Source organism: Dermacentor variabilis, chromosome 3, assembly GCF_050947875.1.
Source record: "Dermacentor variabilis isolate Ectoservices chromosome 3, ASM5094787v1, whole genome shotgun sequence".
NCBI lineage: Eukaryota > Metazoa > Arthropoda > Arachnida > Ixodida > Ixodidae > Dermacentor > Dermacentor variabilis.
Window position 1 is genome coordinate 166,142,065 of NC_134570.1, and position 65,526 is coordinate 166,207,590.

Sequence of the window (65,526 nt, forward strand, 5' to 3'; positions counted from 1 at the left end):
CCGTGGCCATCTCCTGTTGTCCTGGTGAAGAAAAAGGACGGAACTCTTCGTTTCTGCCTCGATTGTCATCGACTGAACAAGATCACGAAGAACGACGTATACCCCCTTCCGCGGATAGACGACGCATTGGATCGGCTCTGCAACGCTAAATACTTCTCGTCGATGGAGCTCAAGTCTGGCTACTGGCAAATAGAAGTCGACGAGAGAGGTCGCGAAAAGAAGACCGCCTTCATCACGCCAGACGGCCTCTACGAGTTCAAGGTCATGCCTTTCGGACTGTGCTCGGCGCGTGCAACATTTCAGCGCGTCATGGACACGGTGTTAGCAGGATTGAAGTGGCAGACGTGTCTTGTTTACTTGGATCTCGTCGTTGTCTTCGCCGAAAATTTCGGCGACCACCTTAGGCGGCTTGCGACAGTATTAGAGGCCATCAAATCATCCGGGCTCACTCTGAAGCCGGAAAAGTGCCGCTTCGCTTACGATGAGCTTCTGTTCCTAGGCCACGTCATCAGCAAATCCGGAGTACGCCCCGACACGCAGAAAACAGCTGCCATCGCAAAGTTCCCGCAGCCCACCGACAAGAAGGCAGTGCGTAGATTCCTTGGCATGTGTGCCTACTACAGGCGCTCTGTCAAGGACTTTTCACCCATCGCTGAGCCGCTAACGTATCTAACCAAATCTGATGCCGAGTTCAAGTGGCAAACGCCGCAGGCCGACGCATTTCAAGAACTAAAACGACGCATGCAGTCGCCGCCGGTACTTGCACATTTTGACGAAGACGCCGATACCGAAATCCACACTGACGCCAGTAGCCTAGGTCTCGGTGCCGTCCTAGTCCAGAAGAAAGACAGCCATGAACGAGTCATATCTTATGCTAGTCGGTCGCTGTCAAAAGCGGAAGGCAATTATTCTACGACTGAAACAGAATGCATCGCCATCATTTGGGCAACAGCAAAATTCCACCCTTACATATATGGCAAGCCATTCAAAGTCGTCAGCGACCATCACGCGTTGTGTTGGCTAGCTAACTTAAAGGACCCTTCAGGACGGCTGGCGCGGTGGAGTCTCAGACTACAAGAATACGACATCACTGTAACCTACAAGTCCGCACGAAAACACTCAGATGCCGATTGCCTATCACGCGCCCCCATTGACCCGCCGCCACAAGATGACGAGGATGACGATGCCTTCCTTGGAATAATAAGCGCGGAAGACTTCACTGAACAGCAACGAGCAGACCCGGAACTAAAATGCCTCATTGAATATTTGGAAGGGCACACCGACGTTGTCCCTAGGGCATTTCAGCGCGGATTATCTACGTTCACGCTTCAAAACAACGTACTCGTGAAGAACTTCTCACCAGTCCGCGCCAACTACCTTCTTGTTGTTCCGTCGGCGCTGCGTCCAGAAGTACTGCACGCCCTACATGACGGTTCGACTGCTGGGCACCTCGGTTTCTCCCGGACGCTATCGAGGATACAAGAAAGGTATTACTGGCCGCGCCGAACCGCCGATGTCGCCCGTTACGTCAAGACATTCCGCGACTGTCAGCTATGCAAGACACCACCGACAAGACCAGCGGGATTACTACAGCCGATCAAGCCTCCTTACCGACCTTTTCAGCAGATGGGGATGGACTTGTTGGGACCGTTTCCGACATCAGCTTGCGGAAATAAGTGGATCGTCATGGCGACGGCCTATCTCACCCGCTTCGCTGAAACTAAAGCTCTACCGAAAGGCAGCGCAGCCGAAGTGGCGAAATTTTTCTTTGAGAACATCTTGCTGTGATATGGTGCTCCAGAAATCCTCATCACCGACAGATGAACGGCTTTTACAGCAGAGCTCACCCAAGCAATTCTGCAATACAGCCAGACAAGCCACAGGAGGACAACTGTCTACCACCCGCAGACGAGTGTTCTCACGGAGCGCCTCAACAAGACCCTCGCCGACATGCTAGCAATGTACGTCGACGTCGAGCACAAAACGTGGGACGCGGTCCTGCCGTACGTAACCTTTGCTTACAACACGGCGGTGCAAGAAACAACACAGATCCCGCCGTTTAAGCTGGTTTACGACAGGAACCCGACGATGACGCTCGACGCCATGCTGTCGCACGTCACTGACGAAGAGAATGTTGACGTCGCTAGCTATCTCCAGCGCGCCGAAGAAGCCCGACAGCTCGCCCGCCTACGGATCGACAACCAGCAGCCTACAGACAGCCGACACTACAACCTCCGACGACGCTTCGTCGAGTACCAGCCCCGTGACCGTGTTTGGGTTTGGACACCGATATGCCGACGAGGAATCAGTGAGAAACTACTTCGAAGCTATTTCGCACCCTACAAGGTCATTCGACGTATTGGCGTAGTGGACTATGAGGTCGTACCCGATGGCATTTCGCATTCACAGCGGCGCCGCACACGATCTGAAGTGGTCCACGTGGTGTGTCTTAAACCCTTTTTCGGGCGCTGACGAACTTTCCTTATGTTGTTTTCTTTGCTACGAGTGTTTCTTTATTACTTTCGTTTGGTTGCAGCATCGGGTCGATGCTTTTTTAAGAGGGGTGGTATTGACACGTGTACTTATCTTTATCGGGTGACCACGTTTCGCCGCCTAACAAATGTTATCGCACTGCGCAGGACGCGCCTGCATGTATCCGAAGTTTCTGGAAAGTTATCGATGCTTCTATCCGCTGTCTGTTGTCGCCGAACCTTTTGTTATCTAATTCCATCGCCTGACGCGAATGATGTAGAACTTTGTGGAAGGCACGCGGGTCCCAACGATTAGTCTGGAACATTCGACGACTGCTGTGTAAAAGCAGACGCGCTTGACCCGCCGATCAGATTTTCGACGATCGCCGACCGTGTTCGCCGCTAGCGTTGAGCTATAAGTGTAGCCTGTTTTGTGGGCACAGGTTCGCCCGATGAAAGTTAGTTTTGTCGTTCACAGTATTGCTAATGTATTATTCAACGTCACCACCACGTGACAATAGGAATGATGCGCAAGCATTTCATAGCACAGACGTGGTGTTCCGCGGTATTATGCTGGTGCGTTTCGTAGAATTGCGAGAACGACTACGAAAGACCGTGAAACGGAGAAGCACGGTTGCAATAGCGAACTGTTAAGTGAGACCTGCACGAAACGACGTAGAAGAGGCGAGTACAAGCAACGTTCACTGGTGTTGTAGATAGCCTGCAGCGGTGGTGGACGTGTGATGAAAGGTCGATGGAGATGTAGCAAATGAAGGAAATATGTGCAACATTTTTAGGCACACTGAACCATTATGAACCGTGATCAACCGTGCTCCTGCGGCGGCTACGTCTGGCGCGGCGGCGCGGCCCATATATTGAAACCGATCTGTGAAAGCCGCAGAGTGCAGCATGGGAGCTGCAGTTCAGCTGCAGATTGCAGTTCGTGAGCGATTAAGGTAAACTTAATCGCTGCTGAGGGCGCTATGTTGAAAACGATCGTCTTACCGGGTGGACGGAGGGACATTTCTGTCTTTTCGTAAGGATAGACATGCTTACCCATTTATAACCATCAGAATTCAGTGTGCATGCCCTTATTGTCTATGGATTCGTAAGCGCCATTTAAGACCACCTGCTGACTAAAGGACGTGTCCAAATAGGTGTCCTGGAGCTACGCGTTACTGAGTCCGCTTTATTGCATGTTCTGTGCATGGTTTTCTTGACTGACGCTGGAATTTTACGGCAGACATCCTTTACTCTTACCTTGAGCTCAATTGAAGTCCGTCTGGATCATGTATCACTATCTCTCGCATAACCCAAAAGAAAGAAATTTAGTGAAGAGAGGTCAGGTGATCTAGCCGGCCGATTTGCAGGCCCATGCTTTCCAATCAACTACGCATGAAAAGCCGCATCTAGCCAGTTTTGTGCTCGGCTGCTGCTGTGTGCTGATGCCACCTCTTGCTGATACCACAAAAGTGGAAGATTTGACAGCGGAACTTCGCTGGGAAACTCATCTATCACTCGCTCAATGATTTCGTCCACGTAACACTGTCCAGTCATTGTGTGATCGAAGATGGGACCGATTGTAGCACCGGTATAAATTCCGCACCACACGTTGAACGACCACTAGCACTCGTGCCGAGTGCGCTTTACCCAGTATGGATTGTAGTCACTCCAATAGTGTACATTATGCAAATTGGCCTGGCCATTTCTGGAAAAATTGGCTGCCTCTACGCACACGATGTTGCTCGAACAGTCCGGATACTCATCACTTTTGTGAGGACCCAATTCGAGAAATGCAGATGATTCTACAGGTCCCTATCTTCCAAGCATTCGTGCAGATTAAGGTGGTACGGGTGAAAGACCTAGTCATTTAAACTCCTCCAAACTGATGACTTGGAAATTGACACTCGGGCGGCCATGCCACGCACGCTAATATGATGATTTGAGGCCATAAATGCTAAAACATCCGTGCGTAGGCTAGGACTCAAAGATGGAGTCCTCCGCCGCTGTTCCTAAAACTACCGGTTTGTCTCAGGTTTTAATAATTTCAGATTACAGTCGATGCGTTTCGTCTACAGCCGCACTACCGTGGCTGCTATATATTTGTGGCCTTTCCCTTGTTGTCATTTGAAGCTCCTAAAGCAAGGATCATGTTTTCCTTCTGCTCATTAGAGAAAGACATGCCGACTTGGATGACACAAATCGCACCTTTAAACATTTGCACTGACGTCAATTTGGTTTTGTGGTGATACGTCTTGTTGCAAAAATAAAGAAAAAAAATTCCAACCGTACACTTTATCTGCATTAAGACAACAGGGGCACCATCGGAGATCTTTGTTTGATACGCGTTCTGTTTGGTTGCTGCAACGTCACAAAATGGCAGTATGCAAAATTTCTGAGAATGGGGCGGAGAGAGCAGTCAATCGGCAAGCGGAGAACTCCCCGCAAGTTCACTTCCCTCGTTTGTCGTCTGCTTGCAGACACTATACTACAGAACGAAATGTTTCTCGCCTTCCAATGAATGAAATCTTTATCTAAAAAATGTATTATTTTTTTCTTCTCAAGCGTTAACACGTTTTCAAATAGTGGTACGTTTGACTACTACAATTTAGAACTATTAGTTTCTCTGCGTCGTCCCTAGGTGGTGTTGTGCTCACCGAGGAGAAAAAAAAAATAAATGACGGGAGCAGTCGCGCACTTTTCAAGAGGCAGCAACAACATTTCAGTGGCTTGCTGCTACCGATGATGGGGTCGATTTCGCTGTAGAACCAATGCACTATTTGTTTAGAGAAACGAAAGCGACGCCGGAATTTGCGTTCTGCCATTTCTTCAAACACGTTTCGCACCGCCACCCGGTCTCCCTCCTCCTCGAGCAACGCCAGCGCAACAACCTAAGTTCCCAACGCAAGCGCCATTTTTTCCAAATAAACCATGGATTGGATCCGAACATGCTATTCAGCTGCCGAAGTCACCGTTTGGATCCCATCCAATCCACCAGACGCGCCATGCGAAGCCGGTCTCGTAAGCGATGATCGCTCCAAACTTCCGAACTCCCGCCGGGTTCGGCGCCTAGCAGACGAAATGCTCGGTGGGAGGATGATTGACAGGAGCGTCTCGTTATTTTGACGTCACCAAAAATGTAACCGCGGCTGGCGACGTCGGCGCGGAGTAGGCCAATCGCGCGCGCCGGTAACTGAACGAACGCGCCGAACAACCATCTCCGATCGCACCCCAGCTATAACATCTTGTTTCCAACTAGCCCCAAACGCGCCGTGTTACTTCGGCCGGGACGCGGCAGATAAGGCACTAGTTCGATCACGATGTTTTTCTTCATTTCGTTCTGGCTAACTCAGACTCAGCTTGTTCGAGGGCGCTGCTTTAGGATGTGGGTAGGAGCACAGTCAAGTGGTGTTTTTCATATTTCGCTGGGTTTATTTATCAGTCGGAAAAAATTAGTACCCAATTAGCACGTCGCTGAAAATACCGCACTCAGATGTCCCTTGGCTGTAGCTACAAATGCCTCGTTGATAATTCGATAATTAGGATAGTGCGTCTCGAGTTAGTAATTCATTACAATTACCTAATTAAACCTCAGTAATTATCAAAGTACTGGCAGCTACTGCACTGTACCGCGAACAATAGGCAGTAGGTTTTCTTCGAGTAACGCAATTGCTCTTTTTTTAACATCTGGGTGCATAAAAGTTAATTGGGGCACCTTGTATATATTTATGACCTGTGCGTGCAAGTGACGTTGTTTCCATCCCTAAAAAATGTTGTAAATTATAAGAAGAGTTTTTTCCGTTTCTTCATGAGTCGTTAGCCTTGCTTACTGGAAAGAGAAGCGACACTGAGACGCATCGCTGCTGCGATACTTGAAAGACACGGGACTTTCTGACAAATTGTGACAGTACACTGTGTGGCATAGGACGGTACGGTGACACTGCGTAAGACTAGGAATGCTTTTGTGGGCTGCGTGACAGTGCCCACAGAAATAGTTCGTGTCTACGTGCGTGTGTGTGCTTAGGTTTTTTTTCCTTTCTTTTTTATCCTTCTTTCTTTCTCACCTATTGCATCCCCTTTCCCCTCCCCCAGTACAGGGTAGCCAACCGGAGATAATCTCTGGTTAACCTCCCTGTCTTTCCTTTGCCTTTCTCTCTCTGAGACACATCATGCACGTGAATTTTAAACGCTTTTGATAAAAGACTCTGTGAAGGGTCACTGAAGTCTGCATGTTCTTTGTAGGGTCAAAAAAGTGCGCAAGGCAATTCGGAACGAGGTGAACATACAACATATTCATTCTCAAGACATAGGCTATCCATACCTTAAGAAATAATTTTTAATTGTCTATACCTCCTTCTCTTTCAAAGTTATAATAATCTTCCTCTGTGTATATTTAAATATGTTGTGTATGTGCATGGTGTTTACAGTGGAACTTTAAAACAATGTTGAAGTGAGAAAATACGGATAAAGCAGCCGCCGCTGGTGCTTCTAATGCGCGTGTCCTCCTATTGTCATGATTTGCAGAAATGAAGCAAAAGTATGAATTAAAAGCCGCGCACATCCGGGCCAACAATGATGCAGTAAGCCGTTAGCCACAATACTATATTAATTAAGAAAGGTCGAAGCTAGTCAAAAGAAACCTCAAATTATGTGGGTGACAACACTCTGGTAATGCCATATTATTTTTGTGTATGTGGGGGGGGGGGTCTCTGCACCCTGTGGAAAACTCAGGAGGGGGCTCGGGCCCCTGAGGCTCCCCGTAGTCAGCGCCTGTGCCCTCAGGTACAGTAAGACTCTTAGTAATATGGCTCGTTTTTGAGGATTTAATGTGTGCAATGACCTTTACTTTTTATACAGGTAGCTCTAGTCTTGAAGCGCTGTGAAAGATATAGCACAGGCCTTCAGGAATGGCATCGAGACATGCAAAACTGTAATTGAACACCTAAATGAACGCTACATGTCGGTAAATATGTATGTGCTGGAACACTGATTTACATGAAGTGTGTGCAAATGTTCGAAAGTTAAAAAAAATTCAATATCCTGTTATTGAAATTGATGAATGTTGGAGATTGTGTACACTCAATATAGTTCGAAACAATTTGAATAATGCTTTCAGATTTGTGAATGAATTTCGAATATTTGCCAGAAAATTTGAATAAGTCCTGCTTTTGTTTTCTTCGACTTAGATGTCATGCAGCCTGCTCCCTTAAGCTGCCTACGCAGCATCGAAGGCTCGCCTCCGCAACAGACCTGTTGCCTGTACGTCCAGCCTCTGACGCCTTTCCTAATACATAGCTGCCATTTCTGTAAGGTATTGAAATGCAAGTCTTGTTTTTCTTGTGAACATCAGCATAAAAGAACAATTTTCCACATGACGGTAAGGTTACCATACTAGTGGGTTTCGTACTTGTTACTGTCGCTTGTAGTGGTCGCTTGTCGCTGCTGCTTCGCTTCATTACGCCAGCGTTCCTACAGCGAGTTTACCGTCAGAGAGATATGTTCATGTTTGGCTTTGCGCATGACACCAAGTTTGTTGATTTAACAAGGAAGCGAAGGTTTACTGTAATGCATACTGGCGATGACAGGTACAGGTGCTTAATTATAGCTGTCGGGTAATTTGCTGTCACAATCACTGATTCCCTTTGCGGACGAAATTGCGAATTTTTTTACTGTTATCAGCTCCTTTCACAATAATACGCTGACGTAGAGACTAGGAGAATTCCTTTTATCTTTGGGCGGAGTTGAAATTATTACAGCTCGTTTCTGATGACTGTAGCTCAGCAAACTTGTACAAAGCCACAAGCAAGCGAAGTTGCTGTTAGAACCAGCAGATTGCTGTAAAAGTGAAGGTTGTTGACATGCACATGGTGAATAGTATTTTTCGTACATATTTCTAACACGTTTCGTTGCATACTTTACAGCCATGCTTTGTTCCTGCCATCAGCCTGGTGCACGGAGTAAGACATTTAGGAGGTGAAACTCCCGTCAGCGCGAGCGAGTGCGGGCGACCAGATAAGGTCACAATTGTTGTATGCGCCGACGGGGCGGTATACAGTGGGGGCGCCATGCGGCGAGTCATAGAAGCCCCAGCGAAAAAAAAAATTCAGCGCCCTGGCAGGCGGCTCCGGCGTGCTCTCAACGGCGGTAATTTCTTTCCAGGCCGCCAGGCGCCGCAAGCACGATAACGGCTCCACGGGCTTGTGACCTTTTCTGGTCGCCCCAAACAGCGGAGTTTTCACTCCTAAATGTTTCTTGCTCCGTGGCCTGGTGTCAGTTTGGGTCGACATCGTTCTTCGTTGATGATCAGCACAAAAACAAGCCCTTCTTAGTACTTCTGATCTTAATGATTGCATTTAATTAATTGTGCAGTCGCCAAGGTACCTCTGACGGCTTCAGACATATTTGGCTGCGACCACGGAAAGTTCGCATTCAGCTTCTGTTTATTTGCACAGAGGGCTTCGAGACTGCGAACACTCAGGGTGAATTTCTATCTGTGACCACTCATGTACAACAAGTATCTTGTAGCTTCTAGTAACTGTGAAATCAGTTTGGTTTTGTGGTGAAGCAAGTATCTTGTAACTGCATTTGTACCTGTTTATTCTCCACTAATGCTCGTGTCTGCAACTGATTAAATGACAGTTTAATAATTTCACTAATGCCAAGTGTATCTATCAATACTTTAGTAATAATACTGTGTGCCACCACAGGAGAAGGCCCACAGAACGTCTGGAGTAGGCTTCCTTCATGGCTGAGACACCTGTGAACTTTCCAGCATATATTGCATTTATGTGCCTGCGACCGTTGAAGTTAGCCGGCCAGCCGTAGGCCTCCTACTAACTTTCTTTGTAATCCCACCCTTGCAGAAGGCTTTTAAAATTTACTTACTGGCCGAGGTGCACCTGCAAAATATTAGCTCAAATGAAGTAGTCTGCCACTACACGAAAGTGTCAATGTTTGCTCTTGTGACCTTTCCCAGAATTTGTTATGGATACTAAGCGCATTTGCTATATATAAAGGGATAATCATACAGCAGCTGTTTGTTTCTATATATGACCACGCAACTAGTCTCAAGTAATTTCGTTAGGGCCTCATTTAGTTGTGACGTCTTTAGCACAGCTGGTTTTAATGTGTGTAACTACTAATTATGACCTAGAGAAAGGCTCTGACAACTTAAAGTGGCTAACATATCTTAACTCTTCAGCAAATTTTGTATATATGTACCTGCGACCATGAAAGTGAGCCCGCAGCAAGCATAATGGTAACTTCTGTAGTGGCCCCACTGCGAATTCTTAAATATTCTTGCTACCCAAAGGGCATTGGTGAAGAATTTAGTTGATGCTCACTTTTACTAATCATGGCGCATCATAAGTAAGTCCTAGTGGCTGAGCTTGTACGATGAAGTTATCGAATTTTTTTTTGCATTGATGCGCTTTACTGAAAACTGCTGAGTGTATTTGAGAGTTCAACTTTTGATATTCCTCCACCTGTGTTATTGGAGTAAATGCTGTATTTTTATTGAGATTGTCAAATGATTCAGCAGCCTGCAGGACTTAGTTCTGTAGATTCGTTCCTGTTAGCCCAATAAAGTAGAGCTTGCATGTCTATATGTTTTGATTTAATGCAGTTTGATCAAGTGGTATGTAATGTATTGGCTTACCATAGCAGGGAATTACGTGCACAAAGCTTAGCAGAAGTGCAGCCTTCTTTGGCATGTTTTGAGATGCGGTTGGCTGTATTCCTGGCCTGTCTCCTGGTGCTTAATCTTTTACGTGACAAAAATATTTGGTCGCCGTATTGGACCGGTGAAATGGATCTTCAAGAGCCATGCAGTTCCTTTTCATCATTGCCCCATACGCCAACACAAAGCCGAGCCAAGCATTGTTAATGGTATGTAAAATGCAGTAAGCCTGCTGCACTGCTAGGGCACATAATGAGGAACGTCCCTATAATGTTAACTTATAATCAGTATGCACGTCCTGTGGATATCCTAAAGCCAAAACCAAATGTCCCACAAGCGTCCTTTAAGGACAGGTAACACACGATGTTCCAGAGGCGTCCTACATCCTGGCAAATATGTCGTTAGAACGTTTTCGGGATTAGGCAATATGAATAATCCATATTTAGACATCTGTTGGACGACCAAATAGCCCATTATGACGTTCGTGGGACGTTTCTGTGAACGTCTATTCGCGTGCATGGTACGATCCCATGGACATCCAAGAATGATCCACATGTTCTTTACGTATGTCCTATGGACGTTTGAATGTACCGCTTCGGATCTCTGCTGGACATTTCTAGGACGTTGGTGATCCAATGGTTCGCACCTCGGCTTTGGTTTTCTTTAGATTAAGCGACCGAACGTCCTTCCCCTGGCACGATATGCAAGCGAGGAGCGAGGGAGGGCGAAGTACCGGTACGGCTATGTCTGCGCCGCTCACGCGAATGCTCTTCTTTGTGCAGGTGCTACTCCCTTCGCTTTCGTGCCCGTGGTTTTCAAGAAGTTGGCAAGGCATATCTTTGAAACCTGCGTCATCGGCCGAGGAATCTTCGCTCGTCTGTTCTTCTTGGGAAGCCGCTGAAAGAACCAACATCTGTGACGGAACGGACACCACCGCCACTCTTGGACTTTGTCCGATACCAGTCAACGAACCTTGGAACGTCGCTTACCGCCTAGACAGTCCTCTCTCTCCCTGTGATCTTTGTTTTCCCCTTTCTCATTTCACCGGTGTAGGGTAGCCAACCGGACGTTATTCTGGTTAACCTCCCTGCCTTCTACTTTTCTCTTCCCTCCAGCGGAACATCAGTCTGCCTCTGGGGCGTGGTACCGGTACGGCTATGGCTGCGCCGCTCACGCGAATGCTCTTCTTTGTGCAGGTCAGTCAGAATGCAACGTGCGATGCTTATTCTATTGTCATTCTGCCGGTACCACCCCCAGTGCTTTTTGCGAGTGTAAGAGCTCATGCCTGTCGCTTTCGACCTGTGTTTTGTAGGCGTTATCGGTTCAAGTTGCTACGCCACTTCGCATTTGACTTTTTGTTGTTACTTGTATGTGGTGACGTCGAGATGAACCCTGGCCCTGACGATACAGTTCTTAACCGTCTTTTAGACGGAAAAAAGGAAATTAAGGAAAAACTTGGTGCTATTGAAAAACACCAAGCCGAAAGTAACTCTGCCATATCAGACCTAAACGAACGTATGACTAAATTAGAAACAACGCTTACTAAACTTGACGAACTGCACAGCGTCGTAAAGGGATCCAAACAGATTTGCGAAGTGCAACAAGCTGAGCTAAAGGCGCTTGTAGATAAGGTTGATGACCTTGAAAACCGCAGTAGGAGGTGCAATTTAATTTTTTATGGTGTGAAAGATGATGAACACGAAACGTATGAAAAGGCTGAGGAACGTATCTTAGAAATTTGTCAGTCGAAGCTTCAATGTGAAAACGTATCGATAGAGAGAGCACATCGTCTTGGAAGGCATAATCCTAATAAAAAGGGGCCAATAATGGTGAAGTTTCCTTCGTTTAAGGAAAAGCAGGCAGTGTTATCAAGCGCGAGGAAATTAAAGGGCTCAGACATTAGTATTTCAGAGGACTTTTCTGAGAGCGTGCGCAAAAAGCGGAAACGATTGTGGGATTATGCTAAGGCGAATCAAGTGAATACTGACAAAGTAAACCTCAAGTTCACTACTCTTTACATAAATAAGGTAAAATACGTCTATAATGAATCCCTGGACCAAGTTGTACAAGCAGACTGACAGGAACTGAAGGCGGATGGGTCGGTGCTTTCTTTTCTTATTGTGAATTGCAGAAGCATAAGAAATAAGGGTGATGAATTTTCTAGCCTCGTTGATATGTCTAGACCAACTGTCGTTCTTGGATCTGAATCCTGGCTCGATGCTGACGTTGAGGATAATGAAGTATTTCCCAGGGGCTTTGTTTTTTACCGTAAGGACCGAAATCGTTTCGGGGACGGCGTTTTTATTTTAGTGGATGCGACAATGTGCTCCCGGGAAATTGATATTGAATGCAGTCAACGCGAAATGTTGTGGGTAGAGATTAGATTGAAGAACGGCAGGTCATTATCGGTATGTTCGTTCTATCGCCCACCAGGAAGCAAAGCTAGTATTCTAGGTGAGCTTACCGCCGCAATGGAAACAGTGAGCACCAATTATCTAGTTATAGGCGGTGATTTTAATCTTCCAGAAATCAATTGGTCTCTGGCAGATCCCGCTTCCAGCGCTTGCAACCAGTCAAGTAAAGAAATGTTGAAGGTATGTCGCCTCTTCGAGCTAACACAACTAGTTCTAGAGCCCACACGAGCAAAAAATGCTTTAGATTTATTTTTCACTAACACGCCAGAGGCGGTGCGTTCTACAGTAGTGCTGGCGAGCATAAGCGACCACCAAGCTGCATTGTGCGATATGAATTTGCAGTATGTGAGAGCTGCTAACAGTGGTCCACGGCGTATCTATAGCTATCAAAAAGCACGTGTAAGTGAAATGACCCCGGCTCTAGATTCCTACTATGATGTAGTTGAGACACAGGCTGAATTCATGAATATGGAAGAATTATGCGAAGTACTTAAGAACAAGTTGCTCGAGATGGGTGAAAGATATGTCCCATCATGGGTTATGACTGCGCGGCGTAGCAAAAGTAAGCCGTGGTGTTCTCGACACGTGAAATGCAAGGCCAGGCAGAGAGCTCACGTTTACGCTGCTTATAAAAAAACCCTTCGTCGAAGCTTAAAGGTAAACTCAAAAACAAAACTGAAGAGATGAAGGTAGCTACGCAGACAGCCAAAGATAAATACTTTAGCACGTTCCACCTGCGTATACAGAAAATACCGAAAGAACTGTGGCAATTCTTTAAAATGAACAGTAAAGATGTATTATCAATACCTGCTCTTGATAGCGACGGTGCTACCATCCATAACGAAATTGAAAAAGCCGAGTGCTTTATCTCGTTTTTCAGTTCTGTGTATGCTGCTCGTGTTGACACTCAAAACACTGTGGCGCGATCCACCCAAGTGGTGGGTGAGCCCATGGACGATATCGTGATCGACCAACGAGGAATAGAGGCAGCTCTCAGAACATTGAATCCGTCTAAAGCAACTGGTCCTGACGCTTTGTCACCAGCACTGCTTTCTTTGTGCCCACGGGAGGTATCCAAATATCCGTGTGTAATCTTTACTAAATCGTTACTAGAAATATCTTTACCAGATGACTGGAAACTTGCCAATGTCGTCCCTGTGCATAAAGGTGGATCGCGAAGTAGTGTTTTGAATTACCGGCCTATCTCGCTTACTAGCGTTGCATGTAAGATACTTGAGCATGTGCTTTACAGTAATGTTATGAGCCACATGAACGTGCACTCTTTGCTCAGCCCCCAGCAGCATGGATTTCGCAGTGGATTTTCGTGTGCAACACAGTTGCTGAGCTGACGCATGATTTATCAGGAGCTTTGGATAAGGGTTTTTCTGTTGACTGTTTGTTTCTAGATTTTAAGAAGGCGTTCGATGGTTGTCCCTCACTCTTATAGAAAAATTGGAAATATATAATATAAACAGTACGGTTGTTAGCTGGATAAAAGAATACTTAAATTTAAGAAAACAAAAAGTTGTGCTTAAGGGCAAAACACCCCGTAAAGTTGATGTGCCCTCTGCAGTGCCTCAAGGATCAGTCATAGGACCACTTTTATTTCTTATCTATATAAATGATATTTGCTCCGGTATTTCATCGCAAATCAGGCTATTTGCCGATGAGTGTGTTTTGTACAGGACTATTCATACTACCCATGACTGCAATGTTTTACAAAACGACCTGTACAAGGTAAATGAGTGGTGCAACAAGTGGCACGTGCACATTAACATGAAAAAAAAACCATTCATATGCGTTTATCGAGGAAAAGAACCCCAGATGACTTCTGTTACTCTTTAAATTCAACCATGATAATATCGGTTCAGCAGCACAAACATCTCGGCGTTTATTTCGCACCTGTTCTTTCTTGGAGCCGTCACATTGATCATATCACAAGTAAAGCATGCCGCATTCTAGGTTTCCTGTGCAGAAATGCAGAAAAGTTGCCACTGGAGATAAAGGTATCATTGTACAAATCAAATGTCCGATCTGTTCTGGATTATGCGTGTACAGTGTGGGATCCGTGGACGGCACGTGACGTGAACAGTTTAGAAGGAATTCAAAGCATTGCCGTTCGTTTTGTTCATTCAAATTACACTAGGAATTTCAGTGTTTCAAGAGCAAAAGAAAGCCTCAGTTGGGAGCCACTGCAGCAACGCAGGAAATATCTCAGACTGAAACTCTTTCATAACATATTCCACTCTAGAACAGGTATAAATCCCGGGAAATATTTTTCCAAGCCTGATTACGTTTCTCTACGGCTGGACCATGAAAAAAAGGTTAAAGAAATAGCCTGCAAAACTGAAGCGTTTAAAATGCCATTTTTCCCCAGAACCATAAGCCAATTTAACAAGCTGCCATCCGATGTCGCAATGATTCTATCAAATGATGTATTTTCATACCCTATACGTCCACTGAAGTAAGATAGTGTTTTTGTGTTTTGGTGTGTATGTGCGAGTATGAAAGCATTCCGGGTATATGTTTTGTTTTGCCTGCTTTATTTATTGGTTCTTTGTTTCCTTCTCCCCCCCCCCCCCCGCTGTAATGCCTACGGGTGCTGTGGGTATTGTGATAAATAAATAAGTAAATAAATAAATAAAAAGAGGAAGCGCAGCGTATGCCACTTGGCAGAGCGTAGCCCTCTAGTGAGCGACGCACGAAGCGCATCTTACGCGCCTTCTGGTGGTGACGTCTGAGCATGTGACAAGCGCGCGCGCAGCTGTTGCGAACGAGCGAGTGGGCAGGTTAGCACCGGGAGAGGAGAATAAAGAGGGAGTGACGTCACAATAAAGAGAGAGCGACGTCACATCCACTCTGCTAGGCAGATGTTAGCCTATGCCAGGCAACTGTTTTCCATTAATCAGCTAGTTAAATATCATGCGACCATATGGTTTTTGACGTCATTAGCGACGTCGTTACTTCAGCTTTCTATTCGGGGTTACCAGGAATTTCACCAAAGTTGTGCTCACGTGGCGGGTCTCTAAAATCTACGATTCTGTGCTTCAGTGCGCAGTAATCAGTGATTCCTAATTTATTCCTATTATTCCAGACACTTCAGTAACTCAACTTGTATAAAATATGATCCACTCATGTCATCTACGTATAATGAAACCATGAATTTCGTACTCTACAATTTTTTTCTTATGTATCTCGAATTTTTTCTCCATCGTCCGCGGAGGTGAACCGGTAGTGCCGCACAATATACAACAGACGGCAGTCTTGAACGGCACACGATGCTCGTGCCACTAAACATCTTAACTGAGATAACGTGGGGAAACCTCGTTATATATTCGCAAGATGTCGCAAATGTGCCTCTTTAAGGCTCCAAAATTCCCTGCTTTATTTAAACATATGCTTCGTATTTTTTTGTGCGAACAGGTACATCGAGCAGGCACGCTTGTGGCACCATTAAAGATATTGAAATTTCATAGAAAGGTGCAATCTGGTCACCTACTCTGGTCATGTTAGCTACAACCCCTTCAGCGAGCCCTTCCTTTCCGTTCTGTCTTGTCCTGAAACGAATGAACGGCTATGTGCGTACCATCGAAGGTATTTTGGTGTAACTGTGCGACATACTTTCTGAGTTCATGGAGTCACAGCTGTAAGGCGCACATTTAGCACGAGTATAACGGCGGCCTCCCATCCTTAAAACAAAGGCTGGTTAAGACAGTTAAGAAGGCGCTTTAATCATGGCGATGCCTCGTGCGCCTAATCGCCACAATTTCTTGTATCTATGCAGCCGCTGAGAGTCTTTCCAGCTGTACAGCACTGGTTACGCAGAACAAAGCGTGCATTCTATTTTAGTAGGAAGGACAAAGCACGACAAGTGCACTTTTTTGTAGGCATGAACTGAAAAAAAAAAATGACGAAGCACAATGGGTGACGTTCTAGGGCGGAAAAGGCAAGAAAATCTGTAGATGCATAATGGGCACTGGAAAGCATTATTCATCTGGGTATTTCGATTATCAAGCACATGAGCGTAAAAAGAAATTTAATGTATTGCGTCACGCAAGCACCCTAAGCAATAAGTTACCCAATTCATGTGTGGAATACTAAAGCTTTGGCCACCAAAATAATGAAAGTAATTTAGAACATAATACACAAATGAAATACTGAGTTGAGCCGTTATCACTCACGGGCAGCACGCGTAGTACAGGCTCTAAGCTGTTTACTGCGGCTCCTGACGACTTGAATTACCACTGAAAAATGTTCTTTTTTCAAGATTTCGACTTCTGACTCAGATGGATCCTTGCGTTTTTTACGCGCTGTTCGATGTTTCTGCTAATTTAGGAAACTTCCGTTGCGCGCGAACTGCAGTACCCTGCGTTTTAGAAGTTAAATTTATATTTCAGGCGTGCTGATGCTTCGCTTTCACTGAAGTTTCACAATAATGTTGTATTATTTAGTCCGCGTGATTATGTAAGTCACCTTGTTCTGTTGTTTGCAGGGTAGTCTTATCCTTTGCTTGGTGCTTGATTCCTAAACCAGGCCACGTCTCCCACAGCTCAATTATCCAATGGTGTAGTTGGTTTGTCACAATGATTTCTACTTTTTTGCACGCAAACATGGCAGGCGAAACTACCTACTGTATTACTGCAGAATGCGAACCATAATAGGATACAATTTTGCAGAGACATTTGTGTAAGAGAAAGGGAGATGTAAGCGCTAAACCTTATGCTAATATTGTTAAAATAAAAGCGGAGGTTGCCGACACAGCCATTCCAAAGCAGTTTATTATCGAACAAAGCTGCCACTGGTGCCCGCAGTGTCTGCCTAAATATAACGCCAGTAGGTCTCTTGTATGGGCTATGTGCAAAATAGGAGGGCATCTGTTATCTAATCAAGCAATACCTTGTCTTAGTAGCGCACAACTGCTATGAAAACTTCTTAGAATTATTCCACTTTCTCATCATCATCATCATCATCATCATTATCATCATCATCATCCTAATTTAGGTGCACTGCAGTAGGAAGGCCTATCCTAGCGTTCTGCATTTACCCCCGTCTGGCGCTCGCTGATTCCAACTTGCGCCTGCAGATTTTCTAATTTCCTCACCCCGCCTAATTTTCCGCCGTCTTCAACTGCATTTGTCTTCGCTTGGTAACTATGCTATAGGTCTAATGGTTCATCGGTTATCTACCGTAGGCATCACATGGCCGGCCCAGCTCCATTATAGAGCGCAGCTCTTAGGCGCCCGCTCCTGCGGCGAGCGTCGTCGTCGGCGTAACTGAGCGAACGAGCACAGCGAAAGATGAAAGCGAACGCGGAGCGCAGAGCAGAGGGAAAAACTCGAGAAAGAAAGCGGAGGAGGAGGGTGCAGCGGAACCATAAGGCGTAACGCCTCCGTGACTGCTGGTATCTGTGCTGAATCAATGCTAGTTAGTGCCAGCATAGAATCAGTGCTAGCATAGCACAGCACATGGTAGCATATAATCAGTGCTAGCATAGAATCTATGCTAGTTATGCCTTTTCATAATCTCTTAAAGCCATATAGAGAGGTTTATTGAATTCCGCAGATTTCTCAATTGCTTGATTGAACACGTGAATGTAATTCATTGTTAAATATCCCTTTCTGAAATCAGCCTGTTCGTTTGGTTGATTGAAGTGTTGACTTGATTTTATTGGAAGATATCTTGGTGAATATTTTCTAGAATTCTCAAAGCAAGCTAGTAGGCCTATAATTATTAAATTCTTGAAAGTCTCACTTTTAATCGATTATAATGTTGGCATTCTTCTAGCTGTGTCATACATATTAAGTGATGAGGCATCGCTTCCAAAGGGTGGCGAGCTTTCTAAGCGTACTACCTCCTCGTGTTTTGGTTAAATAGACTGTTATTCCATCTGCTCCTGCCGCTTTTTCCCGCGACATGTCCTGCATGGCCATTCTGACTTCCTCGCTAGTTATGCAAGCAGTTTCTGTATGCTGTGCATGACCACTTCGAATGAAGGTAGTGTGGCTGATCTGGCTACTGTACATGTAAGTATAGAATTCTTCTGCTACATTTATTGCATCATCGAAATTGCTGGTAAAATAACGTTGCTTATATTACACTGCATGCTTCTTGTGTTGTCTCATGCAAAGTTTTCACCTTACTAATCTCACACTGCCATCATTCTTTACTGCTTCCTCATTATCCCACGTTATAATTGCGAATTTCTCTTACTTTCTTTTTGTTAATAGCTTTTGACAGTTAAGCGATTTCTATCTGGTCGCTTTAGTAAGACACTTTCATGCTTTGTCGTTTCTTTATCAGCTCATTTGTAACTTGGGAGAGGTTACCCCCCATTCAATTGCTGCTTCTGAAGTGAGGCAAGTTAGGTTGCATTCATTACCTTTATGTTATTTTCACCTTCCGCTTCTAAAGCTGCATATTTATTCGCGAGCACCAGACTGAATTTGTCTGCTTTTGTCCTTGCTGTAACTAGGTTGGGCTGTCTCTCTGTTCAAATTGAGGGAAATCGTAGACCTCAATAACCTATGATCCTTGTCATTTACCCTACACAGCACTTCTACATCTTTCACTATACTGGGATCGGTAGTGATTATGAAATCTGCCTAATTTATTGTTTCTTCATTAGGGCTTTTGCAAATCCATAGCCTCATGCTGCGTTTCCTGAAGAACGCCTTCTATATACGGAGTGTTTTACTTCCCCCACATTCCACCGACATCTCTCCTCCAGTGTTCCTCGAATCGACGCCATAGTTGCGAATAGCTTGTTCTCCAGCCTAATTTTCCCCCGTTTTTGCATAGAATTCTCCTGTGAGTACAGCATATTGAGTTTGCTCCTTATAGAACGCAGCTCTGAGGCGCCCGTTCCTGGGGCGAGCGTTGGCGGCGGCGCCAGCGTAAGCGAGCGAACAAACACAGGGAAAGTTGAAAGAGCGAATGCGGAGCTGGAGACGAAAGACGCGAGCTGCGAATGGCGGGGACCAATGAGAGCGACCCCTTCAGTGACGTACGCGTGGGAATCTGGTGTCATTCGGAGCCACCTCACCGCTCGATGCGTACTCGTTTCTGGTCTCAGCCGGGCCGCCCGTTTCGTGCTATCGTCTGCTCGCGTCAGCTCTCGCTTGCGCTCGTTTGGTTTTCTTGGTTTGGTCTCGTTCGCTCTTGTTTCGATTATATTGGTTTGGGATTGCATTGTTTTCTGATGGTAGGCGCGACGCGAACTGTGTAGTACTTTCTGGAAGCCACGCGGAATTAGCGATTACACTGGATCCTCCGACGAGTCATGTATTAAAGCTGACGCGCTTGACCCGCAGAGCAGATTTTCGACGATTGCCGACTCCGCTGCATATCTCTCAAAATATTTGCCTTAATATATCACGAAATGCTAACACGCATAGAGATGCACTAAAATTTTGCATTAGGGAGTATCATAATTGTCGGTGATTTTTTATTGCTGATTAAACATCTTTACAAGACTCTTCTATTTCTTCATCACCTTGACTGGTGGTTGGAGCGTAGGCTTGTACTACCTTTAATCTAGATCTCCTATTTAGTTTCATTACGGGGACTGCTACCCTCTGATTAATGCTGTAGAGTTCATCAATGTTTCCCGCTATGTACTTATTGATTAGAAATCCTACCATCTTTCCCTTTCTTATCTGAAAGGCCTCAATGGCAGAGAACATGGCCGTTAGTAAGCACTGCATAAGCGTCACCGGTTATGCTAACCTCACTAACACTAATAATATCCCAGGCAATACGTAATAATTTCCGAAAGAGCCTTATTAAGCTAGCATCACTCCAGAGTGTCCGAGTGTTAAACGTTGCCAGGTGCAGCTACTAGCGGCTGCCTGCCCTAATCCAGATCCTTAGCACGCTCTGCCACGCTGCAGGACCGCCACCTTGGTCAGGTGTTCCACAGACGCTGGGGACTGACAGCCATGGGTTAATTGTAATAGTCATGAGGGAAGTAGCAGCCGAATACGGCAACCCGGAGGTCAATTACTGTTCTGGTGAGAGAGTGTGTTTCTTAAAGCTTAGAGGGGCTTCCTTATTTGGTTTCACCTGGGCTAGCATAGCCTGACTAGCTCTCAACATTTTTTTCGCCAGTTTCAGGCGCCCCTCCCAGCCTGAAAATGTAGTCGACTGGACGAAGATTTGAACTTACGATATTCAGATGAGAGGCCGGTGTTGCATCTTCGCACGTCGTTGAGATGTAAGGAGAGAGAAGTGAAGCTTAGATACGCAGCAATGAATCACCTTAAAATTCCTGGTGTAATTGGGAGAACTTCGTCAAAAGCACTTCAAGTGCTTAGGCTAGTGCTTGGAGTGGAAGCCTATGTACGAAGGGTCATAAGAGGAGTGTGACGAAGTGGATGTCGATTTCAGGAGCGAGAAGCCTTCAGAAAAGCAGACTTTAAGTAAAATCCAACGCGTAAGGTGAGTGTTGTGAACTGGTAGCCGGATAAACGTTTGAATGATCACGAGCCAGTGGGAAATGCAAAATGAAAGTCTTCGGAAAGTTAATACAAAATATTTTCATGCGGGAACTCTGAGAAAATGGTGGCAGGACAGCAGAATTTTGATTAAAATAAACTCCACATGCAGGTATGTCAAGACACTGTCGCATGTATTTAAGCACAACCAGACTTGCTTTGGAGAGTCACCGCTGATGGATAGAGATGTATTTTTGAGTGCCACCCAAATTCAAGCGCCGTAGCTGAAACTGGGGCCAAGGTAATAAAAGCAGTGCAAGTTAAAAGTGAAAGACGAGATCACTTATTTAATATAAGAAGCCTCATCCACAGCGAGTTCTTGCCACAAAGACAAACAACCAACCAGCTAGTCTGTAAAAAGGTCCTCGGCCGTCTGCGTCACTCAGTGCAAGGGGCCCAAGTTTTGGCAAGACAAATCATGGTTGCACCCAGAAAACGTAGAAATTGCAACGGCTTCAGCGTCTGATATTTCCTGACCGAAAAGAACACCACCCTCTTTGAACAACCTTTTCATGAACGTGATTTTGCCCTTATTACGTTGTCTTATTTCCCAAGCAAACCTGATCAACCAAGGGGCCCACGCTGAAGGCAATCAAAGTGACCTTAACGATGGAGCTGCAGCTTAGCCCAGAAAAATCGTTCCAATAGTGCATAAAGATGATATGAAATAATGCAAAAACATGTAGTCGACTGAAGAACAATGAAGAGGCCACTTTGTATATTACAGTTTGGCATGTAAACAAATTCTTCTGATACCAGTCTTGTTACTGTTCCGAGAGACCTCGTATGTTATTAGGTGGTCACATACTTGCATATCAGGAACTTTTGGAAGGCGAATGTCTCTATTGGCCATGAGCAGCTAGCGATGGTGCTGTCACATCATATATCGACTTGAGTTTTCTGTTTTGCATTATTAATGGGTTAGCATTCTTTGGAGAGTACCCCAGCCCCATCACCTGAAAAGTGCAATGTCTTGTATTTGCAGAAAACGCGTAATATTCAAAGTTCAGACATTTAGTCATTATAATAGCGCAACTGTAGATGATTGGCAGCTTCATAAGTGATAACGAACACCATAAACAAAAACGTAAAATAGAAAGAATACCCATACAGATACGTAGGGCTCCTAGAAAATGCATGGTGAAACTTATAGTAGGGTTGGGCCAACCGAAATTTGGGATTGGGCCAACTTGAAATTCCGAAATGGGCCAACTTAACATACGCAGAAGGTCCAACTTTAAATGGGGGGTAGGCCAACAGAAATTCGGGGGTGCACCAAATCAAATTAGGGGGTGGCGCAACTTAAAATTTAAGGGTAGGCCAAATTAAATTTGAGAATGCGCCAACTTGAAGTCTGGACATTGGCCAGAATAAATTTGGGGGTGGGCCAACTTAAAATTGCAATGTGGGCGAACCTAAATATATGGGTGGGCAAGCTTGAAATTAGGGGGTGGGTCAACTTAAATCTGGGGATAGGCCAACTTAAATTCGGGGATGGGTAACGTTACAATTTGAGGGTGGGCCAACTTTTCTGATCTGGTCATCATTATGACCACCCAGTCCCTTCCCTCCCCCTGGTGCCACGCGCACGACGAAAGGCGGCGGTTCCTCCCCACTTTCTTCCCTTGCGCGTGCGCCATTTAGGCCCATATAATGAAACCTTCTCACGACGAAAGGCGGCGCTTCCTCCCCACTTTCTTCCCTTGCGCGTGCGCCATTTAGGCCCATATAATGAAACCTTCTTTTCCTTCGACTGCTTCATAACCTTACGTAATCTGACCATAATGATGTGGTCATCATTATGGAAACCTGGTTGTCAGACAGAATTGATAATACTGAACTGTTTGATTGCCAACGGAATTACAGTGTTCATAGGCAAGAGCGATTAGGGCGTTTAGCTGGCGGGATTTTAATCACTATTGCGGATGACTTGTTTTCTTGTGACGTTTTGATACCCTTTGAGCTAGAATTCTTGTGCGCGCGTATTTGGATAAACCACAAAGAGACTGTTTCTTTGTGTGTGTACCAACCACTCCTATCAGCAAGTAGATTTAGTGATGACTTTCATGACTGACTTAACAAAATTGTGCTCAGGTTCCCAAAGGCACCAACCCTTCTTTTGGACGATTTTAATTGCGCTGCCGTATCATGGACGGAAGCCTGCCCGGCTGCTATTTCCCCGTCTTCAGAATCTAAAGCCTTCATTGACTTATGTTCAACGTTTGCCAAATTGTGAAAGAACCAACTCGCGTTACAGCATCCACTGCCAATTTACTGGCCCTTGTGCTAACAACCTGCCCTGATTTCGTTCGATCTCTCACACTTCAACCTGAATTAACCGTTATCAGTTATCAACTTCACTATGCCGTTGCACGTTCACATCGTCCAATGAAACATTGTAATTCAGTATTCTTTCCCAGATTGTGAGAACGCTTGCTACGCGATAACTGGTCTTTCTTTAAAGACAAATTAAAAGACCTTACTGAGAAATACATACAACTTCGTCGAATAACGTGTACCAAATGTTCACCGTAATTCAATATTTCATTGACGCACTTGATAAACAAGACACAAAAAATATCTTTCGCCGCTGCAGGCTAACAAACGCCACTTACAGACGGATTGATTATCATGCTGTGGCATCGGAATAGAAAAATCCTCTTTTCAGCGCGAAACACAACTATTTTGAAGACATCCTGCCGCGATTGCTGATTACTAACCCGCGCAACTTCTGGACCGTCCTAATGTGAACCGAAAACAAGGAACTATACTGGAATGTAGCCGTGGAGCTCTGGCTCCAGCAAACCAATCTTGCACATTATTAAATAACACATTTTTTTTCACAACAGCTACTGTGGTTGCCCTTGTCATTGATGGATGATATCATCATTGACTGGGAGGGAATTTCCAAACTCGTCGTTAACGCTAAAGTGTCATCCTCCATAGGTGTTGGTGGGATTAACAAGTTGTTGAAAAGCACCAATACTCAATCATCTCTTATGATATCCGAAATTTTTACACAATCTTTGCAGACTGCTACGGTCCCCGATGACTGGTAAGCGGGCAAGGTGGTACCGCTAGGGATGTCTGGTGGTGTTCGGAGTCCTTTAAATTACAGGGATATCATTACTATCTGTTCCATGCAAATTGCTTGGACATATCTTTTCTGCCCTGGCCAATCACTTTTATCCAGATTCCCTTTTTAGAAACAATCCGCGTAGTTTTGGAATAAGTCATTTTTATGAAACGCAGTTAATCATTTTTACTAATAACCTTTTCGCAGCTTTTGACCATTCCACCGTCGTTAAATGTTTATTCATCGATTTCCCTAAACCAATTCATACTGTGGTTCATCCTCTTCTGCTTTATAAACTTAGGAAACTAAACATAAATGATGCCGCATTAAAATGCCTTGAATGTTTCTTGCGTGACCGCACTCAGTACATGACAGCTGACAGCTGATGAGCATAACTCGAATCTTTCATCAGTAATAACGGGCGTTCCTCAAGGATCTGCACTAGGATCTCTCCTCTTCCCAGTCTATGTTAATGACCTTCTTGATTTCGTAAAGTCATCTATCAGGCTGCTCGCTGATGACGGTGTTATATCACCATCATCATCATCATAACCATCATTTTCATCATAATCACCAAGCCTCTCCCGAAGGTCTCATCATTAGCGTCTTGGAGGCGTCTCCCTGCGATTTCCAATAACCCATGCTCTGCGCCTACCGATTCAAACTAGCGCCCGCGAATTTCTGAATTTCTTCGCTCCATGTAGTCTTCTGCCGTCTTCGACGGTACTTCCCAGGGGAAGGGGACAGATATCATCTTTGCTAATGCCTCCGCCTCGTTGTCAGACTAAATGCCGCACTTAAAAGCCGCGCACATCAGGGAGGAGCTTTGCGCCGATCCTAACTCTCTTGCATGTGTAATCATGGGAGCGACAATTAAAATTTGGATTCGGGTATTTCGGATCACAGAGACGCTAGAAGAATTATTTCAACTAATACGGTGTAGAAATAAGACTGCCTCTAACTTTTCAATGCAAACATACCCGCTTACTGTAGTTAACAAAACTTAATTACTCAATTTTAGTTAATTGGGCTGCTGACCGCGATAATTATAATCAATTTATGTCCCCCTGGCCACCTAACTTACTTGCACAGGTGGTCTAGGCGTGCCTCACAGTGCGTAACTTTAAGACAACCATAAAGCTTAAATCTGAATACCATTTATATACAGCTCCGCTAGTCATCCACATTCGCAAAGTGGGATGGCTCCGACTTCTTTGCTTTTTTTTAATGAAGGTGTTCGTGCAAACCTTATGAAGGATGCTTTCGAACCCAGGCATACGGCAACCGTTATATGTGTGAGGACGGGCGACGGGAACCTTCAGAGGACGCTTGCTTCCTCCGTGGGCAATTCGCTAAAATGAAGATTACGTAAGGTTATGAAGCGGTTGAAGGAAAAGAAGGTTTCATTATATGGGCCTAAATGGCGCAAGCGCAAGGGAAGAAAGCGGGGAGGAAGCGCCGCCTTTCGTCGTGCGCGTGGCACCAGGGGGAGGGGAGTGACTGGGTAGGGTTGGGGGCAGTCTGTACCGGCAGCAGCTGCGTACGGCGAGGACTAGCGTGTGCCGTATCTTGAAAGTGATCTACGATGTGGACAAAAAGCGCGATAGCGCGGGTCTCATCTTCAAAGAGATTTGCGATGCGGGCAAAATGCACCGAGGAAAGGTAGCTTTGTATGAGCTGTGCTTTCGACAATTCCCGTTGAATGGAGAAGCAGCCCGAAGGTCAAAACGCTCGTTGCTGCTACCGCACGTCCTCGCACGGGCGTTTTGACAGTCACTTTCAGTGGTCTCGAGTGAGATGTGTTCATATTTACACCGGCGCGCGTGACACCATTCTTGTTAATTTAGTTCGTAAGTGAATGTTTACAAGTTTATAGATCCGATATAACTATTACTCTTACTTCGTATAGCTGTCTAATAATTTGCTATCGCAATCAATACTTCGCCTTTTGGACAAAAGTGCGACTTTTTTCACAGCGTGATTCGTCGTACATGATTGTAGCGTCTTTAGCATTTTAACGATACGCACTGAGAGAAATAAAAAAAACAACTTCGTGAAGATTAAAATTTTGTAAAATAATATAACAACGTGCTCTCTGTATGGTATGGTATAAAGAACTTTATTTAGGTCCTGAGGGATCAGTCTGGGACTGATGCGGGCCGCTCCCACGTCGGAACAGAGAGGCCGAGCCCCTCTGCAGTCACACGGGCCCTCTGGCCAGCCTTGAATTGGTGTGCCAGCACTTCACTGTGCAGCATCCACTTCTACCTGTGCTCGCCTAGGAAACCATCACCGGCCAACGCCAAGCAGCGCCAAAGCATGTGTTCTAAATCGCGACAACCCCCACACTTACTACAATAGAGTGAAACCCCGCAGTCCGGATTAATTTTATTCATGATGACTGGGTTAGGGTACGTTCGTGTCTGCAGAAGCCTTAATGTGACCGCCTGTGGCCTATTCAATTTAGAATGTGGCAGGGGGAATACCCTGCGCCCTAAGTGATAGTGCTTGGTGATTTCGTTGTAGGTTAACAGTTAGTCCCTGTACTCAGGAGCGCGAGATCCAGCCCCTTCAGGGAGTACACGGCACACTAATCCTCGTGCCTCCCTGTGCGCCACCTCGTTGAGGTTACGCGGGGCTCTCTCCACTGTCCCCATGTGCGCCGGGAACCAAGTTACTGTATGCGTAGTGATGTCCCTACCCAGCAGCAGTCTGTTAGCCGGATCCGTAACATGTCCAAGTCTCGAGAAGGCTTTAATCGCAGATCGCGAGTCACTAAACACCAAAGCTCTTCTTGAATCAATTAGTGCTAGAGCAATAACCACCTGTTCGGCAACCCCCGGATTTTTGGTATAAATGGAAGCTGCATTTCTATCGCTCCCTTTGCCATCTACCACCACCACCGAATAAGAATTTTTACCATTAATCCATGCGGCGTCAACAAACGCAGACTCCTCCTCCTGATCCTTTGCCTCTCACAACAAAGCCCTAGCTCTCGCGACCCGCCTCCCTACATTGTGCACGGGGTGCACATTCCGCGGAAACGGACGAACCATGATATTTGCCCTAAGGTTCACGTTCAACCTGTGGCGCCCTATCGTGCGACACAGCCACCAATTCTTCAATTGACTCTAAAATATACCTACCCGCTGGTGTACCTAGCAACCGCTCCCTCTCTGCAGTACGCTGAGCCTCGGCAATTTCATCTAAAGTGTTATGCAAACCCAGTCGTAACAACATATCGTTTGACGTAGTCATAGGCAGACCAAGCGCAGCCTTGAAGGCTTTTCTGATTATTGCTTCCAATTTCTTTTTCTCCCTCCTATTCCAATTTAGCATAGCTGCCACATACGATAAATTACATATAATAATTGCGTGAACTAAGCGCATCGCACCTTCTTCTCCTAAACCCATGTGCCTATTAGAGACCCTTCTTATAAGTCTTATGGCCTCCTCCGTCTTCTTGGTGATACGCTGAATGGTTCTAATGTTCGATCCGTTCGCTTCAAGTACAAAACCGAGGACCCTGATTGCTTCAACTTTGGGTTTCACCGACCCTTCCCTAGTATGAATTCTAATACAAGGCTCAACTTCCGGTACTCAACTCTCCGGCCTACGACCTAGCTTCTTAGATTTGAAGATCAACAACTCCGACTTTTTGGTGGAGCACTTGAGCCCCATGAGACCCAGATACTCCTCCGTAAGCGTTACCACCTTCTGCAGCCTAGCCTCAAGCTCTCCATCACTGCCACCGACACTCCATATAGCAATGTAATCCGCGTAGATAGAATAGCCAATATCCTGGGCAGTGTCCAGTGTATTAGCCAACTTCGATATCGCCAGATTGAATTACATGGGCGGATCCCTGCGGAGTACCACAGCAACCCAATTTAAAAACTTCCAACTTTATGTCCCCAGACCTGAGACATGTCCTTCTATCCATAAGGAAAGCCTAGACAAAATGGAAAAGCCGCTGCCCCATATTAAAGTCCGATAGCACCTGTAGAATGAAAGAATGTCGGATTTTATCGAAAGCTTTTTCCGCATCAAGTCCAATTAGTGCCTTAGTATCCCTTGTCCGCCGGTCAAGGAGCTGATGCTTAATCCTGTTTATAGCATCCTGAGTGGAGAGGCCGGGCCGAAATCCTATCATCGAGTGCGGAAAGACCCCATTGCCCTCAACATAACGCGTTAGCCTATTTAAAATGACATGCTCAGCTACTTTCCCCAAACACGATGTCAGGGAAATGGGTCTGAGATTTTCAAGCCCTATGGCCGTCCCCGGTCTGAGCGTCAGAACAGTAGTTGCAAGTTTCCACTCTTCCGGGAAAGAGCCTTCCTTCCATTGGCAATTGATCTCCTGCGTAAGGAACTCAATCGATCCTTCGTCTAAATTCCGTAACATTTTATTCGTAATGCCATCCGACCCTGATGCTGATCGACCATTAGGATTCTGCAGCGCCAACCTTATATCACTTTCAGTAAATTCCTCATCCATACCTGCATTTTCGTCCCCACTATATTCAAAAATCACGTCAGGTGTATCGTTCCAGGTTTCCAACGGAAGGTATTTCACAGCCAAATTCTTCAGCAACTCCTGCTCCGTGGAGTCCCGACACGCCTGATAGACCAGCTTACCTATCACAGTCTTCTGATTAGATTTAGTGTTGGTCTCATCTAGTAAATCTCTGAGCAAACTCCAGGCGCCTCCCCTCTTAATGCGATCATGAATAGAATTGCATACTTCATCGCATTGCTGCTTGCACAGTACCCGACAATGGTCTTCAATTTCCTGGATAACCACTGCTATTCGCTTTCTAAGCCTTCTATTCAATCTCATACCCTTCCATCTCGCTAACATCGACTGCATCGCTTCTAACAAATGCGCCAGGCAACTATCCATGTGTTCCGTGTCAATATCGGTCTGAATCTCTTTATTGCACGCCTCAACGTCACTTTTAAGCTGACTAGTACACTGTTCCAAGGTCAGCTCACTTACCTCATCTTCGATTCTCTGCGCTCTTCGTTTCCTAAATGCATCCCAGTCAACCATCCTGAATGTGCGCTCCTTTTTATTAGCCACTACCAAATTAATCATAAGTATGCAATGGTTGCTACCAAAATCTATATTAGAATTGGACGAGGACGAATCCACCACGCCCCCGAACAAAAGTGAGATCAGGTGTCGAATCTCTACATGTCGACGTGCCACATCTGGTGAGATACGAAGGGTCTGTAATCAGAGTTATATTCAAGTCTAGTGCCTGCTGCCACAGTCTCCCCCCACTTAATAGTGCTCTAAACATACTTCCACACACGATATGGTGCATTGAAGTCCCCTGGAATAAGCAACTGTGCATCCTTAGCCGGATTGGTTGCCTTGGTCAAGAGAGATTTGAAACTCTGCGTCGTGTCCCGGGGGCTACTGTACAGGTTAAGCAGGTAAACGCTCCTCTGGCATGACCTTTGCCGACCTAAAATTACCTCCACCATAATATATTCGATCTTGCAATCCGCCATGTGAAGATCATGTCTAATATACGCCAACCTCCTGTTATTGAAAGTAGCGAGTCCTCTGCCCTGTTCATTATCCTTAACTTAGGCTTTGAAATCCGTTAAGGGCACGTTAGACGTCAGTGTTTCCTGTAACATGATAACTTCAGGTTTCACACCATGCGTTCTAACAAGCTGCCGCAGAGACGCCTTCTTATGATTGAACCCCCTTCAATTCCACTGCCAAATACTAAATGAACTATTTAATAGAGCCATCTTGACCACGGCAATTTTGTTGAACTAGTTTTGACCTCAAGTGCACTCGGCGACTTACCCTGCTGGGCCAGCAGCCGAGCGCACTCCCGCTCCATAACAGGGACCACCGTCTCGTTTAGACATATTTCAATTTTGCCTAATCTCTGATCCTTGATATTTTCCCGTTCTTTTATCCGCTCCAGTCTACTAATGATCTGATTTACACTTGCTTGCAATGTCGCCGTCATTGCTTTAAGCTCGGAACCGACTTTGCCCTGAATCCGTACGGTCGACGATAGGGCCCTCTTTTTCGGAGCAGGCGTCTCCTCGTCCGCCGTGTTCTCTTCTGCGACCTCCACAGACCTCGGTACCTCAACACAGACATCATGTTTGCTAGCCTGTCCTAAGATATCGCTGTTACCGGAAGGTAAGCCGTTCCTAAGTTCAGCTATCTCTTTGATAAGCCCGTCAATGGCTGCTTTTAAGCTATGATTCTCTCTCTCCAGTTGCGCAATCCTATCCCTATTACCATCCACATGCTCCTGGCGCTGCTCGCGTGCTCGGCTGGCACTGATGCCGCCTTTTGCCTTGTCATCCCAGGTGGTCTGGCTTCCAGCTGCGCCGCCGTCTCCACCAGCTGCACGAAAGCGCACCAGCGCCTCCCTAGAAACGGATCGGCTCCTGGTCGTTGGAGTCCCAGACGATGGCCGCTGCCTCGACCGGGAGCGGCTCCTAGAGCTCGAGCGTCTCTAAGAGCGTTACCGAGCGCTCTGCAGCTGCACCATCTCGGCTGCCTCCTGTCCCGCCGCTAGCTCCACCCTGGTTCTCTCCTGTAGTCGAACACGCACGACGTAAGGAAGCTGGTATCGTTGTCGGCATTGTTTATCCGCGGTCAGGTGTCGTCCGCCACAAAGCTTGCAACAAGGCACACAGTTGTGATCCTCTTCAGGGTTCCGAGCCCCGCATCCTCGGCATTCAAAACAATCGGGCGCCGGACAAACGTCCGCCCGATGTCCAAGCTTGCCACACACATAACATACATTCACCTGCTTTTGATACAGGAAGCACAGGACCAAAGTTGGCCCATATCTGACGAAATTGGGCACTTTTTACCCGTCGAAAACAATGATAACTGATCCTGTGTTTTTGATTCGTTTGACCGCCATAGCCAGCGCAGTGCGATCGTTAACAATGTTCCGCTCAAGTGTCGCGGGGCCATCCATAACGTCTACATTGCGAATGAACCCCTTACACGTAGTGTGTGGGGCCGTCTCGTACGCACTAACTTCAAAATCCTTGTGTGCCACTCTAATTTACCTGAGTCTCACATATCGCACAGCGTTGCTCCTTTCTGGCGTACTAGCCACCGAGATATTTTGCATAATGTTAGGGCAAATAAAATCTTCCCTAATCTGCTCAATACTCAGGCCTGCCGCCTCTACAATTGCCTTGCCCACCACTGTAGAGCTAAGATTCTCCAAATTCAGTCCGCCTTGTGGGCGAATGACTATTTTGATATGTTCTTGTGGCATCGGTGGCATGCGCGACGCCTTCACAATACGATTCGTGATTGCCGAGCTTCCGCGCCGTTCACCTGCGCCCCGTCGTTCAGGTATCTCGCTTGGCGAGCCGCCATCACCCAATCCAGGCCTCGTCACAGCTCTAGATTTTCGGCTGGATACTGTCCGCCATCCCAAGTCTTCAGTAAAGTCATCCGCCGGGAGCACTTCCCCTTCAACGTGCATTGCTGCCATGCCGCGCTAGGTCTACCAGACGCTAGCTCTCGACCAGCGTGGCGTGAGCCCAAAAGTTCCAATAGAGCCCCAAAAAGAGGTGGCCCACCTGAAAATCAGGTATCCGCTCAAGCTTCTCCTCTTCATGGATCCGATGATATCAAGTTTGCACCATTAGATGACCAAAAAATGGCTCGGAAGCTTCGAAAAAGACGAGCGCTCCTGGGAAGCACGGGTTTTGCATACGATGACGAATGGCCATCATACTTCCCACAGAGCTCGCGGTTCTTTGCCTCCTCTGTATGTCCTTTTTTCTATATCCGTCGCTCGGGAAGCGCTAAATACGGTGATTATTCCATGTTTCTCGTTTACGGTGAACTAACAGTGCAGTTTACAGCGTTTCTACCGTTAAAATTACGCAATTTTTTACACTACTGAATACAGTGACTACGAGGTGACTCCGTGGGCGTTCCACATACAACGTATTGATAGAGGCAGTCTTTGAAGATAAGGGCTTTGCACGCGTATCCGCGAGCGGCCGGCTCAACAAGCAGTAAAATTACGAGTGGGCTACTTCCGCGGTGCCAGAAGAGAAATACGATTTATTTTCTTTGGCAATCTGTTTGTACAGCTATTTGGAAATGAAAAGGGTTGCGTGGCACAGTTTCGATGAGAGAAAAAAATACTGGTTCTATTGTATAGCTACAAATGAATTCATTAGACTTCTTTAAATAATTAAGAGAACATCATAGTCGATGTAATTAAAATTGGCGTCGTTGAAGCCGCGGATGAAGAAAACAACCTACGACCACTGCTTGGCTGCAACAATTCCGCAAATGTACTCATGTCGGCCAAGGGTGTATCACTGAACAACAGAGCAATGTGCAAAGGACTGACTTATTGAATTAGATAAGCACAGTCAGGTCAGTCTTGGGTTCAGTTCAATGTATGCAGAGAAAAACGTGCGAGAAAGAAAGAAAGAGAAAGAGAGAGACTCTTTAATTGATCCTGAAGAGTTCTTGGCCTGGCGGTATGCGTAGAATGCTACTCCAGACAGGTCTGATTAAGAATGAAGTGACGTGCACAGTTCACGACACAGATACCTCCTTTCCCACGTGTTGAAACAGAGCTCCCGAAAGGCAAGAACGGCAATCTTATCGAGGTACTGATTACAGCGGGACGCCTTGCGTAGCCCTAGAGCCGGCTGTTATTGTCAGCTGGGTCACTGCTCGCTGGTTTCCTTGTTTATGGCATTTTCGTGCCGGCCCTCGTGGCTGGCGACGCGCGTTTCTCATGTCAACGCTTGGCGTGTGGCTGCGTCTCCGTTTGAGCTAGGCATGAATTTTAACGAGGGCGAAGTCGGCAATTCTCTAGGATAGAAAATTAGGAGAGAGAAAAGGCAGGGACGGTAACCAGACGCACATGCGGTTTGCTACCTTGCACTTGAATACGTAGATAAAGCAGCGAGAACATAGAAATAAGGAGACAATAAAAGCTCTGGCTGCGCGTGTACACGCGTGAAGGTGCACATGGAGTATATAGATGGCGGCAGAGACCTGATAATGCTGTAACGGTCTCGTTGTTGTTGACGCCAGCTACGCATAGAGCCGTCGTCTAAGGATCTTCGCATTTGAACGCGGTCTTGAGTCGAGCTGTTTTATTGCCGTTCTGGGGAGGGCGGAGTTGGACGTCGTAACCAGGAGAGTCGTACCAAGTGAGTACTCTAGGTTGGCATACTCGCGAGTACACTGACCCACACTCGCACCGCGCTCATTTCAAAGGCGTGAGGTAAGGAGAGAACGAGCGACGAAGGGTGCGAGTGGACACGTGCATGAGCGGGAGTGAGTGCCGGTGACGTTTTAATGGACGCGTGCGCCAGCGTGTGGCGAGTGTCAAAAAACATTTGAGCCTCATTGGATAGCGGCAAGCGTGAACAATAGTAACTATCAGCACTAGTGAGTGTTAGTGAGCACGAGTAGGAAAGTGAGCGAGTTTGAGTGCACATACGTGAGTATCCGCTTGTACTTCTAGATTCATATAAGGTCCCAGCTAAAGGTTGCCATATATGTAGTGGGACTTGAGTGAATGATTTATGATTTAAACAGTTGCTGTAGCGGTTAAACTGCATGGTCTGCACTGCTTTGTTTTAATTGATCGCTGCTGCAGCAAAGCAAAGGCTGGCATGCCTCGATGTTGGACGTGGAATGGCTGGAACTGCTGCCCTCGACTGCCAGAGCACGGCCCTGACAGCGTCCACAGTTGGTTGGTGGCCGGTGAGTTGTGCGATTCGCATTACAGCGTAGCAAGAGCTTTTGGAACTGGAAATGGCAGTGCATGCGGGTTGGACGCAATGTTAGGGCTAGCAATAGGCATGAGAAGACGTCAGCAAATAAGAAACAGTTGAATTTGTCGCTATAAGTGTGAATTGAAGTCTTTGCCATGGCCACACAGCGACGTGCAGTAAAACTTGATAGATTTAAGGAAAGCTTGGCTAGTATTGTGTGGTTAAAATAAATAAGGGCCGAAAGCACCAGAAAAAAGAAAGAGGTCACTTTCTTCGTTTTATAACCAGGAAGACCGAGAGAAGTTTAAACAGAAAGTTGAAGAGAAGCAGTCGACGGCGTGGATAAAGAAGCAACCGAAATGGAACCAGAGCGTAGCCTGAAGGAAAGGCGTTGGGTTACATAGAAGTAAACAAGGAGATGTGATGAAATTAAAAAATAAAGCAAGTAAAGCTTCCTTTATCACCTATTGACACATGTACGCGGGATCCACCTATTCTATTTTAGAATGAATCCGTTAACATGATTTCTGTAACTGTTTTCGGCCGGTAACGGTGAAAGCCGAGAAGGTCCTGTGATCGTCAGCGTGGTCGGTATCGAATATCAACAAAAACTTGAAGCGAATCAGACGTTGGATTCTGAATTTGCTTTGAAAAGCAATTCTTTATGGTCGGAATCTAAAAAGTTATGCGGTGTATACCTCTCTCCAAAAGAGAATAAAAAATATTAGCAGTAATCCGCATTATTACGCACGACGTGTTTTACCGGCCCCACGTTTGAAGTCGGATACCAGGGGCCCACATCTAGAAATATTTCGTGGGTAGAGTGTCTGGGCATTTTAGCTAGCATCAATTTTATTAACTTTTCGTATGAGAGCTTTCATGCCATACCGAAAGAAAAACGCACATCTCCGTTATATATATATGAAGGATATGAAAATGGTAGCGTATCGTGAAGCATTCGCAATGTCTTCCAAGGGGAAAAACAGACCCCTATGACTTCGGAAGAACTTGAAAACTACCTCACACAGCTTCACCGTCAATGCTGTATGAGTGTATCGGATTGGCATGCAACTGCCAACGTTCCTCTGTCGTTGAAAAAGTGGCAAGGTTCCGAATGGTGTTGCAGAAATCACCGGGGCGTGGTAGCGCTGAATCTTGCGTCACGAATTGGTGGCTGGGAACGAATATATTTCTTTAACAGTTTTTTTACTAGTTGTATAAGCACTCAATTGTTTAGAAGTACTGAAGATGTCTTTGAGACACCAAAACTGAAAGAAGTGAATTCCGTAGATTGCAGCCTCCTAGGCCGGTGTGTTCGAAGAGGCGTTCGCGTAAGAAATTAGCTGTGCGAGCTTCTACGCTCGCGCTGCCATTCGGCTGCCGTGGAGATCCTGCGCCACCTGCTTTATTTATTGTCCGCTGCTCTCCTGAGGCCTCCGTTGGCCGGTTTTACGCGCCCGCGTGTAACAATAGTTGTAAGAAATCCAATCTATCATCGTGACAAAAGCAAGCCAGACTCGATGAAAAAAGCGTCCCTCGACTTCTGCAACACATGTCAGGACCTTGCCGACAAGTCCATGTACGCAAGTACAAACAGAAATGAAAAAAGAAACTGCGAACAGGTGCAGTGTTTGCTAAACACATCGTTCCAGTATTGATAGATGCGTTACCTGTAGCCACGTGTTTCTCGCTTATGCTTGAACATTCAAGCAGATAGTATTGGACACCTCATATTTCACATTCCGCCTTCTGTGTTCGCTAATTACTCAACGGCGAGTTTTGTGGTTTTCAATTTATTGCGCAAAAATACTTGCAAGATTAATGTCACGCAGCCCATGAGGTATTTTACCTATAATGTGAGTTTGGCCACGGCTTTAGCAGTTCGCGCAGATTGGTGAGAGAACTGCTACACTGCAGAAGTTTTGATTATCTCACGATGAACGCGCAGTCTGTGTGCTTACGCTTTACGCCATGCGTGAACACGACGTGTGACTCCAGATGCATTGCCCAATCTGGCGTTTCTCAGGCATTGTCTGCTAGAGGACAGGCCTCACTTTAAGTAGGATTTTTCACCGAAGAAGTATCACAAATACGACACTGCATAGGATTATTTGTACGACCTGCAGTGATTTCCTTGCCCTGCGCCTCTATTATGTCCATGTCTGAGGAGCGAAAGAGAAACGAAGGCCAAGCCATTATTATGGGACTTGATAGCGCAAACGTAGACAGGGGTGGGCGTTCGCACGGCAATATTTGCGCAAGATAAGCCGTGAAAACAAGCCCAACTGCTGAGAATGCGGGGCTCTAGAGATAGGTGTGAGCTTTTCTGTAGCAACCTAAAAAGGGATGGCAGCTCTAGAGTGTTGAACCGAGCCAGGACGCAACTGAAAACCGGAGCTGAAGCACTGTTTTTAAATGAATGGAAGTGAAGATTTTGTACGATTTCTTGGTACAAAAGCCGCAGAGGAACTTTTTGGAGGAAATATACCGCACAAGTTCGGCCACGCTACGCGCGCGCGCGCGCACGCGCACGCGCACACACACACACACGCACAGACACATGCACAAACACACACACACGCACACACACACACACGCACACACACGCACACACACAAGCAAACGCACACACACACACGCACACACACACGCGCGCACACACACGCACACACACACACGCACACACACACACACGCACGCACACACGCGCGCGCACACACACACACACACACACACACACACACACACACACGCACACACACACACACGCGCGCACACACACGCACGCACGCGCACACGCACGCATACACGCACACACACACGCACACACACACACACACACACGCACACACACGCACGCACAAAGGTTTACTGTTTTATTACGCAGAACAGAAGTGCGCCAACTGCCACTACTTTATCGGTGGAAATTATGTAAAAGACGCCTCGCCAATGTCCCCTCTACGCTCTACAGCGCTACTCAAAACGACACTCGAACGACACTTGAAATGCAGGCAGCAAAGGCAAAAAAATTTGCGTTATAAAAAGCAACCATACATGGATCATCTCATACATTAATAAGAAGCTTTGGTTCAGGTGAAATTGACGCATTAGAAAACCCTATGAAATATCTTATTACTAAGTCAATAAAGCTTTAAAAACACTCGTAAACATCGCAACGAGCTCATGTAGGCTCGTAGTTTTCCGCTTTCGATGTTCAAACGCATGCATTTTACAAAACGGTGATGTGTATTTTTGAAGCAGAGTAAGCATTTCTAATGTTCGTGCTTCTCTATTTTTTCATATAGCAATTTACGGCAACCTTTCAAAAAAAAAAAAAATTCAGGCGCTATGTAAGAAATACGTTTCGAATAGGCATAAATATTGAAATTTCTCTCTCAAATGCAAACCGACTCATTAAAATCAGTCAAGGGTTTTCTCAGAAAAATATTTCTTCGTATGAGCTGTTTAAACAGGCAGCAGCAGAGTTGACCCAGGGTTTAAACTCCATTTAAGTGCCATGCAGTTCTGCGCAGGAGCAACGAGTAATATTACTATTCGCACATCATTCGAAAAAGATGCAAAAAGGATGAGATAGTAAGAATATTTAATTGCTTTGCAGAAGTATACAACGCGAATTCGTAAGCTGCCGAAAGTCGCGGCATAGTTGCAGAATTACTGAAGTTTATTCAAAGGTTAGCTACTCCATGTTTTGTCTCAGCAACTGGTGCATCTTGGCCGCAACCGCAGCTCCTCTGCAGCAGAACCCATCGGAAACCCCACAGCTTGTACCAGCCTTTCCATTGTAAACTGCAGGTAATGTTCTTGCCTCTTATATTTGAACGTAAAAGCACATCTGAGAACTTTGAAAAATGATGTTGTCGCGTACTCCGTTGAGGCACACGCCGACTCACCAGACGCTAAAAGTTTAGAAAGCGTATGCGTCGAGGCGCCTCGACGCGAACAGCATCGTTCTGCTCTTCTTCTGTCAGAGCGGGTTACCCGCACGATGTGGCATTACTATCTCCTAAAAAAACAGAACACAACACAATATCGGTCGATCGAATACAAATACAACAGCAAGCACTATTGAATTCGTAAGCGAAATTTTGAATACTGGCACACCTGTTATCCATACTGTTAGGCTGGTGAAAATGAATATGAGTATGTGTGGCGAGACTGTAGGGACGCCGATGACAAATGAGCGATGATGAAAAGCGGTAGAGAGAAGAGCAGCGGGGTGAAGCACACTGCGGCAGCCGAAAACAAAAGTCTCCAAAGGAGCCACGAAGCAGGCGACAGCGGCAGGAGTTACGCCTTCAATAAAAGTCTAAATCGGGCCGGCCGCGCCATTCTCGAGGTAAAATTACGACAGCAATTGTAGCGCAGCCCTGGCCACTACCAATAATACAGTGCTTGTTAACCAATGCAGAAAGGCTTCTTTCATATAATGATCACTGATGGGTCGTCATTGGCGTTCTTTCATTGTGTTTCAGGGGCGCCGTACTCTAAAATTAGGAAATTTTTCGTGACGAATAGCTCTTTTGCCCAAAAAATCGACAGGGAAAAGCGCTTGCTGGTGCCAGTGACTGGCCGACTGACGACTGACCGACCATTTTGAGTTTTGCACTTATATCCTTAAATAGGCAGCAGAAAAAGTCGCCCCATCACGAAGTCAACGTTTCTTGTATGTTACGGGAACTGGTCGCCGGAAAAAGTTACATTTTTGTTTGTGCTTGCTTTTGGGCAAGACCACGTATTTTTATTTTTACTTCTGTAGCCTATCTCGAGCTGTCTCAGTTCCCCTATAGGTGACGCCTCCCCTTCGTTGAGCAGATACGGTGACTGCGGTTTCAGCAACACGAACATCTAAATGGATGACAGTAAATTGAGCTAGCCTACCCAATACCTCTCTCGGTCTGCTTCAATTATTTTACTGCAAATATCAGTCATAACACTTTATAACAGAAGTTTTTCATTAAAGCACATGCCTGCAAGTATCTCTAAAATATATGTTCACTCTCCTCATTGCAGGCGCCTGCGCGCTGTCATCTTTCTTCGCGCTGGCAGGGTGGCGTTCAGCGGGATTCCTATTCGTCGCCATAATGGAGACCTTCCAGGTGAACAGAACTGAAGGATCGTGGCCCATAGTGCTAATGACCGCGCTAGGTTACCTCACAGGTGAGAAAAAAACGTCTTCGCTGCTGCGTTATCATCAGCCAATCAGGACCACGGTGAAGGCGGAAAAAGCAATAGTTTAACTTCGAACATTGTTTCTTTGGGTAAATTGCGGGTAAGTAAAAGTACGGTTAGTTCAATAAAGAGAAATCACAAATTACACCAACGTCAGTCCATTGAGAACGGCTGACGTAAGGTGTGGCTGCCGGTTATAAAACATTTGACATTACTTATTTGGTCTAGCATATTCCTAGTTTCTTCTTCACTCCTTTTATGCTTCCTCCCTTCCTGAGAGCATGCACGATTCTAGCCATAATATACTTCGTCATGTCAGCTATATTTCGCTTGTTGATTACCTTGGAAAGTTCTGCCATTTCTATTCTAGCTGTAGGGTTAGAGGCTTTCATACATTGGCGTTTCTTAATCAGATCTTTCGTCTGCTGCGATAGCTTAGCGGTGTCCTGTCTAATGAAGTTACCACCGACTTCTATTGCCCACTCCTTAATGATGCACATAAGATTGTCGTTAATTGCTTCAACACTAAGGTACTCTTTCTGAGTTGAAGCTGAATACCTGCTCTGTAGCTTGATCCGGAATTCCTCTGTTTTCTCTCTTACGGCTAACTAATTGATCGGCTTCTCATGTACCAGTTTCTTCCGTTCCTTCCTCCTGTCTAGGCTAATTCGAGATCTTACCATCCTATAGTCACTGTAGCAAACCTTTCCCAGCACGTCCACATCTTGTAAGATGCCAGGGTTAGCGCAGAGTATAAGATCTATTTCATTTCCAGAATCGCCATTAGGGTTCCTCCACGTCCACTTTCGGTTATCCCACTTGCGGAAGAAAGTAGTCATTATCCACAAATTATTCTGTTCTGCAATCTCTACTAATGACTCTCCCCTTCTATTCCTATAACCTATACCATATTTACCGACTGGCTTGTCTCCAGCCTGCTTCTTGCTTACCCTGGCATTGAAGTCGCCCTTGAGTATAGTGTATATTGTTTTGACTTTACCCATCGCCGATTCCACGTCCCAGAAATCCCACAAGTAACGCCGGAAGAAATAAAGAAAGCCTTTGGAGCTACGGAAAGGGGGAAGGCAGCTGGGCAGGATCAGGTAACAGCAGATTTGTTGAAGGATGGTGGGCAGATTGTTTTAGAAAAACTGGCCACCCTATATACGCAATGCCTCATGACCTCGAGCGAACCGGAATCTTGGAAGAACGCTAACATAATCCTAATCCATTAGAAAGGGGACCTCAATGACCCGAAAAATTATAGACCTCTCAGCTTACTATCTGTTGCCTACAAAGAATTTACTAAGATAATCGCAAATATAATCAGGAACACCTTAGACCGCTCTCAACCAAAGAACCAGGGAGGATTCCGTAAAGGCTGCTCAAGAATAGACCATATTCACACTATCAATGAGGTGATAGAGAAATGTGCGGAATCTAACGAACCCTTATATATAGCTTTCATTGATTACGAGAAAGCGTTTGATTCAGTCGAAATATCAGCAGTCATGGAGGCATTACGTAATCAGGGTGTAGACGAGCCGTATGTAAAAATACTGAAAGATCTATAGCGGCTCCACAGCCACCGTAGTCCTCCATAAAGAAAGCAACAAAATCCCAATAAAGAAGGGCGTCAGGCAGGGAGATACGATCTCTCTAATGCTATTCACAACGTGGTTACAGGAGGTATTCAGAGACCTGGATTGGGAAGAATTGGGGATAAGACTTAATGGAGAATAACATAGTAACTTGCGATTCGCTGATGATATCGTCTTGCTTACTAACTCAGGGGACCAATTGCAATGCATGCTCACTGAACTGGAGAGGCAAAGCAGGAGGGTGGGTCTAAAAGTTAATCTGCAGGAAACTAAAGTAATGTTTAACAGTCGTGGAAAGAGAGCAGCAGTTTACGATAGTTAGCGAGGCACTGGAAGTGTTAAGGGGATATATCTATTTAGGACAGGTAGTGACCGCGGATCCGGATCATGAGACTGAAATAATCAGCAGAATAAGAATGGGCTGGATTGCGTTTGGCAGGCATTCTCAGATTATGAACAGCAGGTTGCCATTATCCCTCAAGAGAAAAGTGTATAATAGCTGTGTCTTACCAGTACTCATGTAAGGGGCACAAACCTGGAAGCTTACGAAGAGGGTTCTACTTAAATTGAGGACGACGCAACGAGCTATGGAAAGAAGAATGATGGGTGTAACGTTAAGGGATAAGAAAAGAGCAGATTGGGCGAGGGAACAAACGCGAGTTAATGACATCTTAGTTGAAATCAAGAAAAAGAAATGGGCACGGGCGGGACATGTAATGAGGAGGGAAGATAACCGATGGTCATTAAGGTTGACGGACTGAATTCCAAGGGAAGGGAAGTGTAGGAAGGGTCGGGAGAAAGTTAGGTGGGCAGATGTGGTTAAGAAGTTTGCAGGGACAACATGGCCACAATTAGTTCAAGACCGGAGTAGTTGGAGAAGTATGGGAGTGGTCTTTACCCTGCGGTGAGCGTAACCAGGCTGCTGCTGCTGCTAATGATGATGATGATGATGATGATTCCATGTCTTCATAGAAGCTTTGGACTTGCTGGTCATCATGACTGGATGTAGGCGTGTAGACCTGTACGACGTTCAATTTTTACCTCTTATTAAGTTTCACAACAAGACCTGCCATCCTCTCGTTAATGCTATAGAAATCCTGTATGCTACCAGTTATATCCTTATTAATCAGGAATCCGACTCCTTGTTTTCGTCTCTCCGCTAAGCCCCGGTAGCACAGGACGTGCCCGCTTTTTAGCACTGTATATGCATCATTTGTCCTCCTAACCTCACTGAGCCCTATTATATCCCATTTAATACCCGCTAATTCCTCCAATAGCAGTGCTAGACTCGCCTCACTAGATAACATTCTAGCGTTAAACGTTTCTTGGTTCAGATTCCAATGGCGGTCTGTCCGGATCCGGAGATTCTTAGCACAGGTGTGACCGCCGTAGTGGTCAGTTGCTTCGCAGCTGCTGGGGACTGAGGACCGTGGTTTGACTGTTGTATTGATATGGGAGGTTGTGACCGAGTACTGCGCCAGGGTGGCCAATCCTACTCTGGTGAGAAAGTGGATTACCGGTTCTGGTCACTGGGATTAGGTTGCATTCCAGGCCTGTTTACGCAATTTTATCAACACTAGGAATGGGCAAATATGCAATAGGAAACTTGGAATGGTCAAGAATCATATGGATGCGTTAAGAGACAAAGCCGGCAATAGCGTTAGTAATATGGATAAGATAGCTCAAGTGGCTGAGGAGTTCTATAGAGATTTATACAGTACCAGCGGCACCCACGACGATAGTGGAAGAGGGAACAGTCTAGAGGTATTTCACATCCCACAAGTAACGCCGGTAGAAGTAAAGAAAGCCTTGGAACCTATGCAAAGGGGGAAGGCAGCTGAGGAGGATCAGGTAACAGCAGATTTGTTGAAGGATGGTGGGCAGATTGTTCTAAAAAAACTGGTCACCCTGTACGCGCAATGCCTCATGACCTCGAGCGTACCGGAATCTTGGAAGAACACCAACATAACCTTAATCCATATGAAAGGGGAATCCAGACTTGAAAAATAATAGACCGATCAATGTACTGTCCGTTGCCTACAAAGTATTTACTAAGGTAATCGCAAATAGAATCAGGAACACCTTAGACTTCTGTCAACCAAAGGACCATGCAAGATTTCGTAAAGATTACTCAACAATAGAACATGCTCCCACTATCAATCACGTGATAGAGAAATGTGCGGAATATAACCAACCATTATACATAGGTTTCATTGATTACGAGAAAGCGTTTGATTCAGTCGAAACCTCAGCAGTCATGGATGCATTATGGAATCAGGGTGTATGTGTGTAAAAATACTGAAAGATTTTTATAACGGCTCCAAAGCCACCGTAGCCCTCCATAAAAAAGCAACAAAATCTCAATAAAGAAGGGTTTCAGGTAGAGAGATACGATCTCTCCAATGCTATTCACAGCGTGTTTACAGGAGGCATCCAGAGACCTGCATTGGAAAGAATTGGTGATAAGAGTAAATCGAGAATACCTTAGCAACTTGTGATTTGCTGATGATATTACCTTGCTTAGTAACTCAGGGGACAAATTGCAGTGCATGGTCACTGACCTGGACAGGCAAAGCAGAAGGGTGGGTCTAAAATTAATCTGCAGAAAATTAAGGTATTGTTTAACCGCATCGGAAGAGAACAGCAGCGAGACACTGGAAGGGGTAAGGGAATATATCTTCTTAGGGCAGGTAGTGGCCGCGGATCCGGATTATGAGACTGAAATAATCAGAAGAATAAGAATGGGCTTGGGTGCGTTTGGCAGGCATTATCACATCATGAACAGCAGGTTGCCATTATCCCTCGAGAGGAAAGGGTGTAACAGCTGTGTCTTACCAGTACCCACGTACGGGGCAGAAACCTGGAGGCTTACGAAGAGGGTTGTACTTAAATTGAGGACGACCCAACGAGCTATGGGCGGATGAATGATGGGTGTGAAGTTAAGGGGGAGGGGTAAGAAGAGGGCAGATTGTGTGAGGGAACAAATGCAAGTTAATGACATCTTACTTGAAATCAAGAAAAAGAAATGGGCACGGGCCATTTAAAAGGTGTGAAATTTAATCTTCGAAGCCTTGCTGCAATAATAAGCTTCGAAGCAATAATTGCTGCAATTCTGGTCAGGACGAATCCGTAGATCACAACAACGCATACACCTCCTGCGTTGCTGCCACCAAATAAGGGCACATAATATTTAGAACCACGTCTAGGAAATCAAGAACAGTGATTTGGTTGATTACTTCAAATATATTGGAAGCTTCGGGTTCACAAGGAGCTTTGCTATGTTCAAGCCATGCAATGGTCTCTGATTAGTACGTAATCGGAAGTCTTAATGACAAATAATAAAAAACAGATCTACTAAGACGAGAGCGTTTTCTGTGGGTCAAATGAAGCTTGAAGTCAGAAGGACATCTGAAAATTCAGTTGTAGCAGAAGGTACCATAACAGCATTCAATATGGCCCGAAAATCACTATTGCGAAGGGGAAAGATATGACGTGAGAATCACGAAGACAACTAAGCCTAATAGCTAGTAGACACGATGTTTTAGATTCTTCAAGCTTTGTGCACTTGTGAATCTCAAAGTTCCCGTACAACGTTGATTCACTGTAAGGGACACAGGGTTCTGTGAAGCTGTGACCACCCCCGCGATAAGAGGCGATGCTGATGTGCCGCCTTCAAAAGGTTTGTGTTTCCTCCGGTTGACTAGAAGCGCGTGTTAGCGATACCTACTAGTACGGAGCACAGGTGCAGGCGGCTGGCTGAGGTCGCTCAGACGCTGGCCGCTCTGTCCACTCGTCATGGTCTTTCTTGCGCTCGAAGAGGGTGGAGGAACACAATTGCAGGCGACGTGGCGGAAACGATAATGATGCCAGCACAACAAGGAGACTGGAGAATTACAGCCACGCCGACATCGAGCTGATTGAGTGGTGCGTCACACAGCAGCATGGAGAGAGGCCATGACAGCAAGATGGTGGACTTCCTCGCGTAAATCAGTGAAGATGTTGGCAGTAGGTTGAGTGCCGACGGGTGAGATGGAACGAGATGTGACTTCCGTGATATTGTAATGACTTTGTCCTAGAAGGTGCAGGAGTTAACAATTTTTTGCTTTGGCTACTTAATAAGAGACGAGTGTATTAGCAAGAAACGACTACGGCTGGTATTTCTGGCTGTAGGAAATTTCTGGCTGTAGGAAAGACAGATGATGAAAGTCACGACTTTATTTCTTGCGCTATGTAAGCACACTTTATGAACGATGTCGGTTTCTAGAACTGCCAGAAGGAGGCAGGACCTAGGAGATGTTCAAATTTCGAGCTATATGTACATCGGTGGCAAACGTCATTCTCGACAAGAAGCGAGCAAGTGATCACCAACACGAAAGAAATTACATAATCGAAAAATAACCTACACTGATTTACGGTTTGCGTGGAAAATCGCGTCAGGGTGCTTATACTTCTCGTGCAAAGTCTTCCTTTGCGTCAGTTGGCAAGACTAAAGAATGATCACGAACCTACATTTTTGGGTTTGCGTTTTCACGTTCAATAATTTTTCTCCTAGTTTACTTCGTTGGCGCTCCCAAGGAAAATGGTAAAACAGTGGTTTAAATATGTAGCTTCCTGCTGGACGTTTTTGCACGCAGCCACTAATCACTGGATACGACAGACTGATGACGCGATAGCGACTGTTGAGTCTGTCATTTAGGTAGCACCCCGTATGCCTTGCGTATCAACTGCTGCATGACATTTCCACCCTCCATACAGCGCTGCTACTAACAACAATTCATTTCTAACTCGGGAATATTTGTTCCGATGTATTTTTTGCATGCATTCATATGATCAAACATAACAGTTTGTAGTATCTGCTTCGTGTGTCCTTTATGTTTTCCTTCATGATATCGTACGTTGAGCCGATTTGCATAGAAAAAGAAAAAAAAACGTGAGAAGAGTGTCATAATAAAGAATAACTAAAATCATGCGGTGTTACATGCCAAAACGAGGATATGATTATGAGGCATGCCGTAGTGCGACGCTCCGGATGAAATTTTACCTCGTGCCTTAAATTATTGTTCACCGAATACACGGTACAATGGCGTTCTTGTATTTCGCCCGAGTCGAAATGCGGCCTCACAGGACGTAAATTCGTCAGGCACCCATGGGCTTAGCACAATGCCAAAGCCCCTATGCCACCACGGCAAGTCTTAGGATATATTCAAACGCAATGGCTATGACGTGGAATGTATGCCGGTTTGGCGCGAGGTTGCCCCACTTCACAATATCAGCAGCGCTATATCTAAACGTGACAAAACTGACCCTGACGAACTCGGCTGCCCATGTCTAAACGTTTGCTCCAGGCTCAGCCATCTCTTGTTCGACCACTAATAATTATTTCGTCTACGTCCTCCACTAATTGAAGATTAGCTGACAGGATAGCTGACAGAGGAATAGCTTGCAGTACTACCGGCATGCTTGGGAGACCGTAGCAACAGGCCTCAGATAAGGCGCACAATAACACAACGAAATTCGCACATCATTTGTAAATGAACACTTTAGTCAGAAAAAGCGTACGCTAGCGAGCACTAATGTCAACGTCCCCACATATGCTGAACATTGAATGCGCGGCATACTATTTCCTTTATTATATATTGAAGCACGACAATGTAATGAAAAAAAAAGTAAGTACATTTATTCGCGTTCTTTTAAACTGTATTTGGTAGATAAGTCCACAAGGATGTGTGGAGCATTTCAGATAATGCGGATGCTCCGGCACGATTACATATAATAGGTTTGAATTGTTACTGTTTTCGTAAGCTCAAATGAGCCTTCACTTGTGTTCATTTAAACTCCGCAATTCGAATGGCTACTCATTGCTGTCTTTAAGAACTGTGACGAAATTCTTCAGTTCATAAATAATTTTCGCATTTTAGACATAGTCTATCTCTATTGACTTGATGAAGTATGGATGACTTGGCACCAGAATATAGTGTGACTACTACTTGTCCCCCCCCCAAAAAAAAAGAAAAGAATTCTGACCCAATCGCACAAGAATTGTGTTTAGCGGTATTTATTATTATATTTGCGCTAAAACTTATTTAGAAGCAAATAAACGCGCACAAGCTACGAATACTGATAAAGCAGCTGGTACAAAGGAATAGTGACAAGTCAGAACAGTGTGCGTGCATCTCATTTGTTGTTTCAGGCTTCATTACGGGACCACTGGCGCACAGATTCAACGCTCGTCCAGTGATTATTGCGGGAACAGCGATTTCAAGCGCGGGTGTAATGCTGAGCTTTTTTGCCACAAGTATTGGACTTATGACGTTCACACTCGGCGTAGCACACGGTAAGGCACATTTGTCTGCACCTAATTATTGCACGTAATAATGGTTGCGTCCTCTGAAAGTCGTGCAGCGATTAGGTTTTGCATTGCTCTGAGCTTCACCGGAATGGCTCAAAGAACACTGCCCTGGTGAACGTTTGGTCGTAGTGGGCACTTTTAGATATGCACGGCAACCACATCCGTGCATGAATATTCCGGTGTCTAATAGTAAATATACCTTGCAAAACCTCATGCAAATAGATCTTTGCAAAATGGAGCCTTGGACAGAAAAATGCCCATCTTAGACATTTTGTGCAGCTTACTTTCACTTTGCGATTTTTTTTGTTTACAAATTCACAGTGTACAATTTGTGATGATGAAGGCGAGGTAAACGCTGCAGAATAAGCAGTTTGACCGACCTCACTTCTTTCATTACTTGGCAGTAATAAAGGAAGTAGCTTACGGAAACAAGTACGTACAAGCATGCTTCATGAGCAAGAAGAGTGACACGTATTTCAAAGAACAATAAAAAACAAGCAACGCCTAGAAGACGATGCCATTACACATAAAAAATAAGTACTTTTATGACAACGTGATCATACCAGTAACACAGACACAGCAGTTAAGTGAATATATGTTTGTGGAGTATGCATGGCAAAAATATTCTATGTACTCGTAGCCGTAGGTGGTACGTGTCCTTGGGACAATGCGAACGTCACTTACAACACATACATAGGCAAAGTGACCGAAAGAATGACGAGGATGGGCGCCGACTTCCGACTGATTTTTTATTTTGAACAGCAAGCATATATACGAAAACAAGATGTATATCCCAACGAAAACACCAGAATTATTATTGAAGCAGCCAGCGATCGCTGAAGGTGACTCGGTTACTAAGCCATCCATTGCATTAACAGATAAAGAACTTGCTTTTGTGAGATCGCACATGCACGCTCCTTCGTCTTAAGGAGGCGGTCATGGTTTGTCTGAATATTGAATGCGTACTCATGCTGGCTTCTTGCTTTGGAGAGGGCGCTTGTGTCCTCGTGTCTTGGTATATATGCTTATTATTAGAAATAAAAAAAAATCACTTGGAAGTGAGCGCATGTCTTCGTCATTCTTTAGGTCCCTTTGTCTAAGTACGCGCTCTAAGTGATGTTTGCAACGGCATAGCAGCTAACCTGTACACAAACCCTGCCTGGGACAATATCAGTCTTCAGTGTTTCGTGTGAAGCCAATGGGTATATATTCCCTCAATTTTTGATGCTTTTAAAGACAGAATACCTTGTGCTGATTTCCGGCTTAAGTGTAGATAAAGGTTGGTAGTTGTAAAGTACTATTGCCTTTAAAACGTCATAACGGAGGAACAAATTAATGGTGAAAACATTGTTAGCTAAACTAGCAACAGCTCGAAAAGTGTTTTAAAGCGAATCTTTCCATGCCTCTTCCTTCCACTTTCCCGTTGGTGTTGCTCCTCTCTTGCCGGATATCTCACACAAAGGACGGCAAGCCTATCTTTACTATGCATACTTGTTATCATTCCTGCATTGTCACGTTGTCGTGGTCGTTCTGTCGCCGTCATTCTGCCGTAGTGATTTCCTTGTCACCAACTTACTGTCATCATGTCTTTGTCCTACGCCAACATTGTCATTGCGTTATCATAATTCCATCTCTGTAATTCTACTGTCGTCATGTCGTCGTTGTCACACCGTCGTGGTGATTTCATTGCCCTCGTGGCGTTGTAATTATTCTTTCCCTGTTGCAATCTTGCCGCTATTTTCCCTCTGTCTCCGTCATTGCTATGTTATATTGCCGCAGAGAGCTCTCCACATGCCAGTTACGAGCACTCTCGTGAGGTACCCTTCCAAGCGCCTCATCGCTAAAGCCCCTAGGCATCACTCATTGCGTCGCCGTTATCAGAACGCCAGCGACACCTCGCGCATGGCGATACAGACCGTGTCTCCTGTGCACGCGCACACGGCAGCGCCCGAGTCCCCCGTCCAATGAGAAGCCACCGCCTGGCTCCTGGCCTTCGGGTGCGTGAAAAGTGCGTTCGGCGTGGAGACGCGGTTGACTGTGGAATAGGCTGCCGTTAAGTATTCTTTTAAATTGTGTGAATGCTTAGTACTGAGTGTCCGGGCACAAGTTCGCCCTCAATACACCAGTTTGTTTAGTGTGCTTCCTTGAAGAGTGCTACATTTCTGGGGGAGACGTGGGGTATGATTGTAAGTCCCCAGTACGCAAGAGAACGGAGCCACGACCCTCAGCTATTGGAACCCAGGGAACCGACTCCAGTACACCCGCACATAAGCCGCCGCATCCGAGGAGACCCGCCCGAGTTCGGACCGCTTCCTGTTGCTGCAGCAGTGCACGCAACAGTTACCAGCGACGGCGCAACCATGACCAGCCCAGTCACACCGTCCCAGCTCATCGTGTACCCTCCACGCACGCCCGAGTCCTTCAACGGCGATACGTTCCAAGATGTAGAAGACTGGTTAGAGCACTTCGAACGAGTGGCATTTTGCAACGACTGGGGAGAGGCACGGAAGCTTCGCAACGTGTACTTCGCGTTAGAAGATTCAGCGAGGACATGGTTCGTCAATCATGAAGCGGCGCCATCTTCATGGGAAGAATTTCGGTGACAGTTGCTTGCCACGTATGCCAGCACCGATCGGCGAGAGAAGGCAGAGCACGTTCTACAAGCAAGAAACCAGCACGCTAACGAGAGTGTCGGCATATATATATCGAGGACATGTCCCGTCTATTCTATCGCGATGATCCAAACATGACCGAAGAGAAGAAATTACGCTTTATGATGCGTGGCGTTAAACAGGAGCTGTTTGCAGGACTCGTCCGCAACCCACCACACAGTGTTGCTGAGTTTCGCACCGAAGCAACGACCATAGAGAAGGCGCTGCGGCAGGGTGCCCACCACTTCAATCGTGATGTCACCAGCGTGCCAGCCGATCTTTCATCAGCAGGCCCAGGCAGTAGCACCGAAGCGCTAAGAGAACTCGTGCAATCAATCGTAAAGGAGGAGCTTCGAAAGCTGCAGCTACCGCAATTCACGCCGACACTTTCAACTCTCGCCGCCGTCATTCGAGATGAAGTGCGCCACGCCATTCTGCAGCCAGGACGTGAGCAACAGCTTGTGCATCATGAACAACCACCACCGGTACGTCGCGTGCCGACGTATGCTGATGTGGTATGCCAGCCGACCGGTCATAGTGCTCCATTCGCGACCCCCAGCAGCCACCAGCCGACTCTGCGCAGTGGACCCCTTCTAGCAGAGCTGAGGCCACGAAAAAGTGACGTGTGGCGTGCACCCAACCGGACGCCACTCTATTTCTACTTCAGGGAAGCTGGACACCTTTACAGAATGTGCCGATATCGCAGAGCAGGTCTTCGCGGCTTTACGATAAATGCACCTTGTTCCCGTAATGGAGAAAGACCCATCTAAATTCAGGACTACTTGACCAGACAACAGGACCCGCCTGCTAAATACCAATACCAGTCACGATCGTCAGCGTCTACACGCTACCGATCACCGAGTCCACGGCCATCCTTGTTTTCACCAAGGCGTCGTTCACTGAGCCCAAGTCAGGAAGACTGAAGCGAGCGACCGGTGGAGGCGAGGCCGCTAACGTTCGAATAAGCCAAGATCCTCCGTCAAGTTTACCAAGCAGCCGCGACGAACAGAAGCGGTTGAATAAGTGAACAGAGAATTTCTTCAGACTTGCGCATTCGATAGACGGTCATGAATTGAGTGCATCAGTTGGCACAGATGCTGATTATTCCGTCGTTAAATATGCACTCATCAAGGAACTGAAAAAATTTTGATGCCGTGCAGGGGACCCCAGATACGTACGGCTGGTGGGCACCTCATTACGCCCCTGGTTAGATGTACAGCGAGAATCGGAATTCGGTGTTTTTCTTACGTCGCTGATTTTGTCGTACTACCAGAATGTTCGAAGGGTGTAATACTCGGAATGGACTTTCTTCTAAAAATGGTGCCATAATCAACCTGCAGAATTCTAGTGTGTCATTTTCTACAAAGCAGGCTATAGAGATGCAAGAGCCGGAGGAGCTAGAACACGTTGCCTGGCGGGTTACCGACGATGACATAACCATGCCACCACGATGCAGCATGCTGGTTCGCGTAAGAAACGAAACATTCGACGACTCGGAAGGTATAGCGGACGCCAACGTCGAGCTAATGTTGAAAAAAAGGTACATGCGTAGCGCGATGAATTGTTCAACTACGCGATGGGTGCGATGATGTATTGAGGACGAACTTCGGAAGTGAATTTCAACACGTCGCAAAGAACACAGCCATCGCCTTCCTGCACAGCGCTACTGCAGTCGCAGATGTATGTAGCTTAGCGTCAAGGCCGCCTGCTGTCCGAACTACGCATGACGCCATAACATCAGTTGCGATCAACCAAAGTCTGTCGCCAGCCCAGAAACAAATGATGGAGGACCCTATAAATGAACTCGCAGAATGTTTCTCCACTTTGTGAGAGGTACGGCGCACACCAATTGTTAAACATCGTATAATAACAGACGAAGCGACCAGGCCAGTATAACCCACCGTGATTGCTCCAGGGCTATGGTGTTGGGCTGCTGAGCACGTGGTCGCGGGATCGAATCCCGGCCATGGCGGCCGCATTTCGATGGGGGCGAAATGCGAAAACACCCGTGTAGTTAGATTTAGGTGCACGTTAAAGATCCCCAGGTGGTCGAAATTTCCGGAGTTCCCCAATACGGCGTGCCTCGTAATCAGAAAGTGGTTTTGGCAAATAAAACCCCATATTTTTTATTTTTTAAACCAGTATACCAACATCCGTTCCGAGTCTCACCGGTTGAACGAGAGCTCATAGAGAGTCAGGTGCAAGAGATGCTTGAGGACGATGTCATTCAGCCATCAAACAGCCCGTGGGCGTCACCCGTAGACCTTGTCAGAAAGAAGGACAATACCTTGAAATTCTGCGTTGATTACCGGAAATTGAACAGTGTGACAAAGCGTGATGTATGCCCCCTCCCCCGCTTTGATGACACGTTGGATCGCCCACGACATGCAAAATTTTGCTCTTCATTAGACCTCAAGAGCGGGTATTGGCAAATTGAAGTGGATGAAAGAGACCGTGAAAAACTGCTGTCGTAACCCCAGACGGCCTGTAGGAGTTCAAAGCACTTCTATTCGGCCTCTGCTGCGCGCCGGCGACATTCCAGCGCATGATGGACAATGTCCTCTCGGGTCTCAAATGGCAGTCATGCTTAGTTTACCTAGACGACGTAGTGGTATTTTGTGCAACATTCTACCAGCGTGTCCAGAGGCTGCGTTTAGTGCTCCAAGCCATGCGCTCGGCAGGCCTAACCATTAAACTGGAAAAGTGCCAGTTTGGACTCCAAGAACTTCGTTTCCAGGGTTACGTAATTAGCGCGCAAGGTATTGGTCCGGATCCCGACAAGACTGCTGCCGTTGCGTGATTTCCAAAGCCGACAAACAAGAAGACAATACGGCGATTTTTGGGACTATGCGCTTATTACAGGCGATTTGTAGAAAACTCCTCAAAAATTGACGAACCTCTAACGAAACTTACTAAAGAAGATGCACCCTTCATGCGGCATACAGAACAAGTGGTTGTATTCAATGAATTAAAGGAACGATTGCAAGCCCCACCGGTCCTCGCCCACTTCGACGAGACAGCGGACACAGAAGTCCACACAAATGCAAGAAATCTCGGTCTCGGCGCGGTTTTAGTTCAGTGGAAAAATGGAGAAGAGAAAGTCATAGCATATGCTAGCCTCACTCTCTCGAAAGCTGAAACAAATTACTCTGCGACAGAAAAGGAATGTTTGGCTGTGATATGGGCCATCAGCAAGTTCTGACCATACCTCTACGGCAGGCCGTTCCGTGCAGTCAGCGATCACCATTCTCTTTACTGGCTGGCGCACCTAAAGGATCCATCTGGACGACTTGCGAGGTGAAGCCTCAGGCTCCAACAATACGACATTACTGTTGTATACAGGTCTGGAAGAAAACATAACAATGCTGACTGCTTGTCCCGCTCGCCAGTGGACGGAGTCTACTCCTTCAGAAGAAGATTTACCATTTCTTACAGTGATGACAGCTTCGGGAATCGCCGACCGTCAACGGGCCGACAAAGAATTGCTCCCACTCATCAAGCACCTCGAAGGATATCACGTCCAAGTCCCATGTATGTTTATGAGAGGTTTATCGTCATTTTGCCTCCGAGATAACGCGCTCTACAAGAGAAAGTCAGAACGCAACCAGGAACAATTCTTGCTCGTCGTACCGTCAGCCATGCGACCGGAAATTTTGGTCCCATGATGTAATTTAGGTGTCAGCCAGACGTTAGCCAGAATTCGTCTCAGATACCTCTGGCCTAAATTGTTAGCGCCGGTGCAGCATTACGTGAAGACATGTCGCGAATGTCAAAGGCGCAAAACACCACCCGTGAAACCGGCCGGCCTTCTCGAACCCATAGACCCACCGAAGATTCCATTTCAACAAGTTGGAATGGATCTTGTTGGCCCGTTTCCAACTTCATCGTCAGGGAAGAGATGGATCGTAGTAGCGACGGAATATTTAACACGATATGCTGAAACTGGCTGCCTTGAGCGAGGAACGGCAGTTGAAGTTGCAAATTTCTTCGTTTGTAACATAGTACTGCGACATGGTACACCAACGGTCGTGATTACCTATCGAGGAGCGGCCTTCACAGCTGATTTGATGCAATGGAGAAGATGACTCGCACCTGTCACAAAATAAAGCACTGCATACCATGCCAAAACAAACGGCCTGACAGAATGTCTAAACTGAACCCTGGCCGATATGCTGTCCATGCATGTCGACCTCGAACATAAGACATGGGACGCAATCTTGCCTTACGCCACTTTCGCCTATAATACGGCTGCACAGGAGACAGCTCAGGTCACCCCATTTCATCTGGTCTATGGCCGCACAGTAACAACCACACTGGATGCTGTGTTGTCAGTAGATGATGACAACAACAACTCGTACGACGTCGAGGACATCCTACAACGAGCTGAAGAAGCCCGGCAGTTGGCACGGTTCCATACACGCCAGCAACAACGTAGGCACGCACGCTACTACAACCTGCGCCGCAGAGAAGTTCAGTAGCAGCCAGGCGCCAAAGTGTGGATATGGACACCAGTGCCTCGTCGCGGACTACGTGAAAAATTTCTTCACCGATACTTTTAGCCTTATGAAGTTATTCACCGAGTAGGTGACCTGAATTACGAAGTCATCCCTCATGAACAAGAGCGTTCAAAGCTGCACAACCATGCGGAAGCCGTACACGTAATCCGCATGAAGCCTTACTACGACAGGCAATGAAAACACATCTATAGATCAATTTGGTTCATACGCATCGGGACGTTGTGTTTTCGGAGAGGGACGAATGCCTCAGAGAGCTCTCCACATGCCAGTTACGAGCATTCTCGTGAGGTGCCCTTCCAAGCGCCTCATCGCTAAAGCCCCTAGGCACCACTCATCGCATCGCCGTTTGAAGAACGCCAGCGACACCTCGCGCATGGCGATACGGAGCGTGTCTTCCGTGCACGCGCACACGGCAGCGTCCTCGTCCCTCCTCCAGTGAGAAGCCACGGCCTGGCTTCTCGCTTTCGGGGCGCGTGAGAAGTGTGTTCGGCGTGGACACGCGGTGGACTGTTGAATAGGCTCCCGTTAACTATTCTTTTAAATTGTGTGAATGCTTAGTATTGAGTATCCGGGAACAAGTTCGGCCAGAATAAACCAGCTTGTTCAGTGTGCGTCATTGAAGAGCGCTGCAATATCCTCGTCATTATGCCGCCATCTTCGAGCCTTCATCATACTACCATCATTTTTTTGTCATCAGTTCGAAGTCGTCACTTTATTGTCGTCATTGCGTTGTCGTCGCAGAGTTGCTGTCACGCTGTGGTGGTCATTCCATCTTACTATGAGTAGCTATTGTCTGATTCATATATACTGCTGGTATTTATTTAGAATATCCACTAGAGCCTCACAGCGTTTATTCCGTAAAACTTCCGTGTTATTGATTTTTTCCTGAACTTGGGCTCGTGAAATAAAATACGAAGTGTTTTAGCCGCAGGAGACATCTCTACTTCAGTCCACTTTCCCCCTTCCCCAGCCTCAGGGTAGCCTACTGGGCTCAGCCCGGTTAGCCTCCTTGCCTTTGCCTTATGACCCCCTCCCTCTCTGTCTCTATTAGCTTGTTGTATAGCTTGAGGTTTGTAAAATGTCCGCATAAATCAGATTTTTGTCAAAATACAATGGCTATTATTTTTTCACATAACCACAAAAGAATTCAGAAGAAATCAAAGATACAATTTTCTGAGGTTCGAGAGTGCAACGTCTATAATTTTTTCCACCCCAGTACCAGTCAGAAACAAACTTGTGTCATCTGCACGAAAAACTGTAAAATAAGAACTCATGAAACGTAACATCTTTTATGTAAACATTGCAAAGAAGTTCCCTCAAGTTTTTTTCAAGTCGTCAAATTTTCTCCACAAATTTATCGTCAAGTATCGAAGAGAAAGATTCATTGTCGATTCCATGCCCTAAGCGAACGCTGCTAAATATGTAGGGCATAACACATTTGATTCTGTCTAAATGTTCACCACAGACTCGTAAGAACGTCTTTATCGTTTTATACTGCGCAGAAAATCTAGATATTATAGAATGGCACATGGGTGACTTCTTGATGCAAGGGGGGGCATAATAGTACGTATTCATCCTTTTCCCGCGGAGTGCATTTCATCCGCTAACAACCTAATCTTATCTCTCAGCGGAAGACGCGCCAATATTTTGAACTTACACGAATATTAGCATTCATTTTGTCTGTTGCGTTTGTTCTCGTCGAACCTTGTGTAATCAGATTGCATGCGCGATCCGAATTGCGTAGTAGTTTCTTGAAAGCACGCGGGCACCAGCGATTACACTGGAACCATCGGTGAGTCATGCATAAAAGCGAACGTGTTTGACCCGCAGATCAGATTTTCCATGACCGCCGAGTGTAATTGGCGTTATCGTTGTGCTATGAATGCCAGTTTCTTTAGGGGCGCAAGTTCGCCCAATAAGGAGTTTCGTCATTCACAGTCTGCTATTGTGATCTTGGCCGCCACTGCAACGTGACAATAGTGTGTCCCAGTGTTATGCCGCTGTGCGCCTCAAGTAATCAGCACGCAACAATGGCCAACCTCAGCTTATAGCTTTCTGGTGCTACATTTAACTGATCGTAAATGATTTCGAACACAATAGCAATGACAGTAATATGTTCACGAACATGCGATTTCTTAAGTCATCCACCGGCTGTCGTAAACATCATATTTTTTTTCTGGCACATAGTAAACGCTGACCGTAACATGGTTCCAGTTGAGATTCATGACGGGATTTCGGTGTTTCATTGGGCATTAGGTCAACTAAAATTTTTATTTGTACAATATTTACGTGTTTGCAGCCATAGGAACGGGCATGGTGTTTATAGTGGCCCCTACTATCATCAGCGAGCACTTCGTCAAGAACGAGGGCCTGGCGATGGGCCTCAACTTCGCCGGTGGCACCGCGGGCCTCTTTGTGTTCCCCAAGCTGCTCGAGTACCTCACCGCCGCCTATGGCCTACGTGGTGCTCTTCTCATCTTTGGTGCCGTCACCATGAACGGGCTTGCTTTTAGCCAATTTACACGCGCTCCAGATCGGCGGAAAGCTGCTCCTGAGGAAGATCAAGTAGCCGCCCCGTGTTCTTCGAAACTCGTCGGTGACGAAAGGACGAAGAAGCTACGCCACGCATTCACAGTGCTCAAAAGTCCCGTGTTTTACCTGATAATTTACAGCTTCAACGCTTACTGCGTGTGCTATGAGTGCTACATGTCGCTTTTCGTCGACTTTGCCTCTGATCGAGGAGTAGCGGTCTCGACTGCAGTGACTGTGATGGCGGCGGCAGGCGTTTCGGAGCTTCTAGGAAGATTTACGCTGCCGACAGCCGTCGACCGTGCTTTAATTACAAACAAGACGGCTCTCATTATCACATTGTGTGCGCAGGCAGTGACGTTTCTTCTGTTGCCTTTCTTACGCATCCACGGACTCATCTTCGCCGTGGCCGTGGGCATCACCTTCAACATCGGCACTGTCATGGTTCTTTTTCCGGTAATCGTGGCGTCTTACTTCGGACGCGAAAACTTGTCAGTATCCTTCGGCATCGTAGTGGCATCGGCTGGGCTGCTATCATTTCTGAAGCCATCCTTGATAGGTAAGGTTTATGCGTGTACTTTCGCTAAGAAATATCACAGTCGAATCATCACTTTCTCCCAACTGACTTCAGGAATTAGGTAACGAATACCTCTGCCTCAGCGGCTTACTTGGGAGAATAATTATATGAATAAAATCATGTGCATATCCCATGTATTGTAGGAACTGGTTTAAGCGTAGTTTGCCGTGATGTTTGCGAGCAACGCTGTTGTTATTTAGCGACAGTTCGAAAATAGAACTCGAAGATGTTGGACACGTGTACTCTGCGTAATGGTTTGTTGAACGTTAATGTGTGGCGCTAAAGAACTGCAGGCGCTGGCGTAGAAGCAAGAGACTATCGCACACATAACCCACCGAACTGTACTCGTCATCTGCAATGCGTTTCCCAAAGTGCTTGTTTGCCCTCGAAACGACGTGGCCCTGTTCCGAGACTGTCTCATAATTGAATATCGAGCCTCTCGGCTTCGTCTTTAGCAGACGATGAACCTACTGTGCGGGGAAACGCTCGCTCAAAGTCAACTTTCGTACACGTAATTATCGTTTAGATTGATAGCTTGTGTGATGCCACGGCTTCGTCTACACGCAATGACAGCAACAGCACCGAAAAAGTGGAGCGAAGAGTCAATTAAAGTTCTGTGACGTCGCACTCTGGTCTCTTCCAGGCCCCTGCATGTGCACATGGCTCACTTAGCAGCACTATGCTGTGATATGAAACGTCAGTTGCTGCTAGAGGTCACACAAAGGTCGTTATTATGTGCTGTGTAAGACCAGTGAAAGACAGGTCCACATAAAGTAAGAGGAATGAGCCAAGTAGTTATTCGATCTAGAGAAAGTTGTTCGGTCACTTAAACGAAAGCCTTAACCTCGCAATACGCTGACTTGCATGAACACGTGGCTTTATCTAAACATTATGAATGAACCAAAGCGACAACGTCGCACATTTGGAGTGGTCCCTAAGACCTTGGTTTGTGGGACTGTCTGGGTCTTTTGCTGTAAGTGCTGAAAAGAAGACTTGCATTCCGAAATATATGTACAAAAGAGCGACAGAACTGGAATAATAATTACGCCCACCTGTAGTGCTCAGGCACATTAAAACGCATATTCAAATAATGAATTAGGACGTATGCACATACTGGTTTATCGACTACATCCTTGCGCCGCACTTTTTTACCGTACACAGCGAAGGTCGTCTTGCTTTCCTGTGACAAGTTGGAGAGTTCAGAATTTAACTTGCACCAAGAGGCTTTTCATGGCCACCTCGAAAGCTTAGTAAACGTTCCTCAACTGAAAGGAAGTGTTCATACTACATACCCTCGTCATATCTCGCTCGACTTGTGAAATGCATATGTAATTTAATTGCGTACATTCATCTGTTCCATTCGATGGAAATAGCGTTGCGTATCACTATCATACCTTTTATTTCAGTCTAATGTCGTGTCGAGCTCCTCACACCATGAACATTTCATACGCTTTGCTATTAACTAAGCGGTAACAACTTGATTGGAGACTACGCATGCTTGTGACAGTGATGTGCTGGTTGTCTATAGCACATGATATGAAAATGAACCGACATCTTTTCTTTGTTCTTACTATATGGTTGTAGCGTTAGAGAGAGATGTATCAATAATCGTAAAACGATTTTATTATTTCCTTTATTGTATCCTGTTGTCTTCTTTAAAGATGTGTATTTTGACTAGGACTTCAGGACAGGAAGCTCTTCAATAGCCGAACATTTAGTTTTACTGTGTTGAAGAACACAAAAATAAATAACACGGGCATATTCTTTTTCGCAGGCCACTTCAGGGACAAAGTAGGTGCATATGACTGGCTCTTCGTCATCTGTGGAGCTCTCAACGCTGTTGCAGCCGCTGTTTGGATCGCTGTTCTCGCATGGGAAAGGAATATGAGAAAGAAGGACGTTGCTCGCAACGAAAACGCACCTGCAGGCACCATTATCGCCGGAAAATTTAGCAACGCTCTTAAACTCAACTATGCGATTTAAAAGTGGTACTGGGTTTAAAAAGGATTCACAATTTGGCATTTAAGCGTTAAGTTCTGCACACTTTTAGGTGTGAACTGCAACTACGAAACGTGCAATGGTAATTCATCTTACCTCGATACCATTTCTTACGTTTTGGAGATTCATGAGGCGTTGTAGTGGTGACAATCCACGAATGACCAGGTGTCCCACTAAAACAGCCAAATCTGGCGATAAAGGAGGCATGGGGTGTCTTCAGAAGGTCGTATATTATTGGTCTAAGTCTAGAAAAGAAATTGTGTTTTGCCAGCAGTTGTACCGTAGGAAAACTCCAATTTTCCGCAGAGCGCAGTTTGTCATGCAAAAAAAAAAGGAAATCATGCGATAAATGTTTTGTAAGTCTAGCACCGAACTGGCAGGCACACTTTTTGAGTACCACGTGAGGTATCCCGTGTTCGTGTCACATCACGGATGAATAATGGACCTGCACCTATTTCACTCGCAACCGTCATGGCCGCCAGGCCAGAACGTGTCTTTCTTTTAACACGTTAGGTAGTTTTAGAACGCAGCTCTTAGGGAGCCGTTCCTACGTCTAGCGTCGGCGTGCTCGGCGTAACCGAGCTAGCCAGCGCAGCGTATGAAAGAGGGAACGCGGAGCGCAGTGGGGGGGACTAAAACAGCTATGAGCGAGAAGAGAGCGCGAGGATGAAAGCGGATGAGGCGGGCATGGAGAAAGCGAGGGAAGGAAAGCGTAGCGCCCCGCAAGTTGCGCACCCCTGTGACGATGACGTCAGAGTAGCGCGCGTCGCTGGGATATCTGTCCGCGGCTGTTGCTGGCAATCGCGCCCACGCGTCGTCGGCACGCTGCTTATCGCGATCTGTCGATTAGCCAGGCAGTCGCGCAACACTTCCCTCCGTTCACGTGCCGCACGAGACAGATTGTCTGAACCAGCCAATAAACCGCGGAATGAAAACACTTCCTAGAGCTGCGCTGAAATTTTGCAATACGGAGTATCAAAATCGCCGGTGAACTTTTTTCTAAAGAGAACAAGTGTTCTCAAATATGAGGCGCCTAAAACGGTCATTGAGCAATGATTTTCCGATTCCCTCCACGAGCTTACGAATCTTACAGATTACAGATTTTTGGAGCTGTGGTTAGCACAAGTAAGGCCAGGAGATTGGAAATAAGAATAAATAACTACAAACAAAAACTGAAAGAACACTTGTGTACCGTGATTGGCTCATCTTGAAAAAAAAAGAAAGCCTGGTGATCAAAATTATTCCCGAGTCCCCCACTACCGCGTGCCTCATAATCCGATAGTGGCTTTTGCATATATAACAGAAGATCGTAACTTTTTGACGAACTGTGTATAAAGGCGTGGTGTATAGGTCCAGGCTTTTTACAGAAGTGTGCAGTTATTTGCCCAGGAACCTATAAATATAAACCTCGCTCATCTTACTATCCTTCTACAGGAATGGCAGCAGCACGAATTTTGAAAGAATGATGTTGCAGTAAGCTTAAGGGCGTACCCTTCTCACTCTCTTTGGAACACTTACCGTTTCTCGCCGTGTACACGGGAACAGGAGACATCACGTCTACCACACCCCTATACGAAGGCGCGAGCCGATGTACTCGGATTCTCTACAAAATTGCTCATTGTTGTCGAACTTATTTTGTGCTTCGAAATGTACTTAGTTAATATTCAAGATTTTTGTTCGCTTCCGGGTTAACAATACTTGGGTTCAAACCAATAATGGCAGGTTTGTAATACTGCACCACCGTCTTGGATTGGATTGCCAACAAGGAGAAGCATTGTAATTCTACATTTCTAGATGAGAAGGTAGCTTTAGCAGATCGCCTTTAAAGGGCCGCTCACCAGGTCTGGTCATATTGAGCTTAGAAGCGCAGAGCATACATTGCGCCATAACGTTCGTGTCTGCAAAGTATTACATCGCTACGGGCCGTGGAAAAATCTAAAATTTCAAACCGGACGCCTTTCTTTCTTCTTCTCGCTATTATAATTATAATAATATTATTACGACGGCTCTTCTCTCGGTAGATACCCGAGAGACGAGCCGCCGCGAGAACGACGAAGAAGTGGGTCTGTGCCCTTGGCGCGAGAAAATGTCCGCCTGGTGCTCTGGCTCCAGTCCAGTGTAAATAGGTTGTAAATAGCCTCTTCCGTCTGTATCTTTCTACACGTAACATTCTGGTGGAAGTGAGCGATGCCCGTCCTCGCCACGGAACTCCGGAGTGGTCGGTACATCGAGCTTGTCACCATGCTTCCCGGTGACTAGACCACCTCTGCAACGGCTTCGGCTTGTCCGACTGCTCCCGTCGTCACTGTTGCCCAACATCGCGACCCTGGTGTGTTCTCTGGCCTGGAGGGACAGGACGTTGACGAATGGATCAAGCTATATGAACATGCCAGCGCTAATAACAGGTGGGACCCAACCATAATGCTTGCCAATGTCATCTTTTATCTCGGCGGCACCCCACGCGTGTGGCACCAGACGCATGACGACGAGATAACCAGTTGGGACAATTTCAAAGAGAAGCTCAGGGAACTGTTCGGCGACCCCATTGCCCACAAGGTTGCCGCGAGAAAGGCTCTTGCGTCTCGTGTTCAGACATCTACAGAGCCGTGCGTTTCATACATCCTCGATGTCTTAGCTCTGTGCCGAAAAGCTGACGACGCTATGTCTGAAGCTGATAAAGTGTCACATGTCCTAAAAGGCATCGCCGAAGACGCTTTCAATTTGCTTGTTTTCTGCAACGTCTCGACAATCGACGCCATCATTAAAGAATGCCGGCGCCTTGAACAGGCTAAGAGCCGCCGTATCACACACCGCATCACGCGGCTACCCAACACTGCTGCTACGTCGACGTGCGAGGGTCGACCACGTCAGGCTACCACCTATGACGACGTCACCCGTATCATTCGCTGCGAGCTCGAGGCCGCCTGTCCGCCAGCTTTCGCCGCGACGCCTCCCGAACCGCCAGCAACCACGATTGCGATGATTCAGGCCGTAGTCAGACAGGAATTTAAGAACATGGGTCTGAACTTCGTGTGTAGAGCGTCTCAACCCAACGTTCTCCAGTTCTCTACCGGCCCACCTCGTCCCCGACAGTCCTTGTCTGCAATATCTCGCCGCAACCTGCCCGAATGGCGTACCCCTGATGACTGCCCGATCTGCTTCCACTGCTGTCGCATCGGCCACGTCGCTCGTCACTGCCGCAACCGATGGCCACCACCTCCTCGGACATCATCATCATCATCATCATCATCATCATCATCATCATCATCATAAGCCTGGTTACGCCAACTGCAGAGCAAAGGCCTCTCCCATACTTCTGCAACAACCCCGGTCATGTACTAATTGTGGCCATGTCGTCCCTGCAAACTTCTTAATCTCATCCGCCCACCTAACTTTCTGCCGCCCCCTGCTAGGCTTCCCTCCCCTTGGAATCCAGTCCGTAACCCTTAATGACAATCGGTTATCTGCCCTTCTCATAACATATCCTGCCCTGCCCCCCATTTCTTTTTCTTGATTTCAACTAAGATGTCATTAACTCGCGTTTGCTCCCTCACCCAATCTGCTCTTTTCTTACTTCTTAACGTTAAACCTATCATTCTTCTTTCCATAGCTCGTTGCGTCGTCCTCAATTTGAGTAGAACCCTTTTCGTAAGCCTCCAGGTTTCTGCCCCGTAGGTGAGTACTGGTAAGACACAGCTATTATACACTTTTCTCTTGAGAGATAAGGGCAACCTGCCGTTCATGATATGATAATGCTTGCCAAATTCTTAGTCTTCTCATTCTTCTCTTATTCAGCCCATTCTTATTCTTCTCATTATTTCCGTCCCATGATCCGGATCCGGCAACACCACCTGCCCTAAGTAGAGGTATTCCCTTACCACTTCCAGTGCCTCGATACCTATGGTGAATTGCTGTTCTCTTTCAAGACTGTTAAACATTATTTTAGTTTTCCGCAGGTTAAATTTTAGAGCCACTCTTCTGCTTTGCTCTCCAGGTCAGTGAGCATGCATTGCAATTGGTCACCTGAGTTACTAAGCAAGACAATATCATCAACGAATCGCAGGTTACTAAGGTATTCTTCATTAACTTTTATCCCCAATTCTTCCCAATCCAGGTCTCTGAATACCTCCTGTAAACACGCTGTGAATAGCATTCGAGAGATCGTATCTCCCTGCCTGACGCCTTTCTTTATTGGGATTTTGTTGTTTTCTTTATGGAGGACTACGGTGGCTGTGGAGCCGCTGTACATATCTTTCAGTATTTTTACATACGGTTCGTCTACACCCTGGTCCCGTAATGCCTCCATGACTGCTGAGGTTTCGACAGAATCAGACGCTTTCTCGTAATCAATGAAAGCTATATATAAGGGTTGGTTGTATTCCGCTCATTTCTCTATCACCTGATTGATAATGTGAATATGGTCTATTGTTGAGTAGCCTTTACGGAATCCTGTCTGGTCGTTTGCTTGACAGAAGTTTAAGGTATTCCAGATTCTATTTGCGATTACCTTAGTAAATAGTTTGTAGGCAACTGACAATAAGCTGACTGGTCTATAATTTTTCAAGTCTTCGGCGTCCCCTTTCTTATGGATTAGGATTATGTTAGCGTTCTTCCAAGATTCCGGTACGCTCGAGGTCATGAGGCATTGCGTATACAGGGTGACCAGTTTCTCTAGAACAATCTGTCCACCATCCTTCAACAAATCTGAGCCGCCGCGAGAACGACGACGAAGTGTGTCTGTGCCCTTGGCGCGAGAAAATGTCGGCCTGGCAGTCTGGCTCCAGTCCAGTGTAAATAGCTTGTAAATAGCCTCTTCCGTCTGTATCTTTCTACGCGTAACAATATAAAGATTATAATTAAGCGCAGGATCTCCAAGGCACCCAAGGGGCAGAAGGGTGGCCCGTAGGTTGCGCCCGCCGAGGCGGGCCAAGGGGCATGCGACCGGCCGTACACGACAGCGAACAGCCCATCCTGCTCCAGCTGGCAGGCTTCGGCGTCGTCGAGCCCCAACCAATGCAAGCTCAAAGTTCCGCCTTTCAGTTCCTCTCATTCTCGCCGACAATGCCCGCCTAGACAAAGAGCAAACAGAAACCAATCAGGGGCTGGTCTGACGAAGATCGCGATGCATGCGGCCCTTCGATTGGCTCAGTGCACCAGCACGCTTAGTGGCGCCTTCTGAGTGGCTGTTGGTAGGGCAACTAGGCCTAACAGACGAGCTCGTCTGCTAGCCTGCCAGTGGGTGTGCTTCGAAAACTGTTGATATGCCGTTTGCCTGTTGATCGTAGTGCGAACATAAGCGGCGAATCAACCCTCTTTCTAATAAAATGGTTGAAACCAAACATGCGTCCACGAAAAGCGAAGCGCAAGCCGTCTCTGCTTCCTACGGCAAGAAAGGGGAGGCGGTTCTCCCAAGCTTCCGTTGAGCCAATAAGATGGCATTGGTGATTAGTCACCACGTCGTGAAATCTGAAAGCGCATCAGCAATAACACGGCCGCGAAGATAACTATTGCCCTTTGTCCTCGCGTTTAGGTTTACTGTGGAGACCGCAGACGATGCGCCGTTGCCTATTCCTGTGCCTCTCAGGCGTACGTGGGCTCTTATTGGCACATTCCAGATTCTGTTACGAGCCTATACGTGCGCCTGATGTCAAAATCAACGGAATAATCTTGTGCTTTTAATATTATTGTAATTATTATTTCCCTGTTCTGAAACTTGAAATTCATATATTCCCGGTTTTTTTAGTTTTTATGTTTTTCTCGAGCATAGCTTTTTTAAAGTGAAATTTTGGGATCGGCATTGTGTCCCTTCTACTCATTTAATTTTCGTCATTATCTTTTTGCCTGAATGCTGGTGAGTCAGACAGTGCACAAAAACTGTGATATGGTGTCTGAAATCAACAACAAGAACTCCCATTTGTACAGCTGCAGCACAGAACTTCATCATTTGGGCTAAAGTACAGATACAAACATACAAATGTTCATTTGCAGTATTTGAACATCTAGGAACCTACCTGCCTAATATTGGATATATTCATGAAGTATATTTATTGCAAATCAGATCCCAAATTTTTAACACAAGCATTGTAAATACTTTTTTATTGATCTCAGAAAAAGTTTAACTGCATATTTGTAAGGAGCATACAAAATTAGACGTGCCCTGGACGTTTTATGTGTCTAGAGCGAATATCAAAATTGGTTGTTCTGGATGCCATGTCCCC

General features: G+C 46.1%; 1 protein-coding gene across 1 annotated transcript; it reads left to right on the plus strand.

Moving 5' to 3' along the window:
- The first annotated feature begins 33,242 nt into the window (after positions 1–33,242).
- LOC142574304 (monocarboxylate transporter 12-like) lies at positions 33,243–60,247 on the plus strand. The gene is made up of 6 exons (XM_075683422.1): positions 33,243–33,326; positions 33,779–33,885; positions 38,928–39,074; positions 46,878–47,021; positions 56,504–57,292; positions 59,085–60,247. Exons 2-6 carry the CDS (start codon positions 33,795–33,797, stop codon positions 59,291–59,293), a joined length of 1,380 nt encoding a protein of 459 aa, XP_075539537.1. The 5' UTR covers positions 33,243–33,326; positions 33,779–33,794; the 3' UTR covers positions 59,294–60,247.
- Positions 60,248–65,526: the final 5,279 nt, after the last annotated feature.

Excerpts from the sequence above, each read along its gene's own strand:
- LOC142574304 (XM_075683422.1), top strand. The coding sequence starts at position 33,795 with ATGCCTCGATGTTGGACGTGGAATGGCTGGAACTGCTGCCCTCGACTG. Across the intron at positions 47,022-56,503 it reads CACACTCGGCGTAGCACACG|CCATAGGAACGGGCATGGTG; the intron begins GTAAGGCACATT and ends ACGTGTTTGCAG. Across the intron at positions 57,293-59,084 it reads TCTGAAGCCATCCTTGATAG|GCCACTTCAGGGACAAAGTA; the intron begins GTAAGGTTTATG and ends TCTTTTTCGCAG.